The sequence below is a fragment of the Homalodisca vitripennis genome, unplaced genomic scaffold (assembly GCF_021130785.1).
Source record: "Homalodisca vitripennis isolate AUS2020 unplaced genomic scaffold, UT_GWSS_2.1 ScUCBcl_2703;HRSCAF=7720, whole genome shotgun sequence".
Lineage (NCBI taxonomy): Eukaryota > Metazoa > Arthropoda > Insecta > Hemiptera > Cicadellidae > Homalodisca > Homalodisca vitripennis.
The window spans coordinates 1-71,692 of record NW_025778845.1 but is presented as its reverse complement, the minus strand read 5'-3'; the positions used below and the strand labels follow the sequence as shown (position 1 = coordinate 71,692).

The following is a 71,692-nucleotide window of genomic DNA, read 5'->3' as shown; positions in this document are numbered from 1 at the left end:
TTTACAATCTTCCAACTCGGCAATTATTGTAAACCCGAATTTATCTTTCATTTTCCTCCAAATTCACAATTTTGTATTTCTTATTTTCTTCTAATTCTATTAATTTCTTGTATTCTTTGAATGTTAAATCACCAACCTTATTCAAACTCTTGTAACAGTGCCATTTACATAGAAAAAAATTAATACTTCTACACTTTTAAGGTGAAAAATCAACACTATACTTCCAAAATACACAAAAAAACCGGGGTTTTGACCCTAAAACGTGTTTTTAGGGTCAAAACCACAGCTCTTAAGGTGCATATATACTAGAGTTTTTTGAAAAATCCTGAAAAATCTACTGAATTTCTCTAATTATTGCGAATTTTTAGCTTTAAAGTTGATAATGTGAACGATATTTCTCGAAAAATCACTACAAAATTGAAATTTAAAAAATCTCTAAATGAAATTTTTTCTATATAAATAGAAGAATCAAAGGCTGTTTAACCATAAATTGTGCTGATTTGTATCAAATTTTAGTAAAAATCTGTACTTTTCAAAGTGTTAGTTAAACAAATTTTTTCTTCTTTAAATAGAAGAATCAAAGGCTGTTCAACCATAAATTGTGCTGATTTTTATCAAATTTTGATAAAAATCCTTAGAAATCTACTGAATTATTGCTATTTTTCAGCTTAATAAAAAGATATTTTACTAAAAAGTAAAAACTTGGCAGATTCAAATTTTCCCTATTTAAATGGAGAGGAAAAAGATATCCTGCCCGTACTGCAAAAAAAGATGTTTTCGAAACATCATTTTACCCGACATTATAAGTCGAAAAATCATTTGAAGAACAAAGAAATTTATAATAAAGAACTAAATTATTTGAGGACTTGGGCTAAAGAGAAATCAAATTGCCGATCACCAAAACATGTATAATATAGAAAAAATTGCGTGAAACTAAAAGAAAAATTTTAAGGAAAGTAAAAAAGATTCTAAATCTATTTAAAGATGAAAAAATTCAATCAATCGCTGAGAGAAATTGTCCATTGAAACAAACGATATAAACTAAGTCTGAAAATTTATCGAAGAAATTGACAAAACTCTTTAATGAGAAACCTGAAAATATCATTGATGTAGAAGTTTTATCCTCAATACATGGTCCTATTTAAGCAATACATTTTAACAAATTTGAACGACAATTTCATGGTCAATTTACAAATATCTTTCTATTTTGCGCCCAGAAATTAAAAGTTTAATCGAAAAAATTTCAAGAAACTGTGAAAAATAGTAAAGGATATCTCTCTTTAGAATTGCGAATACGAACGAAACTTTAGTGAACGCGGTGAAACACAAAACTTGTCCAATGTACTTTACTATAAAAGCAGGACGAGATCTTTGATGTAAACGACTTTATTACTAAGCAATTTAATAAAATTAACACATCGAGAACAGACAAATCATCCAAATAAGGGTTCTGGATGGACATTTAAAAGCTGCAAACAACTAGTTTTGAGCCTTAATAAACACGAAATAATGAACGCAGGATCATATATCGATTTGCCAAAGAAAATCAAAGATAAGAAAGCTTGTGTAAATATCAAAAATAAAGATGATTTCTGTTTTTGTTTATTCTATCCGATGCCCTATTGAAAAACCTGAAAAGAATGCTGACAGAGCAAAGCAATACGAGAAATTTGTAAATGACGAGATATTTTTCAGGTTTTCGAGTATCCAATGTCCTTAAAAGATATACAATTATTTGAAAAACGAAGCAGTAAAGCAAAGTATAATTATCCGAAAAATGTCTGTAAATGTCTATAGTTTTGATGAAAAACTCAATATTGTTCCGTTACATAATTTCAGAAATTTATGATGCCGAGTTAGAAATCGATTTATTGTATGTTAAACAAGATTGAAAAATCTCATTATGTTTTGATAACAGATTTAAACAAACTTGTATTTTCTCAGTTATCTAAGTGTAAAAATAAAAAATTTCTATGCAGAAGATGTTTAAGCCATTTCTACAAATCTGGAGATTTAACAGATCATTTAGAAATTTGCAAGCAACACGAAGTTTGTAAGCCAATTATGCCGTTTCCAGGTCAAACAACATCATTTACTAATTATCAAAAGAAATTTTCTCATCCTTACGTTATTTATATGGATTTTGAAAGCATATTAGAAAAAATTCCGACATGCAAGAACAATCCACAAAGATCCGATTACAACCAAGATTTCAGAAGCACATTCCTTATGGTTTTACTCTATATTTAGTGTCAAATGTGGACAAATCGCATGTACAAACCTATATGTTATAGAGCAAAAAATGAAGAAGATTTGCCAAATGTTCCTGCAAAATTGTTTGAAGAACTTAATAAATTATCGTAATACATAGCTAAAAAGTATAATTCTAAGAATAAAATACCTATGAAATTGACCGAAAGAAGAAGAATTAGCGTACCAAAATTCCCAGTCTTTGTCATATTTGTGAATGTGAGGGTTTTGATAATCAAACAAGAAAAAAAGTACGAGATTCATTGTCATTTAACAGGTAAATTTAGAGGTGCTGCTCATTTATCTTGTAACTTGAATCTCAAATTTCCTCAAAATATTCCCGTTTTCTGCCACAATATGTCAAATTTACGATGCTCATTTGTACATAAAAGAATTGGCAAAACAGTATGGTAATGTTGATTTGATCGCAAACACCGATGAAAAATACATAAATTATTCAGTAAATTCAGGATATGGGTATGAGTTTGAAGATGATAAACCAAGAAAAGTTCATCAAGTTTTCTTTTGTAGATACGTTCAGATTTATGGGCATCGTCTATAGAAAAGTTAGCTAAAAAACCTCAAAAAAGATTGATTTCAAACATACAAATCATTTTATACAAGATGGTCTGAACGCAATTTCTAGATAGACAACCAAATGACGAAGAAGAAATCTTTAAAATTCTATCTGGGGAAAAGGAATATTTCCCTATGAATTTATCGACAGTATTGAAAAACTTGATTACACAGAAGAATTGAGAATTCAAGATTTCTATTCACTTTTGACAGATGAGAGCATATCTGAGAAAGATTTTCAACACTACTTAAAATGTTTGGAACAAATTAAAAGAGAAAAATCTTGGAAATTACTCTGATTTGTACAATATCCATGATGTTTTATTGCTTGCTGATATATTCGAAAATTTCAGAAACATTTGTTTGAATTGCTATAAACTCGTATCCGGCACACTATCTAACAGCTCCCAGTCTCGCATGGGACGCAATGTTAAAATTAACGAAGATAGAAATTACAATTAATTAGTGATTATAATATGTATTTGATGATCGAAAAAGGTATTCGCGGAGGCATTTCTCCAATGTATTTAAACGATAATGTTAAAGCAAATAACAAATATTTGAAATGATTTTGATAAGACAAAGCCCGAAAACTATTTGTTGTACGTCGATGCAAACAACCTTTATGGGGTATGGACTTATGCAAAATTTACCATATAACGAAATCAAGTGGATGGATCCTAAAACGTATACAACAACAGCAGAAATGGATATGAAACAATTTTGGAACTCACTGGCGACGAAGATTATGGCTATATTCTTGAAGTCGAATCTAAGAATATCCAACAAATTTACACGAACATCACTAAGGATTTTACCTCTTGCTCCAGAACATTTTAAAAACAAACTTTGCACAACTCTACTGGATTAAAACTGAATACGTTGTTCATTCGAGAAATTTGAAATGTCTATCTGGAACAAGGTATGATTTTGAAACATGTGAATAGAGTTATTGCATTCGATCAGAAGCCTTTTATGAAAGATTACATTGATTTTAACACAAACATGAGAACCAAAGCTACAAGTGACTTTGAGAAGGACTTTTACAAGTTAGATGAACAACTCAGTTTTTGGAAAAATCTATGGAAAATGTGAGAAACAGATGTGATATTAGACTAGGAAATGAAGGAATTTTCAATGAAACAGGCCAAGAAAACGAACTTCAAATGCTTTAAACATCTTTGACGACAACTGTTATAGCGAGTCACATGTACAAACAAAAGGTTAAATTTTAACAAACCGATTTTACATAGGATTTTCAGTTCTCGACCCTCTCAAAATTGCTAATGTACGAGTTTTATTACAAACAAATTAAAGAAGTTTGATCCAGATTTGAATCTGTGTTACATGGATACAGACAGTTATTTTCTAGAATTGAAACGAGATCCTTTTAAAATTTATTAAAGAAAATATAAGATGACTTTGATTACAAGTGATTATCCAAAAGATCATGAATGTTTCACTACTTAAAAATAAGAAGGTAATAGGGAAATTCAAAGATTGAGTTAAAATAGCGAAGTTTTCAGAAGAATTTTGTGGTTTAAGATCAAAGATGTACTCGTACAAATATCTAGATAAAAAACCCAGTTAGGTGTAAAGGAATTAAGGAGAAGCGTTGTAAATAAAACAATAAAATATCGAAAAACTTGAAGAGATGTTTGTTCGAAGATAAAGAAGAATTTAGGGAGATGACTGTAATAAAAATCTATAAACATGAATTGTATACCATCACTATAAACAAGTTAGCACTGAACGCTAAAGATGATAAGAGGAATTGTCCTAGAAAATAAGATCGATACAGTACCTTATGGCTATAAAAAATGAAGCAAAATCTGATATATTAGATGAGTTAAATAAACTTGGGAAACTTTGACATGTAAATGGAAGATGATTTGATTCACTGCCACAAATGCCAAGAAAAAAAAAAACGAAAAATATAGATTCTAAAAACTAAATCGTTCAAACTCAAAACGGATTGTATAGAATTGCTGCAAAATGTTCAAAATGTAAGACAAATAAGAGTAAATTTATTAAAGAGAATCCAAATGAAAAACAACAAGTAAAGAAAGAATCTAAGAATAAGGAAGAAATCGAGATTGAAGCTAGAGAAATTCATGCACCAGTACGAAAAAAGTTTAAAAAGAGAAAAATTATAACTTTAGGAATTGACGATTTATTGGGCAGCAGATTTAGTAATAATGTCTAACTATTCAGATCAAAATGATGGATTTAAAGTATATGTTAAATGTTATTGATACTTTCTCAAAATATGCTTGGTCAAGAGCTATCAAAAGAAAAAACGGCAAGGATATTTCAAAAGCTTTCGAAGATATAGTAAAAGATGCCATAAGGATCAATCACAAACCTCCAAACCTACTTCATACAGATAAGGGTTTAGAGTTTAAAAATAAAGAATTTAATGATGTTTTGGAGAAAATACGACATCAAGATTTATCATACTGAAAACGAAGAGAAATCAAGTATTGTAGAGAGAGATATAACAGAACTCAAAATGAGAGAATGAAAGTAATTTTTGAGATTAATAAAAACTTTAAATGGATCGATATTCTTCAAAAAATCGTAAACAATTATAACGATACAGTTCACAGCACAATCAAAATGAAGCCCCAAAGTCGTAGATAAAGATGCAGAAAAGGAGTTATTAGAGACAGTTTTCAAGTATGTTCCACCTGAAATTCACACGAAAACTAAATTTAAAGTCAATGGATCATGTAAGAATTGTTAGTAAAAAACAAACATTTTCGAACAAATATAAGAACAATTGGTCAAGAGAAATCTTTGTGATTTATCAAATTAATAACACAGATCCTGTAACTTATAGTATAAAAGATTTAAATAATGAAGAAATAACCGGAAAGTTTTATGAATATGAATTGAGAAAGTCAAAGATTTTTTTCTATATAAATGGAGGCTCAAAAGAAATGTTCAAGGTGCAAAGAATTTAAAGATTTTGAAGCTTTTCATAAAAATAAGAATACCAAAGATGGATTATACTATTATTGTAAGGATTGTCATAAAAAATATGCAAGAGAATTATACGATAAATTAGAAAAAATTAACGTTAGAAGAGAAAAAATGTTGCGTTTGTAAAGAAATTAAGGATATTTCTAAATTTTACGATTGGCATTATAGTAAAGATAACAAGAAGGCTTTTTGTAGAGATTGTGCTAGAAGAATTAAACGAGAAAGTCAAAAGAAACCGACTCTTTGCGAGTGTGGACGAATCATTCAATGGTTACCTTATCTTCAAAAACATTTACAAACAAAAATATCATAATTCGAGAGTTTAATAAAATTTATTAACATTTTCATCGTGTAATTTAGATATTCTATAAATCAGTCGAGATTCTGCCATATTTGTAGTAAAATGATTTCCGTTGTATAAAATATTCAAAGATTCTTTGATTTGGTTTATACAGATTGATAGAATTTGGTTCGTCATCAATGAACAAAATCTCTAATTCAGGATAATTTATTTTTAGATGTTTTAATCGGTTTGGTATTTCTCGTTTCTGAGCTCTGATAACGTAATAAGGCCATTCCCACATGTGATTCTTCTTAATTAACACAAAAAACATGGTGTTTTTTTCTTATCAAAATCTTTACATACCATATCTCTCTTCATTAATTCCATTCGCAATTCTTGATTCTCTATTTTCAAGGATTTCATTTCATCTTTAATTTGCAAGTGTTTAACTTCGTCCTCTAAATATTTAATCTTGTTTTCAAGTTTGTACTCACCAAATTTTCTAATGGAGGGTTAAAACTTCTTTTGTAACCCAATTTTTGAAGATTTTTGCCTCTTTTTTATTTGATCTCAAAATTAAAGAATAAAGTCCAGATTCATTAATGAAAATAGTATCTTTGTGAATATTTGCGAGGTGGCCCTCGAGGGCTACCTTATCTTTTAGATAAAAGTATTGAGATTTGTCACCTTCATCGACATTATTTCTAATCGCTTTTTCTGTATTGTTATATTCCAATATTTATGCAACATCTTTAGCCTTAAACCAAAATTCATTATTTTCGTCAACAATTGTTAAAATTTCTTTATTATTGAATTTTAGTTGATTATTTCTTAGATCTTATGACTGACTCCATTTAGATAGAAAAAATTTAACAAGCAATTTTTATTTTGAGAGACCAGATTCATTAACGAAAACAGTGTTATTTTGGAAGTTTGAAGGTAAGCTATTTATAGCCCCCCTTATATTTAGATTAAAATAGAAGTTTTTATCATCTTCGTCAACGTTTATTCTGATCGTTTGCATAGTATTTTCATATTCTAGAATTTTTGCTACGTCTTTAGCCTTAAACCAGATCACATTGTTTTCGTTTCTACAATCGTTAAGATATTCGTGTTATCGAATGTAAGTTGATTATGTCTTAGATCTATGACTGACTCCATTTAGATAGAAAAAAAATTTAACAAGCAATTTTTATTTTTAGTGTAAAGTCCAGATTCATTAATGAAAATAGTGTCTGGATGTAATTTTTGTAAGAGTCGCGATTCGATACCCTTGTCAGAATCTATGTTTTCAAAGCTTTTTTTGTATTTTTCTTTAACATGATCTATGATAGCTTGTCTCGTATTTTTAAATTCCAATATTTCTGCAACATCTTTAGCCTTAAACCAAAATTCATTATTTTCGTCAACAATTGTAAAGATATGTTTGCTTTTAAATCTAAGTTGATTATTGAGTAGGTCTACAACTGACTCCATTTAGATAGAAAAGAAATTTAACTAGTAATTTTTTATTTCAGTATAAAGTCCAGATTCATTGATTAAAAACAGGGTCAGGATGAAGATTGTTAAGGGGCCATTCGAATAGCCCCTTGTTTTTTAAGTAAAAATATTGAATTTTGTCATCATCATCAACTCATTTTTATTCCTTTTTCAATCTTAAATATATTGTTGTTTTACTCTCATTATTTAATAAATTTCCCTCAGAGTCTTGAACAGTTAAGACGATTTTTTGAATTCTTTTCATATTTTTTCTAATTGGAATATAATCGATTTCATTCGGTTTTTCACTGATTTTTGATCCATAAGCAACATTTGGGAAAAAAGTGTACAAAATTTCAGATTCTTTGTGTAAATGTTCGGTATGATTTTCAAAACTAGGTTCAACGAGATTACAATGTACTCTATCATCAAACATCAAAACGGTCTAAATTTTTGGCGTTTTATTTCCTAAATATACCTGATTTGGCTCAATAGTTTCTTGAACAAACCCTAATAAATCTACAATAATTGCTGAAAACATTATTCTTACTGGTGATTTTATTTGAATTTTATTAGAGAGATAATTTTTTTGCATTTCAAAACTTGTTTTCGTCAAAGTTTAAAGATTTATCTGATTGTTTGAATGTTTTCAGATAATTTTTAAGGGAATTTTTTATTTGATCGAAAGTATAATATCCTTTTGTTTAAACCATAGTATTTTGTTATGTTCTTCTCACTAAATCCTATGCAATAAGGAGAACTTTCACTAATATTTATTACAAAATTGTCAGAATAAAAAACCGCTTAAAACCGATAAAATAATTTGATTCTTCCTCTAAGTGTATAGGATGTTCCAAGTTTAAAAACTAATTTAGAGCTTTCTGAAGTCAACTTGAACAGCTTCATTTTCGCAAGCGTTGCTTCAAGATGAAAAATCTTCTATTTAAATGGAGAAATTTTTAAAGCAAAAAGATCAGATAAAAACTTCAAACGTTTGAAGAAAATAAGAAAGATCAACCAATCAGATTGTTAATTGTTGGTTCAAGTGGATGTGGAAAAACAACTTTATTATTGAATTTCATCTACAATAGGTTGATTCCTTATTCCAATTTGTACGTCTTTAGTAAATCTTTAGAACAAGACGCCTATAAAAAATTACAAGAAAGATTTGAAAATATTGAGAAAAACTTAAACAAAAAATATCACATTTTTATAATGCTTCTGAGGACATAGTTCCGTTAAGCGAATGTAAACCCAATTCTTTAATCGTTTTTGATGATTGTATTTTGGAAAATCAGGACGTTATTAAGGAATATTTCGTAATGTCTCGTCACAAAAATATCTCTTGTATCTATCTTTCCCAATGCTTTTCAAAGGTTGATAAACAAGTTATTAGAAATAATTTGAATATGTTGTGTGTTTTTAAGCAAGATGATCACTATTCGAGAAAGATTTATAACAATTATGTGGGATCTGATATGAGTTTTAACCACTTTATTGAGTTATGTGATAAAAATTTGGAAGGAAGAAGGACTACGGATTTTTAACTATTAATCTAACTTTGAAGCCTAAAAATGGCAAATATTTGAATAAATTTTCCAATATAAACGTGTGATAATCTAGTTGTTTTCATGTTTTTACGTTCACGTTCCACGTTCACGTTCATGTTTCACGTTCATGTTTCACGTTCATGTTTCACGTTCACGTTTTACGTTCCACGTTTCGTGTTCACGTTTCCACGTTCCACGTTCACGTTTTACGTTCCGTGTTCTCGTTTCGTGTTCACGTTTCCACGTTCCACGTTCACGTTTTACGTTCCGTGTTTCTCGTTTCGTGTTCACGTTTCCACGTTCCACGTTCACGTTTTACGTTCCGTGTTCCACGTTTCGTGTTCTCGTTTTCACGTTTCGTGTTCACGTTTTCCACGGTCCACGTTCACGTTTTACGTTCCGTGTTCACGTTTTACGTTCCACGTTTCGTGTTCTCGTTCCGTGTTCACGTTTCGTGTTCACGTTTCCACGTTCCACGTTTCAAAATTTTCCTAAATAAATGGCGAACGTAACTTCAGAAGAAGCAAAAAAACTTGATCAAATAGAAAAGAAATTAATCAAAGAATTTAAAGAACAGATTCGAATTGATGAAAAAGAACAAGAATTTATTCAAAAAATTAATCAACCTGTAACATCTGCAATAAAAAATGTTGAGGGCAAAATTGAAAATGTTTTAAGCGATAATCAAAATTTAATGAATTTGGTTCCAGTTGTACGACAATTTTGCTGATATTTCGATACCAGAATCTGAGTTTGAATTGCCAAAATTACCATCTTCAACACCATTTTAGACCTAGAATCATTGAAGACTCTACCATAGTTGAACCAATAAGTCCTGGAACAAACGGATATAATAATTGGTGAAATTGGTAAAAAATTTCTTCCTAGAGCAAAGGATGATAAATTTGGTTTGTATTGGGACAGAAAAAAAGAAAAGTTTTATGATTGGAAATTTGCCCGTGAATTTTTGAGCATAATGATATCATTATTAATGAAAAAACATATGAAGGAACTCAAGGTTTATGGAGATTATTAACAGGCACTGATGTTCCAAAAGACGGTTTATATTCTGAAGAAGACTTGAAAAAGTATACTGAAATTTTATGGAAATCTGATTCAATTTACAAAAATAATGATCCATCAACTAAGAAAACCAAAGTCAAGTAAAGGTAAAAAATATCTCAATTTGATTAAACCAATTTGGGAAAAAAGAATCGAAGGATCAGGTGTGAGAAAATACAGTGATAATAAGATTGAATACAGATATATCGACGATTTGACAAAACTCGATGGAATTATTAATTATATTTATGCTCAAGAAAAGGCTGGAGGAAACAACAATTTTTTGAACGAAAAGAAAGCGATTAAAGATTTTATTTCGAACAAACTTGATGAAATGATTGAAAAACCTGATGGAATTAAATATTTAAAACGAGTTTTGCCGGCAATAAGTTCATCTATGATTGAGGGTAGTGGACTTTTGAATGATTTTATCAACAATTTTACCTTTTGAATTACACGTACCAACTTATCAGTATCTGGGGCCTGGCACAAAACTCGAAAAAAAAGACTAAAAAGAGGAGATACTGGTATAAATAAATTAGATCAAGCTGCTATGGAACACGATATTTTTTATGCAAAACATAGAGACACAAATTCCAGACATATCGCAGATAAAGTTTTGCAAGATAAGGCAATGGATAGATTTTTATCAAAAGATGCTAGTTTAGGTGAAAGATTTGTTGCGCTTCCAACAGCTGGAGCAATGTTTTTGAAGAGAAAACTAGGAATGGGAATCGAAGAGAACTTGAAATTTTAACTATATAAATGGAGGTGAACGTAGACTTCAGCAAAAATCAGAAAGAAAAAATAAAATCCGCTTTTAAGAAGAAAATACCCGTTAGTATTCAATTTAAAAATAGATCAACTAAAAAATGGCGAAGATAAGATATTTTTAACAAATAGACAATACAATAAACTCGAAAAACATAAGAAAAACAATAAAGGAACCAGAATAGAATTTTCTTATAATCAGTTGAAAGAACTTAAAAATGGTGGACTTTTGAAAGATTTATTAGATTTTGGAGAAAATATTCCAGTTGTTAAAAATGTTGTTCCTTATGTTCGTAAAGCTGCTCCAATCGTTAAAAAGGATGTGATTCCTATTGTTCGAAACATTTTAAATTGGTTAGATAAAGAGTTGGAAGATGTTACAGGATCTGGATTAGATTGAAAAAACTTTGAATTACGTGAAATCAAAACATCGGAAAAAAAATTTGAACCCTTAAACATTCGGGGAATTGGAAGAAATCTGCAAAAATATTAAACATTTTAGAGGAATCTTCATGAGAGATACATTACCTGAAAAAGTTAAGAAATTTGAATGTGGAATTGTGAATTTAGACTCGATTATGGGAAGTGGAACGCATTGGATTTGTTATTATAAAAATGATAAGAATGCATGTTATTTTGATTCGTATGGAAGAATTGAGGACAAACCACCTATAGAATTGATTAAATATTTGAAAAAATCAAGCGTCTACTACAATGATTCTCAGATTCAAGACTATAAAGATCCCCCAATTTGTGGTCATTTATGTGTTTTTGTGTTGAATGAACTGAGTACTGGTAAAGATTTTAAAGAAGTTGTTAACAAATTATTGCTTAATAAATATGGATTCACAAAATATTTTTGACGTATTTGGAACACAAATTATTCAAAATGTAGATAATAGTTTGAATTTTGATAGTTTGAGAAATGAGTTTGATAACAAGTTAGAAAATGTATTACAAAACCTTCCAGATTCAGATATGTTTGCTGTCGAGATTGAAGATTTTAAAGCAGAATATGATAACAAACTTGCAAATTTCATGAGTTCAAATGAAGTTGCTGATAAAATAAAAACATTGGAAAAAGAAGTTGATGATGGTGTAAAAAAATTATTTACCAATTTAATGTCTCACATCGAAAAAGCTGATGAAATTACTGAAGCGATCAAAGTTGAAAAGAATTATGTTAGTTTGGCTAATAAGAAAAGAATTGTCGGTGTTCGACCTGGTATTGACAAACATGATGTTGTTGTTTAAAGAACAAATTTTGAAACCTCTAAAATTATCAGAAAACATCGATATTGTTGATTTACATGATCCGAATGTTAAAAATGCCTTAGATTTTAAAGGAAAAAGAATTAGCGGTGTTAGTAAAGGAATTAATCCATTTGATGTTGTTGTAATGATTCAATTAGAAGATCCTATTAAAATGTTTAATGAACTAAAACAAAATTATGAGAATCATAAACAGCATGTTAAAGATTTTACAACAGAAGTCTATGACAAGTTTAGAAGCCAGAAATAGAAGATCAGTAGACGATGTTGGTGAAATTAATGAAAAACTTACTAATTTTAAAGAGTCTTTTGATAAGTTTAGTTTAGATGCTACGAAAACTTTTGAGAATATTGGTCATAAATTTGTTGAATACAATGATTCTTATGCTGTCAAATTTCAAAAATTAGAAAAAAAACTTAATAATATGGAGGAAGATCTTACTGAAATAGGTATTCGCGTAGGGTTTTATGCACGATAAATTTTCCCTAAATAAATGGCGCTCATATATTGTGTGAGGTGTAAGGCAAAAACTGCAACAAATGATATAAAATACTATGCAAACATCAATGGAGTTAAAAGAGTTTCTGGAAAATGTGCTGAATGTAACGCAAAAAAGAGCCAATTTATAAAAACTTGATTTTGAAATTTTTTCCTAATAAATAGAGATGGCGGGACATTACAGTGCTTTCGATCTTTTTATCATGCAACACGAAAGAGATTTGAAAAAAGAACATTGGGATGACATTTCTCAAAAATATGAATTATCCGAAGATATGATGAGATTATACGTAAACAAATTGAATTGGTATAACATTGCTAAATATCAAACTCTGTCCCCAGAGTTCATTCAAGAAAATATACATTATCAATTAAAAGATCATATGTCTGTTCTTTGTCTCTATCAACACTTGAGTCTAAAGTTTTTGGATGAAAATAAAGATACAGTTGATTGGAACAATATTATAGATAGCGGTTACTATCCTGTGCAGATTTTATTGAAATATGTGGCCGAAATTGCAAAATTTAAGGAAGAGAATCCTGAATATGACGAAGTAGATCATTAAAAAATGACTCTAATTTATATCTTTTCTTATAAAAACGTACATTAGATCGATGAAAAAATGATACACGATGTTTAAAATTTCTAAATTTTCTCTTATTAAATGGTGGACTACAGAAAGTATGCTAGTGATATTGAAAGGGCGGAGTTTAAAAATTTCTATCCAATTAGTAAACAACATTTGAATGAACCGAATAAAAGAACTGAGTTTAATATTGATTTTGGAGATAACTTTTTGCTCGTCTAACTTCCAGTTTTATATTTCTGGAACTTTAACAAAACAAGATGGTCAAGCATATCTTGGAACTGATAATGTTAGATTAATCGATAATTTTATACCGTTTTTATTTTCTAAGATTGAAGTAAGAAAAACACAATAAATTGATAGAAGAAGTCGAAAAACTGTGGCCAATTAAGCACAATTAAAGGAACTATTTGTTATTCCAAAAGTGATGTATTTTCAAACAGTTTTGAATCAACTTTTAAATTTGGACAATTTGAAGCGGTCGGTGATTTAGCACATTTCGGCTTAGGATTTTTTGAAAATGTTACTATTCCGATCTATAAAGGAGGATTTTTATCTAAGTTTTATAAGAGCAGAAGACGATGATGTGATTCTGAAGACTGCAACTGGAAATGTTATGCCTGTTGATGGCAAAATTACAATTAACGAGTTTTTCATTAGAGTTCCGATGATTGATTACAAAACCACGAGTAAAATTCAGTTGATTGATGAAATTATAAAATCTCAAAACATCACGTTTAATTTTCTAGATTGGCAATGTATTGAGCAAAAAGGTATTTCCGGAACAACTTATTCGTTCGATATCACAAATATTTATAGAAATATCTTCAATCCCAAGTTCGTTATCATTGGTTTTCAAACAGATAGACAGAATAATCAAGAAAAAAATCCTTCAAAGTTTGATAGTTTGGATGTAAAAAATATCAGAGTAAAATTGAACGGTTCTTATTATCCAGATGAATTACAAAATTTAAACATTTCCGGTGGTCTTTTCAGAATCATGTATCAGATGTATCAAGATTTTAAGAAAGTTTACTACAAAAATATGGAAATGTATTACAACCCCAAAGAATTTATAGCAAATAGACCCATTTATGTCATTGATACAACAAAGAGTTTGACAAATATTTCTAGTTCAAAGAACGATATAATTATCAATATGGATTTTCAAAATGCTGTTACAAACGCGATTTGTTATGTGGTTGTGGTTTCTGAGAAATTTTTAGCCTATGATGTGATTAAGAACGATATTAAAGAAATTCAGTAAAAATCGTCTTATTTTCTGTTGAGCGAATGTTAGCAAATTTCATTATTTCCGTTTATAGATTTTTCATTAAGATTTCTGGATTTTTTCATTAAAACAGCTTAAGAAATTAGAAGCCTACAATGAACAGTAAAAACAGCTATAGATTCGGTTAATTTTTCATTCGTGAGTTACAGATTAGTTTATTGTCCTTTAAACAGTATTTTACGTTGATTTTCTGACTGTCCCAAAAGTGAGCTAGAACCCTCACATTCATATCTACTTGTTCCTATTTCAATTTGGTCATTTTGTATTTCAAAATGTCTGTTACTTTCTGGATAGCCCTCGTAGGAATTATATAATAAAATTTAATGTGTATTACTAAAATATATAATTATAATAATAAGATGAAAATTCTGATACTATCACTATATTAAATGGAAAATTATAAAGTGAAAACAAATTTGAAGAATTACAGAAAAGTTATTTATAAGTTAAATGAATCATATTGAAATAAACTGATAATAAATAAAAAAATACTGATGGATGCAATTAAAGTAGAAAAAGCTATGTAATTTTAGCCAAAGAAAAGAATATTGTTGTAGTATAAATATGTATCTGTTAAATTCTTCTTTAGAAAATTATATTTGACGGTTATGGTTATATCTGGTAGTGTATTGCTATAAACAAGTGCAATTAATTGTTACACTATCATGGTTCCAATTGTTGTGGAACCACGATCTGCTATCAATATCTGCAACCTCGTGGTGTCGTGACCAGAAGAGCCTTTCCAGAGGCTACTATTTATTATACCGTGGATCCACCACTCGATTTCCTTTGTCCAAACCTAACCGGCTTTGGTGAGATAATTTAAACTTGTAATTTAGATATGATTTCGAATGGTTCTCTAACTATACAATTTGGGCCTAGACAATCTACATGACTACCCGTCCTATTCCTCTGAAGCTGTACAACTCTGACACAATATCCACCCTGGCAGCTTGTCTATCGTTAGCAGGAATATGTCTACCAGAACCTGTCCTAGAGTATTCCAGCCAGTAGGAGGCTCCTATTGTTAAAATCATACTGATTGGTCAGCATAGCTAATTCTAGTGTCTACGGCTACTGATTATGTGCCAAATTCAAACTTCACCCCAGTGGCACCCCAGGACATTAAACATATTAATGATTGCAAATATCTGTAACAGTGTATTTTCTTTATAAGAACTGTAACAGTGCAATAATATGTGCAGTTGCATATCATTAAGCTTTGTGATAATTCACTATTTTGTGACTATTGTGAACTGTGGGGCAGTAAAGTGGTTTAAAATGGCTTTAGGTGATGTAAAATGTGAACTGCGATGTATTTAATATGAACATTTAATATGTTTCTTTTATATACTTGAATAAATTTTAAAAACATTCACTTTTTTGACTAAGTTTAGTTCATTTATATAAGTTTAATATTTTATTAATTTGATATCATTGATTGATTAGGGTATTGTGTTTGTACTATTATTTTGAGAACTGAGGTAGTAAATTTTGTAAATAATAATAATATGATAATATAAGCCACAAGTGCTATATATATGTCTAAAACAATTCATCACAGCAGTAAGTAGTTTTTTTGTTTGTGCAGTGTTGCATGAAGATGACTGAAGACATTGGCTGATTCAACGACTTCAAAATGAGCGCAATCCGAGAACGCTGTTCTCTCTATGTCGTCAATCTTCCCAAGAAGCTTACCAGTCGTAGAAATCTTCAAGCACATTTTTCACAATTTGGTGATGTTAAAAATGTAAGTGTGGATAAAGAGCTTAAAACTGGCACGATTGAGTTTTCTAACCATTTTGAAGCTCAGACAGCAAAAACTCAGGGAACAAAATTTGAAGATGAATCATTGAACATTTTGTGGTCAAGATCTCCTCTAGATCCTAGAGGTATGGGTAGACAAGAACTTGCAGTTGTTGAATCTGACACATTGTGGCAAGAAGATGACAAGGAATGTTTTGGAGTGGAAACAGCTCAAACAAAAGCAAATTCAGATGATAAAAAACAATCAGCAAAAGATATGATCAAACAGCATTTGAAGTTGACTGGTGTAAAGAAAAGACTTGGTCCAAAAATTGGAGATCCAACCAAACAGGAAACATCTTCAAAATCACCAATTAAAATTTCTAAAGTTGGAAGTAAACCATTGGTTACTCTAAGAAAGAGTCTTTTGAGCCAAGGAAATAAACAGAAACTTGGGAGGAAAGATGGGGAACCTTCTCATCGGTCTGTTGTTACTAAACTGAAAAAGTCATTAGTTTCTCAAGAAGAAGTTTCAAAACCAATAACTTCATCAAATTGTGAACAAGTGGATCTGAAATTTAAGCTATCGATGTTAGATGAAAGGGATAAATTGATCAGAAAAGAAACAGTTCAGGATTCAAACATTAAAAACTGCACTCATTATCAAGGGCACTTGTCCAGATATGTGTCCTGAAAGGGAAAGGATTCTGCGACAATTGAGACATGGAGTTGCTACATACGAGATGATACCAGGAACTTATCAAATGGATGAAAATAAAGCAGTCAAGGAGTACATCAGAAGTTCAGCTGATCAGGAAGTACCACTGGCTCATGATTTACGGCCTGGACCTGTACTCTCATTAACAATGAACTACCTTATCACAAATATCATCAACAGGGTTGATAATTCTGACGAGAATAAAGCTATATGGTACAGTTTTTGTTGGAACCGACTAAGAAGTATCCGTAAGGACATAATTCTACAACAGCTTTGTGACATGGAAACTGTAAAGATCGTTGAGCAGTGTGCTCGGTTTCATATCTGTTGTTATGACCATATGTGGGGAGCCGATGTAAGTGGTTTTGATGACAAAATCAATACCCAGAACCTAATTGATTGTTTGCAGACTTTGAAACATATGTATGAAGACTTGGCAAAACACAATGTCACTTGTCCAAATGAACCAGAGTTTTACTCATATCTGATCTTACTAAAACTGAAATCTGGCGATGTAATGTGGGAGTATCAACAGTATTCACTGGATGTTCAGTTTTCTTCCCATGTTCAATTTGCAATTGAAGCTTACATGGCTTTTAAAAATAACATGTACTCCAAATATTTCAGTCTTGTTAAAAAAGCTTCATACCTTACAGCTTGTTTGATGCAAAGATATTTTGATGAAGTTAGAACTCAGGCATTGAAGACCATGATGAAAGCTTACTGTCTTCCTGGAAAAAATGTTGGTTTGTCATCATCGTTTATTGTGTCAAGCTTGAAGTTTGATTCTGAGAAAAATGCTCTCAGATTTTGTGAAAAGGAAGAAGCAGACGTGAAGCCAGATTATGATGGAGGGACTCATGATGATTACATCTCGACATCATCTTTCCTCATTAGAGAGAAACGCATGCCCATTTCAAATGCAGTAGTCGGAGAAAATAATCCCTTACCAGTTTATACTCCCCATGAAGTTCATACAAGTTTTGATGAGCTAGGAAAATTGAAAACTTCATTCCAAATTATTTTGGATGAGGGTGTTGTGGATATGTCTAGTGGAAGTGTATTGTCAGATGAGGATAACATGGACGTCAATACCTGTGAAATTGATGCTGAACAAAAATCCTTCAAATTTTCCATCAGCCCAACAAAAATACCTGAAAACTTATTCAGTAAAACATTGTTGTCAGACAAAGATGAAATAGAGTTGCCACAATCAGGTGGGGTTGGAATTAAAAGTGAAGTAACACAATTTTTTAATGACAACAAAGATCTCTCTAAAACTCAGTTTAGTCCAAGCAATACCTTTAGTATGGGAGAAATTGAGCCATTTGAAGTAAAACAAGATTTTAGTCAAGAAATGATCTGTGAAGATAACGATGTTGTTATTTCTAGTACTGATGAACAAATGCTCCAAGCTGAAAATAATACTCTTAAAATGTATGAACCAGATCACCAACATCCTTTTTCAACTAATTTTTCAGTTGACATAAAACCTAATTTGTTAATTGATAACAAGGAAAACAAAGCACCATTCTTCACTAATAGCAATGATTTCCAACTACAAAAATTTGAGAATGTCAAACCATCTAAAGAATATAATTCCGTAGAAAATTTTAAATTTACTTTTACTATGAACAAAAATGAAAGAGAATATACTGATTTGCATAGAGAAGAACATTCTAAAACTTTAAACAAAACAAGTATGTATAATATAATGAAAAACGATGTCACATCTGAATTTTTAAGCCAAAGTTCAACTGATGATAAGAACAAAAGAGGAATGATGTTTGGAAGCACGCATACGAGTTTCCTTTTTCCTCAAGATGAACTGAAAGAATCAAACGAAATAACCAAGAAATATGCTCCTGAAGAAGAGGACAATGAACTGGAAGATCTCGAGGCCATGAGAGAAGCTCTTCTGCTCGAAAAGAGGAAAAAAGAGCAGTTTGAAGAAGAAAAAAGACAAATGGAAGAAATGGAAAGAGTAGAATTGGAGAAACAAAGAAGAAAAATAGAAGAGCAAAATGTGTTAAAAGCTTTGAGAAAAGATGTTAGTCAAAGATTAAAAGCTATTAATGTTCGTAAGTATGCACGCCAGTGGAAGAAAAAGGTGGAAAAACTCAAAAGAACAAGACAGGATTTCCCAATGTTGATTCAACTGTCTGTAAGTGACCATTTGTCATTGTGGGGTACAGTCAATTCCATTCCAACACAGAGTGTTTTCCAAAGAGCCAGAGATAAAATAAATCTAAAAAGAATTAGTTCACATGTGCTACGATATGGAATAACACAATCTTATAAATTCATTGGATATGATTTAGCAGAAATGTTGGCAAAGTCTGCAGTTCGAAAAATGAAAAAGGGTGTTAAAAATCCAGTTTATTGGAAACTGGTATTTTCTTTACCTTGGACTAATAGTAAATCTTGCTCAGAGTTGTGTGTGTTTAACAAGTTGATGGGGAAGTGGTGTAGGCAAGCTTTCTACAAGAGAAAAGATGCTTGTTTGGGTTCTGTAGAATGCTTTATGACATCATTGGCAGTTCCAGTTAACATCTGCGTACGTTTATCTGACAATGGTGAAACATCTCAAGGTTTATTAGAAGCTTCAGATGCATCAATATTTGTGATTGTGAATGAAGCAGAATCAAAAGAAATGTGCCTTAATAGGTTAAGAGACCTAGTAGGATCTTATGTGAAGAGTGAAGGTTTTTCTATTGTAATAATGAATATTGGTGGAAACAAGTTGGATCAAGTTTTAGAAATTCAGCTGGAAGAGTTTCGAAAACAAAATTTTATTGATAGTTGGAAAATTGCATATTGGTCAGGTCCTGATTCCATAATGGATAATCTGAATTTCTTGACACAAGAAATAAATGTAGCTCCTAATATAAAGACAAGTACTTTGGAATTGTTAGTGAAGCAAGTTAGTGATGATTTTTTTTGATGCTTTAAGTTCCAGCCAGCACATTTGCCAAGGGTTGGTGAATGCTATGAAGAGACCAAACTTTATTTTGGATCTCTATAATACTTGCCTAACAAAACTAGAAAATTTGTTGGTGAGCAACAAGCTTGCAAAGTATTTCAATTTTCCCGAAGAGTTTAAGAGTTATGTTCCACTACACGAGTCTGGAGGTCCTGAGTTGATGTGTGGAAAGACGTTTGATGGCTTTTACAAGATGCAGATATCAAAGAAGTTAAATGTTCTAAAACTGCCATTGCTCCACAGCTGGCCACCAAGTTCCTGCAGTGACTTGGTGGAGATGTTAAAGTCATGTTGCTGTAAAGTACATGATATGGAGGTTTTCGTTCAGATTTTCAGGATGATAGATCTGAAAGATGACTCAAGTCTTCTTCAACACATGGAGCAAGTTCAGTGGCTGGAAATTGTGGAAATATGGGCACAGTGCAGTATCAGACATTCGTTTTTTCATGATGAGGATAAACAATTTTTTGTGATGTTCGACAGAAATGATATAGAAAAGGTAATCAAAACCCGATGGTGGATCAAACAAACTCCTGAAGACTTTTAAGTTAAGAAATATTTATGTCCAGTATGATTTATTTTGAGTAGGCTAATTGTGTTATTATTCTACATTTGAAAGATTTAGAAAAACAGTTTTGATACTATTAAGATAAATTTAATTTCATGGGTGCAGTGTATTACTATTAAATTCACACTACTGAATTAAAAATTGGTGTATCACACATCAGTTAAAATTTTATTTTTAATATTGAATTGTAAAATTGATATGTGTTATTAATAATTTAGGTAAACAATACAAATTTAAATAAAAAGTATAACGTTTTGTTTTATTATGCAGGAATAGTTGTAAAATCCATACTTTATTATTACACTCTAATTTTAAAATTAATTGTTAAATTTTGTTGTTTGAGGCATTTTAAATCTTATTTCAATGTAAACAAAACTTTTTATTAAATATTTGTGCTTGATTGTAGGAACTAGATTGTTACAAAGTTCACTCTATTTAATAGTGAGATGTAAATGTATGCATTGATAATGAAACTACACCTGTAAAAAAACTGCTGTTTAATTTCTAGTATATTCTTTTTTATTTTTTTTATCTATTTTTGACTATTGTTTATTATAGAATAAAACTGATCTTACTTTTAATTTTGTACTTCTTTCATCAATTTGAATAACTCAGAAATAAAAGTCCTTGGTATAAAATAATTACTTGTTTGAATTTAAAGTTGAATAAAACTTTACCATTTTACAATTTTATTTTAGTTTCCATTGTAAGGTGTGATGGAGGTTAATATTGATGTTTATATTAACATCACTATTTTATGACTAGTGTATAGCCAGTTAGTTTATTTGAGGATTTTGTCAATAGACAAACATAAAAATGACAGTATTTGTGTATTTTTTACTCAAATTGACTATATGTTTGTATAATATGATTGTAAATTTGTTTAGAATATCTAAAAATAATAAAAATGTTAAATTTATGTTTTGCATTTCCTGAGACAATAAAATATGTTTTAATTTTTGTGTGTTAATATTTCTCTCAAAAATAGAAAATATGGTATTCTTAAGGTAAGTCTGAATAATTGTAAAATTAATTAACGATAATATTTAAATTGAAGTACAGGACAAGAAACATCACATTGAATCAATGTACTTAAAGTCATACCTTATCACATCATCAATTCAAAATAAGGGATGGGTCGATTCCAATACCCTAGGTCTCGATACCATGGTTCTTGTCACTTGATTCCGATAACAAGTGTTTTATTAGAAAATAATAAAATAAAATCAACAGAAGTACTTGAAATACGTTTAGAAAGTCACAATTGCAATTATCACAACTAGTAACGTGTCAAAGCTGAATCTTGAAGTTCACTGATTCTTCTAATATGTCTTTTCGCTGACAGCTGATACGCATTACTTAAATTACCAAACACTAAAAAGTTTTATTATCATACTTAGTGTTTAAAAAAATGTAAAAAATTAAATAATTGCTGTACTGAAACAAATAGTAATTGATCCCAGTTCATATTTTAGACTATTTATTTTATGACAGCTATTGTAGGCGGTCATTGGATGGTCCATATTCACAGTGGATAGTATGGGATTCTCCACCATGTAAACTACAGTTTTCAAAGATCTGTTTACTAGAAATGACTATCAGAATAATCTAAATAAATGTTTTCAAAGTATATGAGGGGGTACCCAAAAAAAAACTGGAATTATTTTATAAAAATTATATATTATCAAATTTTTTTACAATACGACCTTATCTCCTTCAAAATAATCTCCATTACAACTAATACACTTGTCCCAACGGCATTTCCATTGATCAAAACATTTTTTTGTAGTCATCTTTAGAAATGGCTGCAAGCTCGAGCTTCGTTTTTTTCTTAACCTCTTCAACGCTGTCAAATTGTTGACCTTTCCTCTTTTCATGACTTCCATTGGCTTGACTGTTGCTTCGTTTCTGGGTCATAACCATAGCATCATGACTCATCACCAGTAATTACCTTTTCCAGAAAATCGGGATCATTTTCGAGATGTTCTTTCAGAAGGCGGCAAGTTTCAACTCGATGTGCCTTTTGATGGTCAGTCAGAAGTCGAGGAACAAATTTGGCAGCAACCCTTTTCAGTCCTAAATCTCCTGTTAAAATTCGCTGAACCGAGCTCCAAGTTAACCCACTACTCTCTGATAGTTCCTCAATTGTCTGTCGACGGTCGGTGAGCACAAGTTCACGAATTTTCTCAACATTTTCGTCCGTTCGAGAGGTTGATGGACGTCCAGAACGAGGTTTGTCTTCAATCGACATGTCACCATTTTTAAATCGAGCGAACCACTCGTAGACCTGAGTTTTCCCCATAGCATCATCTTTGTAAGCTGTATTCAACATTAAAATAGTTTCTGCAGCATTTTTACCAAGTAAAAAACAAAATTTCACAGCTGCACGTTGTTCACTTAAACTTGCCATGACAAAAAACGAAAAAGAACAAAACAGGGTTAGTGAAAACAGTCACTACGAACGAACAGAATGCACTAGGACAACGGAACTGGGGTCACTGAGCTCGCAATGGGTTGCGCGACACACGCCTAGCGGCAGGAATGTGTACTACACGCTGCCGGCTGCCAGCAATACAATTCCGGTTACTTTTGGGTACCCCCTCGTATAGTTATACTGCTACTTTTTATCACCTGGAGCTATTATATACACTAGGTGTTGTATCTGTAGTGGTAATCAATTAGTTGTTAACTCCATTATTGATAAATATTGAAGAACTGACCTTAATTTGGTTGGTTTGATAAGAAATATTTGCGAAAGGAGTAATATTTTCTTTCAGTTTGTCACTATGATAACTACTTTAAATCACATGTCTCTCACCGAGTAGTACAAACAATGGACAGTCACATAAGTCAATGTAACAGAGGACCAATCACAATCCTCAATTTTTTGCTTGTTTAGTGAAAAGAGATTAACATTAGGATGGGTGAGGAAAGTACATATACAGGAAAATGTGTCAAAGAATTATTTAATATTCTCACCAATGAATGTGTTTTTATGAGTGTCCAAAAGTTGAAGAGGGTAATATATAGATATTGCCCTTTTCACCCTCTTTCTCGTGGCTACAGGGCACAAGAACCCTTACAAGCAGAAATTTTCAGAGGATCTTGATGCAGGTACCATACAAAAAGTGTTCTAGGCACAGTACATGTTTTAAGGAATTTTGTTAAACTAACTAGTGAAATATACAACAACTAGAGAGGTGTTGAATCTTTTTGGTTTCAGTTGGCAGTGTTATTGCATGATCTCAGACAGTATAGAGCGGTAGTATAAAAATATTAACACCTTGAGGTTGGCTTTCGACTGAACTTTTATTTGAGTGAAATTAATACTACTTTAATCTTTACTTATATCAAAAAAGGTACTGAAAATTTAAAAAAAGGGGAGGTGAGGAAAATTACCACACCCAAATGACCTGTAAAGTGAATAAAACATGTCCCTAATGGTATTGTAGTGCTATTTTACCTTTGTCCATGCAATTTGGGTCTATTGTTTATGTGTGTAAAATAAATATTACTTTTTATCTGTATGTATGTTGGAGTGAAGAATTTACAGGAAGTGGCTTACCACATTTCAAAATCATAGAAATGTGGACAAACTTAATTAACAAACTGACAGTTTATGGTACAAAACAGGAGTATGCCACACCTTGTGTTGTGTAACAGGCTTCGCTAAAGTTACATGTAAAATTTCAAGTCTATAACTCATTTCATTCTTGAGATGTCCTGTGTACAGACAGAAAAGAAATTTTACAGCCCCCAGGCATACAGAAGAGAAAATCGGCCGGTCTATTGAGTGGTATACTTCATTGATGGTCAGTCAAATTCTGTGGATAAACTTACCTTCATTGAACTCATTGTTGTCTACCGCCATGTAATCTATTAAAATTTTTAATCTACCGCCACAGGTTCCTGTTCCATCAAGGAAAGCTATCCTCCTTTGGGTGAATACCTTTAAAGCCACTTCTAGCACGACAAAGAAAAGAGGTGGTAGTGAAAAAAACAATCTAGACCTCAGAGAACATTGATTGTGTGGATAAAGCTTTTGGATGAAGTCTGTGAAAATCTGCGAGTCGGCACAGCTGGAATTTGGTCTCAGCAATCGATTAGTGAGACGGACTTTCATGGATGACCTACACTATTATCCATACAAAATACAGATAGCCCATGTGTATCTCAGACTCCGACAATTTGCAGTGTGTACAAAACCAAGGACACCCCCTTACTGTCACTATATTAAAAAAATAATTGTTCTTATTAACATTAATTTCCACTCATGTAATTAAGATTCATGTTAAAACTATTTTCCTTTTTTTTGTAAATAAATTATTGGTGGTTCAAAAATCGTGCCATTTCACTGCCTGACTCTGTACTTGTTGATGTAGCTAACATTATTTATGAATTTTGGCCAACAAAACATGGTTATTGTTTTGAAGAAACTCTCCTGTGCAATATTTGTTCAAAAAAAGCTTTGGTGCAACATTTATCTTATTCAGAATAAATTTGAAACGATTTTGAAATGTTTATTACTACAATAACATTTATAACTCACCAGTTACTAACACATTTTCTGCTTTGCCAGTAAAAAAGGCCATCTATGTAGACACAAAACTTCGTATTTTCGTTTTATTTACCATATAGAGCCCGTTTTTTCTGAAAAAAATTGTATGTAGTACATGGTACTTGAACGCATTTGTATATTTAAAACACAATTTTTAAAACGTCATGTACTTGAAAATGGCCAAGAACTTTAAAGTGATATAGTGAGCATATGTAGGGTTAGAGAACTAAGTAGAGACAAGGTAAAGAGGAATTCATGGTTGTATTGGTTTGGTACCAACAACCTCAGTAACAAATCTCTTGACCTGATTTTTAACTAACCAAAACTGTTATATAAAAAAATTAACCAGAGTTATCTTTCCAGTAATTCCTTTATGTTATGGCAGTCCTTAGATAAATAAATACATCATTGAGAGCAACAAGAACATTAATACATTTTTAGTTGTGAAAAAATTAGTATTGTGCAATTGGCTGTTTCAATTGTTTGTGCATTGGGAAATGTTATGTAATTTATTTTTCTGAGGGAAAGAGACGATTTCCTGCTCTTAATCCTAAAAGAACCTTTGCGCCTCCCTAACTTATATTTGTATCCTTAAAATCTAAGACTTTTACAGTAGCCGATCAGATTTGAGGGCTCCCGTTCTCTGATGTCCTTGGGGCTAAGGAGATATGCCCCTAGGAATCTTTTCAGAATTTTAGATATGGCAGGACAGTTTTGCCAAATATGCTCCGCTGATTCCTCCATATTATTATATAATTAATTACCAATTTAATTAACTTCAGCTCTATGTTTCTATCGCAGGGTCGATTTGGTAAATTGTTAGCATCAATGAATATACGCACAAATTTACTTACAAGACTTGAAGTTTGTTTAAATTTCACTTCTTTTTACATTAATATATTAATTATTTGTAAACAATAATACGTGATTTACAAGGAATGCAGACTCGTTGCCACAATCACGAAAACCATGGGACTATGGATATAAACAGCCCTTACTAAAATTCCCTTGTGTATTAATAAGTTTAAACATGATATCCCGGTAAATACTTTCTAATAATTTAAATTGAACTTTGCTGATCTAAAGTAGTTTATAATTATTTTATATACATTGGTTGATTATATAGGACAATGTTGTTCGTACATTTTAACTGCCGTTTTTATGTCCCTACACTTGATTAAAACATTGTAAGTGTTACATAATAAAACAATTCACGTTTTATTTTATTTACCTACCTTTTATTTCTCTTAAGTTGAAACATCGCAAAGCAATACTGGACTGATTGTAAATTTTATCACACTAAATACGGACTATATTTTAATTACAATGCTATTACACATTCTTTTTTTTATTAAACTGAGCGGAAAATTCTATTCAATGTTATCAAATAAAATTTATAAATGTGTGAAGAGTAAAAGAAACAATTTAATTTTAAATTAAATGTAAATGTTATTAAAGATGAATAACATATTTATTGGATATAGAAAAATATAACTTTAAAAAACAATTATTACAAACAAAAGTCAGTAATTTTCCAGATCGGTTAAATGTAGCAGAAGTAATTCCTCTTTATATAAAGGGTGATATTACCATCCACCCCACCTGTACACCAATTTCCCAATTACCTGGTTTTTAAAAACCATTTGACTGAGTAATTTTATTCAGCAATCATCTCCTAGATGAGCAATATAGTTTTCAGATGGGAAAATCTATAATAACATTTGGTATTGATGTGTTTCTGTAATCGATGCTATTGATTAAGGAAAAAAAATAGTGGGTGTATTTTTATACCCCACCAAAGCACTTAGTGGTTTTCATATAGGTAGCTTTTAAACAGCTTAAGGACTCTTGGAATGTAAAACAAGAAGTTTAGTTGGTTTTGCTCTTATTTAGGAAATATAAGACATTTTGTGTAGGGTACATAACAGAGCACAGTTATAGTATATATATATTGAAAGTTATAGCTCTTGGCTACAGACAATGCTGTATGGTGTTCAACAGGGTACTGATCCCTTTTTTTCTAGAGAACTCATCAATAAGGGTAATTGTAGCATGAAATATTAAAGTATAAATGTATCTAAATATTGTATTAATTATTTATGTGAAGCATTTGCTATTTTACTGTTAGACTTTTATTTTATTTTATTTAATGTATATAGAAACTCCAGATTCAGATTTTAATAATTTTATAAACCATTTAGAACTCTTTAATATTAGATTTAATGGATAGACCACATGCACATTTTGCTTTTTGCAGGGATGTAAATGTTGATATTTTTAAACCAAATAGGCCTTATGTACAGTATTTTTTTTTAATATTCTTAGGTCTACTAACCTGTATTATGTTAATGAGCAGCCAACCAGAAACTATTCGTGTCTTGATAATGTCTTTACAAAAGTCAAAAAGGAGCTATATTGTTGTTCTCTCATTAACCAGGTAGTCTCAGACTATGCTGGGGTCTTGGTTGAATATGACTTAAAGTTAGGCCAAAACAATGTACTGACATTCAATCAACATGACTTCTGTCAAGGGAACAATTGTTTAGTCTTGCTGAAAGTTAAAAAATGACACTGACTGGACTCTTTTGTATCTTGTTAGGGATGTAAATGTAGCATTTGAATTCTTTGTAAATATTGTATCTAATATTTTTAATAACAACTATCCAATAGTCAGTGTAAAAAGCAAGGACAATGCAAGATAAAGTTTTAAAAGATGGTTCACGCCTCAACTACAAAATATGAGAGCTTACTTGTTAATTTTGTATGATAAGTGGAAGAAAGGTTGTGATATAGTTTTTAAAGATAAATATGAGAGGTGTAAAAAAGATTTCTGTAAATAATTATCCAATATCAAATGCTCCGAATAAATGTAAAATAGCATGGAATATTGTAAGAAACTAATGTGGAGTTAAGAAATCAAATATTTTAAAAATATACCACTCTTGCCAGGAGAGTTAAACAGTTATTTTGTTAATGTTCCATTAAATAACAACATTATAAATTCTGTAAATGGTTTAACTCACAATGGTTTCTTTTGGATAGTTTCCCTCTTCCTGATAAAGGAGATTTGAATTTTAAGTGGAACATGATTGATGGCAGTTTGGTTACATTTATTGTTAATAGGTAATAATACACCCAGTGAAGATATTTATGGGCTCTCAAATTTTGTGATAAAGCATTTAATTGATGTGATAATAGTGCCTCTTACTTACTTGATAAATTTAATCATGGTTAAAGGTTAGTTTTCAGATTGCCTGAAATCAGCTAAAGTCGCCCCAGTTTTTAAAAAAGGTAACAGAAATCTACCAGAGAATTACCAATCCATTGAAATTGTGCCTGTTTTTAGTAAAATAATTGAATATTGTTTGTTGTCTCAATTGCATAATTATTCTGTAAATAATTCATTGCTATATGACCATCAATATGGGTTTAGGCCAAAACTCTCCACTGCAATGGCTGTGGAAACTATGGTTGTGGTAATTTTAAAAGGTTTTGAAGACAAGTTAGTTATAGGTTCTAGCGTGATTGACTTAAGTTAAGCTTTTGACAATGTGTATTTTGTAGAAAACTAGAATATTATGACATTAAGAATGTGGAGTTAAGTTTCTTATAAAGTTACCTAACCAATAGAAAGCAAGTTGTCAATAATTCTCAATCTGAGTATTTAAATGTCATAGCTGGTGTCCCTCAAGGATCTGTATTGGGGCTATTTCTTTTCTTAATTTATGTAAATGACTAGTGTAAAGATACCTTTTCTATCTGTACTATACACAGATGACACCACACTGACTAGTGCAGACGGGGATATTGCCAATGTAATGTTGCAGTTAAATACATCCCTAGAACTAGCTAAAGCTTGGTATTCTGAAAATAGCCTTCTAATAAATGGAAACACAACTGAAAATACAATATTCACCCTTAAAAACCATTGGATTCATGATAGTTTATTCAAAACTGTATAACTACTTGGCTTATATCTAGATAGAAAATTGTGCTGGAATGTACATATTGATAATCTTTGTAAAGAATTATCTAGGGTAGTTTTCCTGCTGAGAAAATTGAGGTACTGTTTTAACTTAGAAACACTTATAATGACGTACAACGGCTTATTTCATAGCCACTTGTGTTACGGAATTCATCTGTGGGGTAATTCCAGTACAGCAAAAAACGTTATTGTTTGGCAAACAAAATCATTAGAATGTTAGCTGGATTATATCACCAAGAGTCTTGCACACAACATTTTCTAGGCTTAAAATTGTGACTGGCATGTACATATATTTTCTATAACCTAATATATATAAAAGAAAATAAAGATAGATTTGAAACACAATGTACACTCCATGAGTATGATACCAGATCAAAAGATAATTTAGGAACTTCTAGTACAAGGCTAGAACTATTTAATAAGATTCCTCTTTTTGTTCGAACTTTACCTTTAAATCAAATATGCCAGAGTGGCTTAAGCAATTTTACAGTATTGAGGAGTATATGAAATGTGATATGTATGCTGTAAATAAGAAAAAAATAAGGATACTCCATAATGTATTATATTTATTTTAGATTTTAATTCCATGTCTCTGTGTGTTCTTAATGTTTAATATATTTGAGTAGATTTAAGTATTTATTATAACAGAAACATTTATTTATTGTAACTAATAAATAGTGTATATTTATACGATATCACTTGAATCAGACTGAAAAATTGTCATTTTAACAAAAAAAAAAAAATAAAAAAAGTTAAAAACAAAATTACTGATTAATATTTTTGTAAAAAACATAAGAGAGCATGCCACATCCATGTGTCGAGTAACTGTTTACTGATGGTGCATACAAAATTTCAAGTTTGTAGCTAATTTCGTTTTCAAGATGTCCTTTGGGCAGACAAATCATACAGAAAATAAATTTTTACACCCCCTCAGCAGATAAAAGAGAAATTGTGACAACCTACTGAATGATAGGCTTCAATGACAACCGAATTCAATGGTTCACATCATATGGATATTCATAATCATAGTATTCATTCTTATCTATATAGAAATTAAGTTTCATGCAAAAGTTAAAATCTAAAGATGAAATCTTTCTCGAAATTTCTTTACACATCACATTTGTTCATTAACTTGGGTTTCATAGCAGTGTTTAAATAAAAGTCTACATATCAAGTCTCGAAAAGATGAGATATATGAGTAGTTAAGTTACATGTTAAAATCTCATATGTTTGCTATTTCCAGTTCACCTTCCTTTAAGTGCAGCACCTGGAATCTGACGCTATCACAGACTTGTCTCCTGAAATATGGAGTCATGCTCTTCTGAAGAGGACCAAAACAAGTCGGCGATGAAGAGATTTGGTTCAAAACAAAATCTTTACATTGTTGCATCATCAGAGATACCTAGACTACAAAATGTAGTGTAATGTAGGTGAATATGTGTTCTCATTGTCTCATCAGGTGCACAGTTGTAAATGAAGTAAAGAGTTTGTTTTGAGCTTCTTCGTCACCCTCTTTTTTATCTCATCAGATGCAAATGTCTCCAGATTCCAGAAGTCAAGTCTGTGATAGCGTCATTACAGCGATTCCAGACACTGTACTGAGAGGAAGATGAGCTCTAGCTAAAAACTCAACATTCACATTGAATCAACCCTTCCCATCATAGCTATCCCATATGTTTGTTCCAGTCCTTGGAATGAGATGTGAATTTGTTTGAGTTCTCTGAGACAAATGTCAAGATTTTTTAGTATTGACATTCTTGAAACCTTTTGATATATCCTAATTCACTCACAAGCGACTTATAAAATATTAATATATAGTACTACAGCAAAATGAAGGTGGAAAATTTACATCTGCAGCAAAAAGAGAAATAAGAATAATACAAAATTTAAAACAGATATTCTAATTCAATAAAACATGTTTGTCCCAGAAATGAAAATTTTTACCGTCTTTATAAACTATAAAGATTTATAAAGTACGGTAAGCAACTTATAAGCCTATACTTAAATATAGTTTAGAATTAGTTATACTCAAATCAATTCTTAAAACTGGACATAAGTTTTTACAAATTATTTTTCAATTCAATAAAATTAGAAAAACTTACTATGTTAAATTTAAAAAACAATAGACATTTAATCTGCAGCATCGTGTCAAAACTTAATGAAGGGCATCCAACCAAAATGGGAGTGCCGATGGCCGACGGTCTGACATTCGACTAAAGATAGCGTAGTCAAATCCTATCTGTGACTGAAGCACTTTTTATCAGTACAATCAACCTTGTACTGTATCGACTCTCCCCCTTATCCCGTTTGATAAGATCCTCGCACAGGCCAGTGGCCCATGAGGACGGACAGAATAAGGCTTAAAAGGGCTTAAAATTATTACGAATTTGCCACAGACCTGCCTTTAAATTCCCTCCATCCAAACCTTAATCAGCTTTGATCATTTAGTTTAACTAATAATTTAGGTATATTGCTGAAAGATTTCCTAACAATATATATGAGCCTAAATGACTCGTGCCACCACCGTCCTAATTTTAACCATAGCTTTACAACTTTAACACAACATTGACAATTCCGCTAATAAATTTTTACCTACATGAACTTGCACTGGAGTATTACAGTCTGTAGAATTTGTTTGCAGACACAATGAACTGGTCAGCCCAGCCGATTATTATGTCCATGGCTACCAATAACAGACAAACCTATAATGGCAATTGCCACAAATGAAGTCTCCATGTTATTTATTTGTGGAGTTCTTCAATCAGACAATTAAACCAAGAGGGAGGTTATTTTAATTGTAACAATTCAAGTTGATTAAGTTAGTTGTAAGGATTTCTTTGGTTCCTTATGCAGTAATTTTTATATAAAGATGGAATACAGATTACTTTTTAAATTAATAATTAAAACCCAGAAGAATGTGTGGTTTTAATCCAAAACTTGCTGTGAATATTAAGGGAGTGAATGATAACCAGCTTTTGTGACCTCTCAAATTATTTGACAAAATCTGTATAGATGTTGGTAGATCTGTTTCATCCATCAACCAACATAATAAAGGCAAATACCACAAGGTCAATCCATATCAAGTGGTCCAAAGGTGGTTGCTTCAAGAGATTTATTTTATTTCATATTTTTACCATAGAAAGTACAATTCATTGGAAGTACAAAAATTAAATTATTTAAGTTTTCAAACCTTATTCAGCCAATGGCGACCATTTTTGCATTGTTTGAACGCTTATTTCCAGAGATTTCAGAGCTCTGCTAAATTAAATATCTCAGCTTCTATTTATCCTAGAACATTAAAATAAAAACCAATCTCTTCAGAAAGACCTGAACATTAATAAGGATCTATGAGTATGCACCTAAGACTAAATATAGATGTTCAAAATTTAACCCAACAAGATTACAAAATTGGGTTTTCAAACATATTTTTATAAAAAAATAGTAAAAATTTCATTTTGTAGACTCAACTGATTTCAAAGTTATAACAGATTGAAAAGAACTAAAATAAGTTTTATACCGCTAATGACATAGCAGCATATATACTTATTTTTTCAGTAGGGATTCTTTTTAAATTTTTAAATAAATGTGCTATCACAAGTTATTAAACTTACCTTATTAATTAATTTTAATATTAATGAAAGTAATTCATTAACATTGAGAAGCTGTGAGATTTCATCACACAATACTTGTGTAATATGGTAGGTACGCCCTATTGCTGTGGTTAACTCTTGACCGTGGGTCACTGTTGACCACGGAGAAATGATGACAGTGACAAAGCCAAGAGAAGAGTTTTTAGAATTACTCGTAAGTAAAGTGAATGAGGTAAAAGCCCACCGCTATGTTTAAAAAATCTAGTCAGCCTTATTTAAAGACAAAGAGTAATCTGACCTAAAAAGAAATGTGTTGTCTCTGACTCAGAAAATTTTACTCTTATAGTATAAGATGAGACCCACAGTTTTAATTGGATTACCAAACAAGCTACTGTACACCCTTTTGTGTATTACTACATGAATGAATTGGTAAAAAACCATAGCCTTTGTGTCATATTTAATCATTTGCAGCACAACACTGCAGTAGTTCATACATTTCAGAAATACCTTATTGAAGACGTACAAAATAATGTACCGTCCTTCAAAAAGATAATATATTTTACTGATTGATCCAGCAGCCAATATAAAAACAAGAAAATGTTTTTAAATCTCTGCTACCATGAAAATGGCTTTAGAATACCAGCCTAGTGGCATTTTTATGCTACTGTGCACGGGAAAAATGCCTGCGATGGTTTAGGCGGGACTACAAAGAGGAAAGTGGCTGAAAAGAGTCTGCAATCTCTAACTATAGACATGTTTAACTTTTGTTCTAAAAACCTAAAAGGTATTCAATACTTTTATGTAGAAAGTGAAGAAGTAACAAAAAATGAATCAGAACTACAAGTTCGATTCAAAGAATGTCTACCAATTTCCGGAACACGATCCTTTCACAGATTTGTACCTGTAGCAGACAACAGAGTACAGTGCTACAACATCAAAATGCTTGAAATTTATCAAGATGCTAACATCAAAGAATTTTTCATTTGGAGGAAGAAGATATTATTGCCTGTACATATGAGAAACAATGGTGGATTGGAAAGATAAAATCTGTAAACCTGGAGCACAATGATTATTATGTTCATTTTTTTTAACTGTCTGGACCAAGAACTTCATTTAAATTAAGCAAGAGAGATGAAGCATGAGTCCCTTAAGAAACGTATTGAGGAAGCTCACCATTCATTAGAGTTAACCATAGCAACAGGACTACAATATTACACAAGCATTGTGTGAACAAATTTCATAGCTTCTCAATGCTAAATAATTATACACATGAAGATAAGTTTATTTTGTGGTACCACATTTATTTAAAAAGTTAAAAAGAATTCCTACTGAAAAAATAAGTATATATGCTGCTATGTCTTTAGCGATATAAAACATTTTAGTACTTTTACATCTGTTGTAACTTTGAAACAAGTTGAGTCCACAAAATGAAATTTTTACAGGCTAATACTCTTACTTAGTACTAAATCTGAGCCAAATTTCAAATTTTTATTTTCATGCCCAACAGAGATTTTGGTAAAAGCTTCAAACTTTTACAATTTTGAAAATTAGATGATAAAAAAAATTTGATTTAAAACCCTATACAATATAGCACAGAGCTCTGAAATGCCTGGAAATAAGTATTCAAACAGTGGAACTTTCAAGAGTAAAAATATCAAAAATAAAAAAAATCTTGACGCAACCAAATAATTTATTTCTGGACCATGTGATATGGATTGACCCACAAACTATTTGTCAATAAGGAATACATTTTGTTCACTTAAGTACTGCTGTACTTATAGATAGGAGTGTAATGAAGGCAATTTTATTGATTCGTGATTTATTAATTTACAGATTGTTTAGAGTAACATGGACTTTGGAGAACCTGTGATCCAAGGAAATTTATCGCAATTGATCATGGATAGATACCAGAGAAATTCATTAGACTCTTCTCAGATGTTCGACAATATAAAGCGGAGAAGGTAAGTGAAATTGTGGAGTCTAGGTAGATTTCTGTTACTGTCTGTAATAACCAATAACCAGCTTGTGACGAAGACAAATGATCCAAATAGTGTATGAGTATATTTGGCAGCATGGGACATAATTGCTAACCCACAAAAGAGGAAACAGATAAAAATTTAGCAGGAGGAGTCCACCCTTGGATGTCACTTTTTAAGAAGAAAGCAAACTACGAAGTGTTATGCTAGATTCAAACCAAGCCAGAGGACCACATTTATATGAGCTGTGCAAAAACTGAACTCTGCTGTCAATACGGTGAGAAGGCTGAATGAAACAAATAAGCTTGACAGATGTAGCCCTGCATAACATTTACTGCTGAAAACTCACCTTAGATTTGTGATTGCAATATGGGTGCCACCTCTATTGCAAACCTAAACAAAGTTCTCATTGTACAGAAGGCAGCAATAAGATCCTCAGTTGAACTATATGATCGAGAAATTCGCAGAGAATAATTTAAACAGCTAAAAATTAAAACTGTCATTGCTATCTACATACAGTAAAAAAATGCTACTGTTTAATAAAAATAATTGTTCTGGAGCAACTAGAAACCACAGCTATAACATCAGGAAAACTCCAAGAATCCCTTTTCCACGATACAGAATAGTTCTCTTTAAAAGGAACCAACTTACATCGGGATCAAATTTTATAATCTGCTGCAGTATGACTTCTGATCACTAAGAGGAACTGTCCTCAAACAAAGACTTGACACCTTTCTAATATATCAACCAATGTAATCTGATCAGGAATTCTACACACTTACAACAGAATAATCTGACAAACTTATTTTCTAATACCTCACGTATTGTATTTTAATGTCTTATATGATTGACACTATTACTTTTCTTTATGAAAATGTAAATAAAGATTGATGGATTGATTTTAATTTGTTAAATATTTAGCCTTCTGTTATTTAAATTTTTATTTAAGTTAGAAAATTTTTAATCTTATGTTGTTGCTATATTACGAGAAACATTTGGAAAGTAAGTTTCATAATAAATACAAAAATGCATGTCACTTTTACAGATTTTTTATTACATTTTACTTTTAATTTCCAACATTTTAAAGGACACTATTAAGCTATTTTTCAACATAGTTACTATTAAAATTTAAGCACTTATCTTTTTTAAGTACAAGCTTTTCGTTACCTATTGAGTAAAATTCTGCTGCATATGCACGTAAGCGATTGCAGCGATTTTCATGGCTATCAGGTGTGACCCTATTCCGTAGTTTGTCTTTTTTGTTTAAAATTTGCATGAAAAACCCATAATTAATCACCCATGACTATGTGGCTAAGAAACGTGTCAGTTTCTTCATAGTCCTATTCTCTTTGTTTTGTATTCCATCAGTTAACATAAAGTTTCTCATTCACAATTTCATACACTAGAGTTCTTAATGTTCGTTGAAAAATGCTTTGAAAGATCTATGGTTGTGAACCTACGATTATTCCTGACCTTATGATAGATTTGTTCGACAAGGTCATTGGTAATCAAAGACAGCATTTTTTTAGCTGTAACATTAGTTCATTCTTCTCAAAACAATTGACACCATTTTGAACTCTAATATAGCTCATAATATCTCCTCTATACACAAAATATAATTCTCAATGAATTTTCATTGGTTGCATTTTCTTTGTGAAAAAAATCTAATGATGCTATTTATTACACAGTCGGCTGAAGAGTTGATTGTGATGGCCATTTTGAATACCTGTTTAGAGCATTTATGGCATAGGGAACTCTACTATGACACTGAATGTTGCTAGACACTCAGGTCGTTCTCCTATCCTCACCTCTTCGGTGATCAGATGCCTCGGCAACTAACTTCCCGAATGACCCTCATAAAGTAAAGTAAACTGACTGTGAAAGTTGAGTTTACTTTAATGACTCTCATACATCTTGATCTTGTAAACAAAAGTCATTCTTAGAAACTGTGTAAACTGTTGAGCTTTGGATAAAAATAGAAATTTATCTTTTTTCATTCCAGTGGATCGTAGCTTCAAACTGCCTTTAAAATCCAACCTCTTTGACTATCTTGAATACAGGCTCGTGCCATTAAATATACTAGAAGTATCATTTTGTAGTTCAGCTCTGCCGCTGGGTCTAGACTGCAACTATGCCAATCCAACTATGCCAATCCCTACTATGCCAATGACAACCATGCCAATCCCCACTATGCCTGCAAAGAAATATTCATGAAGAAGGTGGGAATGAGGCAAATTTGCATAAAAAAAGAAGGTAAAAGAGTGTAATAACTGATAAATGTTTTATTATTGAAGAATTAAATAATCAATTATGTATATTTTAAATTTATATCTATTTATCTATTTTTAAATAAAACTATTTTTTAAATTCAATGGTGTCAACTACTTTCAATTCAGATTAAAATATTTTTATGTGCAAAAGTTTGATCTTTTCATCAACATTTTTATCATGTAAAAGCTGACATTGAGCCGATAGAAACATTTTTGAATCGTATTTGAAATCATAGATAATAATCATATACTTAATTATTTAACTACATACATACACACACACACACACACACACATATATATATATATATATTTTTATACATATATATGTATTAAAAAACAAACAATTGCATTTGAAAAAAGCAAGTGAGTTTTCATTTAGATTTAGTTTTCCTTATAAGCTTAATAGTTTTTAAAATACTACCATATTATAAAGAATGTAATAATATTTACAACAGTGTATAATTTGTAGGAGTTTTGTTTGAATAGAGTTGTTAAAATAATAAACATGCAAGAATGTTCTGCCATGGCAGAACGGCTCAAGCAATTCAGTCCGGTAGCGCCAGAAGTGCATCGCAGTAAATCAACTGGAGAAGGTTAATTGTCTATAAATAAAGTGTAAAAAATTATTGATCAAATGCAGATGCAAATAAAATGATAATGGTCTTTAAACTTTTTAAACAGTTATTGGTAAGTCATATTTATGAGGCGCTTATAAAGTTTAGTTTAGATTTCTATATACAAGCTTTTATTATATCATTAGCTTTCTTTATACTACCTAATTTTTAAGCAAGTTCCTATCTCATTATGGTTAAGTAAAATAGAACTTCTTTTATTAGCCAACTTATTAACTTTTATTGGTTAGAATTCTAATGTTTTCTTAAACTTTATCCATAATAATAACATATTGTATGACATCCTTGATTATCAACTCACTATTAAAATTTATTGAGGATCTGATTCTCTCTTATTAATGTCTTTGTTTCAAACAAACAGTAGTTCCCGGTCGATTAAGCGGCGCAAGTTCGATGATGAGTTAGTGGAGTCGAGCTTAAATGTTGGTAGCACTGCCAGTCTCAGCGGTAAGGTGCCCCGGACCCGCACCCCCTCCATGTCTGTGGCATCCACCTCCTCAGGTGACTGTGAGTGTTGGTAGTACTGCTTCATCAGTCTTTGTGCATGTCAACCCTGAAACTGGCAATAACTCAGATGGTCTCGTATAAAATATAAGATTGGAGGAAATCTTAAGCTGCGTGTTTACTTTCTCTTTTATCAGTAAAATGAATACAAAACAAAATAAACAACATAGCTGTAAAAAATGCTCTTTAGACTAGGGATTGAGTTATTTACAGTTTTAGATTTAATAGGACGTTAAAATGTCAAACACAGCTATGGTAATGTTGCTTTTGATTGCTTTAGTTTGCCTCTGTTTATTACTCACTGTTGTAATTGTCATTTAATTACTCTCTTTCCTTCGCAGGGACCTGAAACGACAGGAGTTACCGATGTAATATATGTTACTATTTTATTGGTTTCTACCTATATTGGTGTTTAAACCTTATAAAGTACTAAGAAAGATAATGGTTTAAACAATCGTCTTTTTAAAATTAAACTTGGATTTTAATTTAATTTGTCTTGAGTCTTGTTCAGATTTAAAGAAATTCTGAATTTCATATAAACTATATAAACTTCAGAATCATCCAGAAAATTATTAATACAAATGATCTCTAGTCATAGCATTAGAAAATTGGCATTTATAGCATTAGAAGTCACTATTTGGAAATAATTCCTCTGCTGTGTATTAATAATTTAGGAAGATCTTATAGAAATTATGATGTAATTTCTGGCTTTAATTTTTTCCAGACCATGCTTAGTAGAGATAGTAAGTAGTTGCACATGGCAAAATATTTGTTTCAATTTTTAAATGCAGCAGTTTATTTATAAATGTTCTCACATGTTATATGATATCTCTTAAGGGTTCAGGAGAGCAGCCAAACAAACTTTAAGTATGCAATAAATGGTTGTAACAACATTTTATCACAATAATTGCCATAATTTTGAATAGATTCAGATTAAACTTGATAATAATTATTGGTACAGCTAAGTTTATACAGGGTTTGAATACGTTTGCTACCCAGTCTCAACCAATCAAGATGGCGGCCATTTGCATTTGTGCAAAATTTTGATCTGGACTATTTCCTAATAAAAACTTAAAACTACGTGTTTTTTTGATAACTTAAATACTTTAAACAACTTTTGCATATATTTTTTTATATCTCTTAAAGTTTCAAGGCAACAGCCGTTTCAAAGTTTAGAAAATAAATATATATGTCTTTGTTATTAGATGTTATAGAGCAAAACAAGGCATGTTTAAGAATCCTTTGAAATGCTGTTGTTTACAATATTATTAGTTCCTATGATTTGTTTGATATTTCTTTATAATTTGAGATAGGAGCCATGCAAAACTTTATTTAACAAGAGAATTTTAAGCAAGAGGTATATAGTGAAAGTGTAAGTACATGTGTATCACCATAAGAGAATATATTTGCAAACATAATTCATAACTAACTATAACAAAACCAAGTTTTTCAGAAACTTCTTTATGTGCTTACAACTGTAAGGTTTATATGCTTATCTATCTTATAAGATTGCAAGGTAAAAAAGTTTATAAATTTTTTGAAGATGTTAGTATGTTAACATCCAACCACCTAAGAGAGTTCATAAGATCAGTATTGTTTAAAATAATTTTAATAATGCACCTTCTGTTTATTAACACAAGATGGCAACCACATATTAATCTAATTCTCTTCTTCTTGTTTTGGAAAGACTAAATTTACATAATTCTAAACAATGAGATAGGAAAACAACAGATAAAGTAACAGAAATATAATTGATAAGAAATAAATTGGAGCTCAGTATAGTAACTACCCCATTAAAATTTCTGGCTAATGGCAAACCTGATCTGTCGGGCATAGATGTCAGCAGTGCCAGCACCATGTCGGCACACATGGCGGCCCCTGCACCGGGACCGGCAGGGGACAAGTCACGCCGATCCAGCAAGCCAGGAAACAGGCGCAGTCGTAAGGTGAAGCAGCCACATGGCGCTGCCACCAAGGACCTGGGTCGGTGGAAGCCCACTGATGACTTGGCACTAGTCATCGGTGTTCAACAGGTAAGCGGCCTGTGTCCTGGTCGATTGAGTAGGATGTGTAGTCCAATATCAAACCATACTAGATTTCACAAGGATATATAAGAGAGAAATATTTTTCATTACAACTTGTGTGGGATTAGATTGGAGAAATTTAAGTATTTGTCTTGAGGTGTTATAACAAAATAGTGTGCTTAACCCTTTTAGGACCAAGACTAAAAAAAAGGTTACTATATCCCAAAATTACACTCTACCATTTTTGGGAACATACCCCAATATTTCATATATTAACAAGAGTGTTTCTTATAGCTGTAAAATAATTACTTTAAAATAAGTTTTAGATTGAAGGTAATCTAGGAATTTTATACTGTGGAAATTATTTTTATTTTGACCTTGATATTGTTCGGTTTAAGTGACCAAATTTAAAAAAATCAACAAACACATACGTTTAATACATAAGTAGTGCAGATAATTAGAAAATAATGTAAAAAAATTAGCAAAAAGAAAAATAAAATTTTTGGGTTTATTTAAATGTCTAAGGTGGAATAAAGAAATAAATGACTCTTCTAAATATTCTCTATATTACTTATTTGCATTGTGCACAAAAGTGTAGTAGAAAGTTAGTGTAACTTTTTTCAGTGCCAGCATAATTACTATCTTTTTTAATGTATGTTTATAAACAACATTTGTGTAGTTCTTATAATGGTGAGTTTGACTACTACTCTGTAAAACATACTCAAAAACAACAGTGAAATAGGCTACTAGAAATATCAAATCATAAAATGTGGTCTACAATATGTCAGTGGAAAAGTACACCTTATCATGATATCCCTAGTTAGTCCCCACACTGTTATACGAAAACTATCCAGAAAGTAGGTTATGTTTTGATGTAAACAAAAAAATACAAGACAGAAATTGTATTATATTCATTTGAAAATGAAGCTAAAAAACTATTTTTCAACATAGTCACCATACAGATTTACACATTTATAATAGTGGTAAACTAGTTTTGAAATTCCAGCATGATATAATTCTGCTGCCTGAGACTTCTACCATACAGTCACACCCTTCCACAGTTCCAATTAACAATTATCCTGTGTAACAATTTCATGCAACAAACTCCTTTTGAAATTTGAGGAAAGTGAGAGTTCTGTTATTGTGAATTGGCGGTCTTCTTTAATCTTCTCATCGACTTTAGATACAACTTCATCGGTCAAAATGTTTTACCGTCTACTTAATTCCTTGTCATACACAATAGTTTGGCCATTTTTAAACTTAATGCACCACTGATGCACTCCACCTTCAGTAATACATCGTTCCCATAAACTTCACAGAGTTAGCGATAAATCTCAATTGGTTTATTGCGCTTAGCCAACAAAAATTGTATTACCGACCACACTTCTCAACTCGAGATTTTCAAGTGCGTCACACATTTTAAACTGCTATTGAAATACAACAAGGAGCGACAGTAACCTCTCACTAGCATGGCTGGATAGCCACTGAAGGGAGAAACTCCCTGACCTCAAAATGGCAGAGATAGTCTCGCCCCTGTCGGCTAAATAGCAAAACGTAATCTACTTTCTGGATAGCCTTTGTATGTTACTTTGATGTAATAATGGCTGGTCCTAAAAGAGTTAATGTTCATGCAAATTCAAAATATTTTGTTTTTAAAATTTGTCTAAATTACCCTCTATTTTTGTCTAACTCTTGAAATAGTAAAAGTAGTGGCAACATGTTTCACTGTATATATCCTTGGTAGTTTGACTGTAATTTAATAGTCATAAAAGCCATCAAGATATTTTTTCAGCAGCACTAGTTATTAATAAGGTTTAGAATTGTTGTAGGTGTTTTTATGCCTTTTTGACTAACATTGAAGACTGTAGAAATTGATCATTTCTGTGGCCTATATTTTATTATGAGAAAACTATGGAATAGCAGTGTTCTCATAATTTGCCATACTGGAAGAGACAAAATAAGATAAAAATCAAAGTGGTCGGAAAATTTTTCATTGATGATAACTTTGTTGGTACAGTGGAACCTGGCTAATTCGAACTTCTATAATTCGAAATCTTCTTTAATTCGAATATTTATATTGGTCCTTAGCATTTTCTATATAAGTAATGTAAAAATATCGTGGTTAATTCGAAGTTTATTTTGGATAATTCGAAACTTTTTATTCGTGGAAATAATTCGATTTTAAAGTGGAAAGATTCGCGAAAAGACGCTGCACTCTCTCTATTCGCAAGGCACTTGCTTCAAGGCCATTGGGACACAAATCTAGCCACCCTCCCGCCAGGCCGGCCGGCTCGGCTGTATGCTTCCGCGCCTATTGTTTTTGTAGACGTGACTCATCGCGACTGGCACAAGCTCCGCTGCCTGCAAGATCACTCCACCCCACCCACTCCACTCCCCACCAGCTGTTTGTTTTGTATAATTGATTCAACCGTTAGTTTCACGTGGTTAGTCTATCTTGACAACTGTGCGGGTGGTGTGAACTTTCTCGCTTGTCGTTTGTTTACATACAGTGCTGTATGTCTTCCGTAATTTTACATAAGATTTGTTAGTGTTTGACTCTCTGGAAAAAACTGAAAAACCAAGTCTCAAAAACAAGCATTTTGAAACACACTACTACGACTCAAACTTCCTCCTCTAGTCAAGATAATCATGAAACTAGAGACAGCTCAATTTTTTTCAAAGTTGAAATATCTGACATAAAAACAAAACTTGAACGAATGGAGATAGCTATTAATACTTTGACCTCAAGATCCAGTCTAACATTTAGTGAAAAACTAGAAAACACCCCTGACATTACCGATGACAGAGACAATCCAAGCCTTGACTTCAGGAACCAGCCAAACCTGCAAACAAAAACTGCAAACCACTCTGACAGATTGCAACCTATCCCTGACTTCAGGAACCAGCCAAAACCTGCAAACAAAAACTGCAAACCACTTTGACAGATTGCAAACCCACCCCCCGACTTCAGGAACCAGCCAAACCTGCAAACAAAAACTGCAAACCACTTTGACAGATTGCAACCTACCCCCGACTTCAGGAACGAGCCAAACCTGCAAACAAAAACTGCAAACCACTTTGACAGATTGCAGCCTACCCCGACCTCAGGAAACCAGTAAACAAAAAGTACTTACACCCTGGAAAAACCAGAGGTAAAAAGGTAAACATGTTTAGTGTCTCCCTTCAAGTGGCCAAAGCTGCAGATAAAGCAAATTCACTGAAGCTCCAAGTGAATGGAAAGCCTTATGGAAAGATGAATTTGAGCAATTCTCCTCCACTTAATTCAGTATCAAAAAGAAGCAATGAAACCTATGATGACTTCTTCATAAAATACATTGCCTTCTATAAGAAGCATATGAAAAAACATTATGGGTATGCTTGTAATAGTGGTGAGCTCTCATGCACTAAACAATGAATCTGCCTTAGCTTCTACGAATTTCTCTAGCACATCCAGCAATTTTTAGAAACAAGCCAACCTCACGACGCACCTGTCTAAGTAACACAAAAACAGTGAAGCTCATAGTTTTTCATCAGAACATAGACAGAGTAAGCAATAAAATCGAAAGACTGGAACACCAACTACATACTAAACCTGCTGACATAGTGGTCCTAACTGAGCACGGACTAAAACAGCATGTCATCAATCATGTTGAGGCTCAAGTAAATTATGACTTTGTGTGTGGCATATGGCAGAACAGAGCATATCAAAGGGAGGAGTTGCTATATATAGACACAAGAAGTTAGCCAACAAAACCACCACTCTCAACCTGGAAAAATACAGTATAGAAATGGTATGTGAGGTAACTGGAACTAAAATAAAAATTAGCAATAAAAAGGACATACATATATTAGGCTATTACAAACCCACCGAATGCAAATCTTGAGACTGCACTCCAAGTGATAGACGACACCTTAACTGAAGTCAAAAGACACAACCTCTTACATCATAATCACTGGAGACATCAACATAGATAACCTTACCAGAAAACCGAGAACAAGGTGCACTAGATGAACTGCTGGCTTCACATGACCTAAAGAGACTTGCCCTGCCACCAACGAGAGTCACAGCCACCTCTAACTCCTCTATTGACTTTATATGCACTGACCTCCCACCCAGTAAACTAAATGTCGAAATCTGTAACACTGGCTTATCAGATCATACTGGCCAATATTGCACAGCTGACTTTCCTAAAATATTTGAAAATATAACATTCTCAACATACAGAAACACATGCGTGAGGAACCTAAATTACCTAAAATCTATCCTAGCCACAGAAACCTGGGAGAAATGTGACGCAATCGAACAACATTGATGACGCTTACGATTAACTTCCTTAATACCTTTACAAGGGCATTAGATCTTGCCTGCCCACTCAAGACCAAGAAACAAAGCAACTCTAGAAAGAACACAGTCTATGATGAAGAAAACCTTAAGATTACGAAAGGAATTTATCAATGCGCAGGATAAGTTTAATGTCACAGGAAGAACTGAAGATAAATCTGAGGCAAACCAGAAGAAGAAGGCCTATGATCTGAAACTCAGGCGACTTAGGAAGGAAGCTAATGCAGACCACATATATCACGCTAATAACAAAACAAAAGCAGTCTGGGAACTCATAAATAGAGAAAGAGCTGCTAAGAACCAATCAACATCAGACTTGAATCATTTATCAATCGACGGAATAAAAGAAACGGACCCAAAGAAAATCGCTGACCACCTTAACACCTTCTTTGTAAATATAGCAGAAAACACGCTAAAGCAACACCAAATATCGAATGACAACTTACTGTATAGTCCATGCTTACAATATAGATACCACAATGACAGAAATGACCCCAACCACAGCCAAAAGAAATTAAACAAACAATCCGTTCATTGAAAAGTAAAACCTCCTCGGGTTTGGACGAGATTTCATCAAAAATCATAAAATTTTGCGAAGCTGAACTTCTGAAACCAATCCTTCACATCACTAACATATCCTTTATACAGAGCATATTTCCAAAAAACTTAAAACAGGCCAAAGTATACCCTAAATATAAACAAGGAAACAAAGATGAAGCAACAAACTACCGTCCCATTTCACTACTACCAACTGTATCAAAAATAATAGAGAAGATCACTCTTTCTAGACTACTCACTCACCTACAAGACAATAACCTCCTATCCAATAATCAACATGGCTTCAGAAAAGAAAGATCTACATCAAACTGCAATAATAGACCTTGTTGAATATATTACAGACAACCTGGAAGAGGGCAACACCATCACTAGTATCTTTTTAGACTTGAGCAAAGCTTTCGACTGTCTTGGCCATAAGCTTATCCTAGCCAAACTACAACTCTTGGCGTCCAACAGTCAGCCTTAAAATGGTTTGAGAGTTATTTGAACGAAAGATACCAAGTTGTAGAAGTTAAACAGAGAAGAATGGGAGAGACCTGTACTGTTAAATCTCAAAAACTACCTATGACTCGAGGGGTTCCCCAAGGCTCCGTCTTAGGACCAGTGTTATATATTTTATTCACCAATGACCTGCCAAATATTCTTGGAAAAACTACACAAATTCCATCATGTACGCAGACGATACCGTACTACTCTCAGCCCAGAAGGATGTTGAACAGCTAGAAATTAAACTCCTACATTCTCATTCAATATGGCCCAACAATATTGCAAATACAATGATCTGGTTTTAAACAGCTTGAAAAACTAAACAACTCACTCTAGGAACTAATAAAAACTATGTGTCCGAAATCCCTGGTATTCAAGAAACAGAGGACATGAATTATTTAGGAATAACACTAAATAATACATTTGACATGGACAAATCACATTGACAACTTATGCCTGAAGCTAAATTCATCACTCTATGCTTTGCGAAGGGACCCATGCAACAAGCACTCTTGAATCTACCAAAAAATAGCGTACTATGCCCTATTTGAAAGTCATCTCAGGTATGGGATAGCAGCATGGGGGGGCACAACTCAATTTAACCTACTAAAAGTCCTCAAAATTCAGAAGAAAGCAATCCGGTTAATGGGGAAGCTAGGACCTAGAGAAAGCTGCAGAGCTACTTTTAAAGAATTGAATATACTGACAGTGACTTCTCTATATATTCTGGGAAACGATATTGTACTGCTTATTAAAAGACTTTCCTCGAAATAGTAATCTTCATGAACATAACACAAGACATGGTCAAGACTTTCCACTACCTCTTCACAGAACAGCTGTATTTGAGAAAAAAACCAACCTATGCTGGGAAAAAACTTTTTAATGCTCTGCCAGAATAAATTAAGAAAATAGGAAACAATCACATTAACATGAAGACTGCAATAAAGAAACTGGCTCTTGCAAAGAACCATCTACACAGTGGAGGAATTTTTACTTATGGAGGACTGACAACTTGACAGAGACAAACATGAACTTTTATATTTTATAACTATGTAAACTTTTTGTTAATTGACGCTACTTGTAATCTTAAAGATTATCAATAAAGAATTTCTGATTTCTCTTTGTTCGTTGAGCAAAATGTCGTCACCTCGTAATCCTCGAACATACAAAACTTTGTCTTTGGCTCAAAAAATAGCAGCAATCAAAGAAGTAGAGAAGGGGGTTAAGAAAAAAATCTGAGATTGCCAAGGACTTTGGAATTCCTCCTAACACATTGTCCACCTACTTAAAGAATAAAGAAAAAAATTCTCGGGAGTGAAAGTGACAACATTAAAGACCGGAAAAGGTTTAAGGGAGCCAGAAAATCCAGATTTGGACAATTGTGTTTTAAAGTGGTTCAAACAAACTAGGGATAAGAAGATTCCAGTGAGTGGTCCTCTCATAAGAATCAAAGCTGAACAATTTGCTACTGAATTGGGGAAAAAAGATTTTTAAGGCTAGTACAGGGTGGCTTGACGGCTTCAAATATCGCAACAAAATTTCGTTCAAATCCATTTGTGGTGAAAGTGGAAGCGTTAATCAACAAGAAGCCAACCAATGGAAACAGATTTGGAGGAGATGATTCAGGATCGGGATGAAAAGGGACATCTTCAATGTTGATGAAAACGGGACTTTTTTTTAAATGCACCCCTGACAAAACACTCGCATTTAAAGAAGAAAAATGCCACGGAGGAAAACTGAGTAAAGAGAGAATTTACTCTCCTGGTTGGTGCAAACATGGACGGATCAGAAAAGCTGCCTTTACTAATGATTGGCAAGTCGGCTAGTCCCCCGTTGTTTCAAGAACGTCAAATCAAAACCAGTGGAGTATGTGAACAGCGCAAGAGCTTGGATGACCCAGTCACCCTTTTTGAGAAATGGTTGTTGAACACTTAGACAAAAAGTTCATAAAAGAAAAAAACGAAAAGTTATCTTGTTTATAGACAACTGTACTGCGCACAACACGATTCCAGTAATGGAAAATGTTAAAGTAATTTTTTTCCCTGCCAATATGACTTCGGTTGTCCAGCCTATGGACCCAGGGGATCATAAAAAATCTAAAACATTTTTACAGACGTTTATTGGTTGAGTACGTACTGACTGAAGATTGTGACGCCCTAAAAATCAAGTTGGACATTCTTCAAGCCTCTCGCATGTGCAAGAAAGCTTGGGACAAAGTAACGCCCGAAACGATCAAACATTGCTTTAAAAAAGCTGGTTTTGTAAAAAAGGAGGACGACGCCGAAAAAGCCAATGACATTATAGGCGGAAGCGTTACCTTCAGTTGACGGCTGGGGAGGACGTCATTACTGACCCTGCCATCTCTTTTGAAGATTTTGTCAACGTGGATGAAGATGTTGCAGTATGTGGTGAGATAACAGACGCGGAGATCATCGCTGAAGTGCTCAACAATAAACAAGATGGCGACATGGCATCGAGTGACGAAGACGGTGAAGTCATCAGTTGGGGCGGAAAATAAACGTTCCGAGTGCGGCCGAAGCAGCACATCACATCATGGAACTTAGACGTTTTTTTTGAAAGTAAAATGACGTAAGTGAGTCTATTTTCAATTCATTGAATATGGTAGGAATCTTTTGTCACTTCTGAAAGACTTAACGTTCGAAAACAATTGAAGATTTCCGACTTCTTTAGAAAAAATTAAAATAATATTGTACTGCATAATGTTTCTTATCACCATTCAACTTATTTTCTTTTACATTCATAAACATATAACTGTAATTGTGTATTTTTTAGACAATTCATGATTCAATTTTGCACTGTTTTGCCTCACTTTGCTTAGTAGAAATGCATAGAAAAACATACATTTACAACCATTCATGTCATTTTCAATAAAGGTTTTCAGCAAAGATGTGAAGTGTCATTATTTTAAGCCTTTAATTCTTAACTTTTTTAATTCGAATTTTTGGATAATTCGAATTTTTTTATTGGTCCCTTGAGATTCGAATTATCCAAGTTCCACTGTAATTCAAATATGAATATCTAATGAAGTCATCAGGACTCTTAAACGATGCACACATATCATGAACAGATTTTACAAGAAATTTGAGGGTTTTGTTTGTTGTAAGACTAATGCTGAATTCCAAAAAGTCTCTCTTATTATCTTCAAATTCAGAGAAGATGGAATCTCTGAATGAATTTTTTGATACTTGTCTTAAAACTAGATTACAAAAGTGATAACTATGTTATAGAGGATAAATTTTATGTCAAAAATGAAGACAAAGCCATGTTCTCAACTTGTATAAATGAATAATGTTCTCACTTTAGATTGAATAATCTTTTTATAAATAAGTGGAACTTAACTTTTTCTCAGTCCTAGTATTTGCAATTAAATGAAGTATTTAAATTGTTTAATGACTTAAACAGACTAATGATCTGCGCATGGTACACCGAGGGGTGAAGTTCTCCTGCCGCTTCACCATACAGGAGGTGCAGCAGCGTTGGTATGCTCTGTTGTATGATCCCGTCATATCTCGTCTGGCTGTTGCATCCATGCGCAACCTCCATCCAGAGGTCATAGCTAGTGTTGAGAGCAAGGCGCTCTACAGCAAGCAAGAGGAGGAATTGCTCGCTACCATCAAACCTGTGAGTGTTCTTATCTGTAGCTCTACAGTGTTCTGATGTGCAATCTTGTTATCTCTCACCTGGCAGTGTTGTTCATGAGCAACCTCCATCCAGAGATCATAGTTAGTGTTGATTGCTGGGTAGTCTACAGCAAGCAAGAGGAGGCATTGCTCACTACCATCAAATCTGTGAGTGTTCTTATCTGTAACCCATAGAGATAGACACGTGATGGTCATGTGATGATGAATCGGAACTGATTGCAGAGCCACGTGCTAGAGTCATGGCCCCATTTGATTTTGTTGTTTAATTTAGTTATCTAGGTGTAAAAAGATGTCTTTTGTAAGTTTTTAGACCATCAACAACTAACCAAATAAAATAACTTGTTACATGTACCGCGGAATGCAGGAATATTTCATAGAATTTTTTAAATCTAATCTTAAGAAAGAAAACCAATCTATGACAAAATTTGTCACTCAATAGGTGAGACACTTACTGCCGGTCACTATGGATAAGGACCAAGCTATGTTTGTACATATGGGGCAAAAAACTGTCAGGAAAATTGATAGTGATAGTAACAAAGATAAAGGATGTTGCTACTGTATCATCCACCGAGAAGCATTGACTGTTAAAGGTGAGTTGGGAAAACTATGCACTGTACCATCAGATTTCGTGAAAGTTATTAATTTCATAAGAGTAGGATTGGGTAGGATGAACGGTAAAGATGTCCTCCTTGGTGTGTGAAGATATAGGTGGGAAGTTTAAGATTCAACTCCAACATAAGGAGGTGAGATGGTTACATCAAGGGAACATTTTGACTCACCTCTTGAAACTGAGGTTAGTAGTTTTTATGTTTCTAAGTGAAAAAAATATGTAAAGAACTTGTTTGGTGAAGAAAAATTGTTGCAGAAATTGGCTTTTATAGCTGACATTTTTGCAGACTCAATACACTGAACATGGGATTCATGGACCAAACACAACAGCCTTCACAGCCAAGAGCATAATTAACTCCTTTAAGAGAAAGTTGATCTTGTTTATTTACAAATATAGGAGGAGAAATTATCTTCATTTCCTACGCAGACATATTTATTTAGAAAATTAAATAACTCCAATATAGTTGTGGTTGCTGGTATCATAATTCACTTGGAAGCCTTTCAAGAAAGGTTTGATAAGTATTTCTCTTAAGGTTATTCCAAATTTGACTAGATCAGAAATCCTTTTTCAGGAGTCTAATAAAATGAGATGGAATTAAAAGAAAGTTTAATCGATCCAACAGAATACAGTTCCATGACAGATAGTTTCAAGGAGAAATATTTAATTAACTTCTGGATTGGATGTAAAACCAAGCACTCATCCATCTTAAGGCAAGCTCTGCTAATTTTTATGCCATTTTGTGTAAGTTACTTGTATAAGAAAACCTTTTCTTAGCATGTGTACACCAAAAATAAACATAGAAACAGGATAAGTGTTGTGCAGGACTTAAGAGTGAATTTAAGTTCCATTACTCTTGGTATTCATATTTTAATCACATAGAACAATCAAAAGTTTCACACTAAGAGTTTATTTTTTGTGTTGATGTATTTTGATTAGTTTGTGCTAATTGTTTGATTTAAAATCTATGAGTAATAAAATAAAACTGTAATCTGCAATAATAGTTTTATTATATAAAAATGTTATACATATATCCTTATATGTTAAAAAAAAAATTAAAATTAACAAGAAATTTTTGAAACAACATTTATAATATATACTAATTGTTGTCAAAACAAGCTAACGAACACTTTTCGAACAATAAATATATCTTTATATATGGTCCAAAAGTTTCTTTATATTGTATACCTGGTTAAAGAAGGAGACTTAGTTGATTCTGAAATTTATAACGTGCTGTAATGATTCTGAATATAATTCAAATAATAGAGACATATATAATGAAAGCGTTAAAGGACGTTGTACTTTGCCAACCTTCCAGCACATCTTCCTTCTTAATTTCATACTGAAAGTTTGTCCACAACATCATCACTTGTGGTACTACAGTGATTATTAGAGCTGTGGTAATCTAGAAAATGGCATACCTTTTAGTCAGCAATTGACAAATAATATATCACTACTGTTGACATATTAAGTGGAGTGATTAAAAAGTAGTTATTGCTACCACTTTCAGTATTTTATAGTTAGAGCTTCACTTAATGTGATTAAAAAAGAAGCTAGAACTACCCCCTGTAGTTGTATCTTAACTTTTCTAGAATAGAAGTTGTGTAACTTCACTTTTGGTGTGATTAAAGTATAGTTACATCTACCTACCTATAGATATATCTCCATTATTTTGGAGTCTGTAGATAGGCACACTTCACTTTTATGTCTTGCGTGACTTTTAATGGCGATGTTTTTGCAAGTACGGGAAAGAAGAGTGTACGGTGAAAGAAGAGTATTGACTAAGTGCAAGGAGCTGATGCGGTTTGAAAGTGAGAATATAGACTTTTTAGCAGAACAATTTCTACCGCCTTAGTGACGAAACTCGGGGGAAAGCACTCACTCCAAGACAACGATTGGAGATTTTTCTTCGTTATACAGCTGATCCGGGGTTTCAAAAGTGGTGTAGCAGAAGATATTGGAGTGGACCGTTCGACAGTTTGTAAGAACATTAATTATGTGATGAACTGTATTTTGGAAAACGCAGACAACTGGATACATTTTCCTTCTACAGTACAAGAAATAAATAATGCAAAGTTGATGTGGCAAAGAAATTTTGATTTACCAACTGTTGTAGGTGCATTAGATTGCACGCATATCGAAATAAAAAAACCATCAATGTTCGGTGATGAGTTATATAAACCGGAAGGGTTACCCCAGCATCAACGTGCAAGCAACATGTGACAGTCAAGAAAGGTTCACTAGCGTTGCTGCAGAGTGGCCAGGATCAGTGCACGATTCTAGAATATGGAGAAGGAGTCCTGTTCGGGGATATTATTTCTCGTTTATGACGGTGCTGCGTGTTTACTTGGTGACTCTGGCTATGGTATTTCTCCTTGGTTAATCACCCCGTTCAAACCTCCTCAAACCGATATTCAGCGTCGATTTAATCGTGTTCATGCAAAGGAAAGGGTGGTGATAGAAAGGGTGTTTCGGACAGTTAAAGAAGAGATTCCCGATACTTGGCAACTGTGTTTAGATTGTCTCTAGACAGAGTACCAAAAGTAATTGTCACCTGTACTGTGCTGCACAATGTAGCTAAACACCTCAGAGATCCTTTAAATTTTGAAGACGACGCGAATGAAGATGGGTGTAACGAGGATGAAGGAGGCGGAAGAAGTGTTCGAAAACCAAGCAACAAAACAACGTGGCGAACAGAAGCGGAATGAAATGCTGGGTTTTATTTAAAATGTAAGTAAATTGTACAAAAAAATAAAATTGTTAAAAAGTAAAGAGACTTTTTTGAAAACCTAGATTAAAATACACCATACAAATACAAATAAAACCATAGGCCTAGTACAAATGTGCAGGGCCTTTGACATAACCCACAGCTCAATGAACACTGTTGGCAGGCATGCACATAACGTACGTGGTGCATTCATGCCATGTAAGCTATAAATCTTTTTTTTTTTTTTTTTTTTTTTTTTTTTTTTTTTTTTTTTTGTAGGATAAGGATAGTTTATTATTGGGTAAACTGGAGTTGGGTTTAACTAACCGCTAAGTTTACATATTAAACATCAGATTAAATGAATAGTCATCAGTTTGAGTTTCTTTCTCAAACTGTTCCTCCTTTCAACTTTTGTAACTCAATTTTTTCTTTTTCAATTTGAATTTTCTGTAATTCTAAACTGTTGCAAGAGAAACAAGTCTCTGTAGTTGCGGCGTATTCAAATCTTTTGTTTCACCTGTTTCGGTATGCCAATAGTTTTTTGTTTGCGGGCCTTGTATACGAGTTGTCAGCTTGAGTTCTCCAACTTTTTCTCAGGTTCAGATTCATGAGGTTGGGGTAGTTATTGCGATTGCGGCTGCAGCTAAGTTTTTTCCACTCGTCACTGCTGTCATTTCTTGTCGCTTCTTACTGAGGTTGACTGACATGCTCCAGCTGCAAAACTGCCTGGTACTTTTGTAAAAACTGGGTTTTCAGCCTCACCCAAATAATGCCAAAAGCATTTTTTCCCACTCAACGTAGTTTAATTTTTTTATTTCCTGTAGCTTTCACATCAGATTTCTTTTTTATTTTTGTTTTCATATTTTGGAGCATTTTGTTCATTTTGAGTAGCATTTACTTCATTTCCTGTAGTTTGGGAATACGTAGAACCAACAAGGTTTCCCACGCTTTCTTCTTTTCTAATAAGACTTTGGGAACCCTTGACTTTTCCAACAACACAGTATTTTCTGATAATATTTTTACAAATAGCTCCCTATCCGCAACCAATTTCTTATCAACGTCTCCTTCATCTTCAGATGATGTCATGATACCTATAAAACAGGAATAAGCAAGAGAACACGAGTGGTAACAGGAACACGACTCAGAACGGCACGTGAGTTGTCTGTATGGCCTGCGCCGCACTTCACCGCTGCAGATTGGAAGAGTGCGGAGTGGGGGAAACAAGTCTGAACATGAAAAGTAGCTGCATCTACACTAGAGTTGTATCTACCCGTAGTTGTATCTCCAATTTTTATAGAATAGGGTAGTTGCAAACTACGGAGTGTTAGCGCGTGTTTTTTATCACTCCAGTTTGAGATAAAGCTATCACTACACTGTAGTGTCTACTATGAAGTTGCTACGTTTTAATCACTTCACTCATTGAAAGCACATATTGAGTAAAATGTTGTGTATTTTTCAGAATGCTGCACCGACTCTAGAGACGTTCCAGGAACTGCTCCAGAGCAATCCGCATGTATTCTTCTCTGCTCGGACGCCCAAGGCATTAATGAACCATTGGCACCTCATGAAACATTACTACCTTTTACCCGACCAGACTGGTAAGCACTCTTTGAGACCAAAATAGTTTCTGATTTCAATGATTTTTAACAAAACTTTACAATGAAAATCCGGATGTACAATAAATTACAAGTCATAAAAACTATTATACCTATTAGGGCAATAAATCATGAAAATAATTCAGTGAAACATATTTTCTAAAAACACTTATTTGTCAACAGTTTGACTAGCATATTTTCCCACAACAAAGAATTTCATCACATTGTGTTGGTTTCATGTGCAAATTGGTATGTCAATCTATATTAATAGTTTATCTTAAAAGAATAATCAAACATACACTTATGAATATCATATAGTTATACATATGAATTGTTTATGAATTGCACAATGACAATGCTTTATTAAAGAAGTATTTGTAAAAAATTGTAGTCATCATGGAATTTTAAATCTAAGATTGTTAAAAACATTAATAAAAAACTGTTTTTAAAGGACAATAATGAAAATTTTTATGTTTTGTATAATTATTTGCAAAAATCACATATGGATGGGCAGACAGAAAACTACAGATTTTTATGGATGAGATAATATATTCCATGTAGTTCTTACATATGTTCTTTTTATGATGCCCTACATCTATTCTTGAAATTTTTGCTATCCATTTTAAAACACCCTAACAAAAAGTACTTCCTCTGCCAGGACTTGAACCCTGGTCTCTCACTTACTGCTGAGAATATGAAGTTCCATCTACTTATATTTTGCTAAATGCGCATTTAAAGTAGTTTACGGTATTTTTGTCAATATTGTTTGCAAGGAGGTGAAATTAGGTAGTATTTCATAATGCAGTTTTCACAAGATTTGTATTATGTTTAAATAGAACAATTAAGCTATTTATACGGCGATGGAATAAACTGTAACCCTAATAAATCTTGTATAGCAAATATTGCAAAATTATTTTTGTCACATTTAAAATACAGGGTGTGCCTGAAATGAGTCACAGGTTCAAATCCCGAAAATTTCAAATAGCAACAAAATTGGGTGTAACATTTTTGAAAATATCTTAAGTCTTGTCCAATTAACAGGGATTTTTTTAGAAACTTTTTCTTTTTTACTATGGGACGTATTTGCGAGTGTCAATTTAAACAAATTGGAACTAGCATTAGACAAGCTTATAAACGTTGTATCGTATAACCAGTTTGCAAGTTTTTTTAAAGCACAAAAATTTCCAAATTTGAAAAACTTTGGATTTGTAGATTACTATTATGTGTATTAGACCACCTTTTATGTGTTTGGATTATCAGTAGCTTTCTTTAAGTATGTAGTTTTCAAATCTAGTGTTCACCATGTTTGCGTTAACAGTCCCTGCTCTGTCAGGGTAATTACATCGGGAAGAGTGTTATCTATGAGGTCATTGAATAAGTATTGTATTAGCAATACAGCCAGTGTTCTGGTGAAAAATTCTAAGGGAATTATGTTTTTGTACTTTATGTGTATGGTTTGAGGAAGTTATTTTGTAGTTTGGGTCATTGATTTACGATTTAAAAAATGGGTTGTATGTTTGAAGATGCTGGCAACTTATATTGCTAGGGGAGATAGGCAGCTGTAACTGATTATTTGTTGAAGCTAAGGCAAATTAATTGTTAATCCATGACAGATTACCACTATTCCCATAGTCATAATGTTTTATTATGCTCCTTATAGAAGGTGTGTGTTTTAGAAGAAGTCCTCCAAGCTTTCATTGCTTATTTTTGATTTTGGATTAAGTACTTAAAGCTTCAGGGAATTTGCTTTATCTGCAGCTGTGGCCACTTGAAAACTAAACATGTTTACCTCTGGTTTTCTGGGGTATATGTAGTTTTTGTTTACAGGTTTGGCTGGATCCTGAAGTGAAGGTTTGGATTGGCTCTGTCATAAGTAATTTCAGGATGTTTTCTAGTTTTTCACTAAATGTTAGACTGGATCTTGAGGTCAAGCTATTAATAGCTATCTCTATTCGTTCAAATTTTGTTTTTATATCAGACATTTTAACTTTGAAAATAAATGGAACTGTCTTCAGTTGCCTGATTATCTTGAGTAGATGAGGTAGTTTGAGTCGTAGTGTGTTTCAGAATACTTGTTTTTGAGTTTTGGTTTTTAGTTTTCCTTCTAAGCATTGAAACAGTTTTTTCTAGTTCCCCTATTAGGGTTACAGTTTATTGCAATGCTCTATGTCAAATAGTTCAATGACAGGAGATCAAACTCTGAAACATCATGTAGCAATTTGTGCTGCTGAATAAGTTGTATTGGTCCTTATAATAGTAATTAGACAATAAATCAAAGTCTTATTTTCCCTCCCTTATCAGTACTGGTATTAAAATAGATTGGATGAGATTCATTACAAGATAGTATTTGAAACAAAAGTTTTGAAACCATTTCATCATGTAAAAATGTTTATGGAGGATAGATAAATTGTTGGGAAGATTATTGTGATGGAGTGGACATATAGACTGGATACCTCAAGATAGATGAAGTGCAGGAGAAAAGTAAGGATGAAGGATTGATGTTGTGTTCTTGAAGATAAGAGAGATGGAGTTGCCAAGAAGAATAACGGAACCTGTACCAAATAGTGATATTTATGATTGGTAGTAGCAGAACTTCTATTCTTGTGCTGTATTATTATTTCCCTTTTAATTCTGTAGTATTTTATCAGTCATCAAAGTTCCCTCACAAAATATTGTACTGTTTAGTTCAGCCTCTACCTCGCGAAGATGCCACTGTCCTCACGTTCTCCGATGCTGAGGAGACAATCAATGACTCGGAGCTGGCAGATGCAAGGGATGTGGCTCTGGAACAGGAGTTGAGCCTTGCAGACCGGTAAGTTATATTGGAACTCACATTCACCTTCTATATTGTGAACGAATCAAACCATTCAGTGACAGAGCTGGCAGTTGTATGGGATATGGCTCTGGAACAGGATTTGAGCCTTGCAGACTGGTAGTTATATTGGAACTCACATTCACCTTCTATATTGTGAACGAATCAAACCATTCAGTGACTTAGAGCTGGCAGTTGTATGGGATGTGGTTCTGGAACAGGAGTTGAGCCTTGCAGACCGGTAGTTATATTGGAACTCTATTCACCTTCTATATTGTGAACGAATCAAACCATTCAGTGACTTAGAGCTGGCAGTTGTATGGGATATGGCTCTGGAACAGGATTTGAGCCTTGCAGACTGGTAGTTATATTGGAACTCACATTCACCTTCTATATTATGAACGAATCAAACCATTCAGTGACTTAGAGCTGGCAGTTGTATGGGATGTGGTTCTGGAACAGGACTTGAGCCTTGCAGACCGGTAGTTATATTGGAACTCTATTCACCTTCTATATTGTGAACGAATCAAACCATTCAGTGACTTAGAGCTGGCAGTTGTATGGGATGTGGCTCTGGAACAGGAGTTTGAGCCTTGCAGACCGGTAGTTATATTGGAACTCACATTCACCTTCTATATTGTGAACGAATCAAACCATTCAGTGACTTAGAGCTGGCAGTTGTATGGGATATGGCTCTGGAACAGGATTTGAGCCTTGCAGACTGGTAGTTATATTGGAACTCACATTCACCTTCTATATTGTGAACGAATCAAACCATTCAGTGACTTAGAGCTGGCAGTTGTATGGGATATGGCTTCTGGAACAGGATTTGAGCCTTGCAGACTGGTAGTTATATTGGAACTCACATTCACCTTCTATATTATGAACGAATCAAACCATTCAGTGACAGAGCTGGCAGTTGTATGGGATGTGGTTCTGGAACAGGACTTGAGCCTTGCAGACTGGTAGTTATATTGGAACTCACATTCACCTTCTATATTATGAACGAATCAAACCATTCAGTGACAGAGCTGGCAGTTGTATGGGATGTGGTTCTGGAACAGGACTTGAGCCTTGCAGACCGGTAGTTATATTGGAACTCATATTCACCTTCTATATTGGAACAAATCAAACCAGTCAGTGACTTTCAGAATATTCGGGTGTATTTATTATTTTTTTTATTTAAACTAACAAATCTTTAAAAATACAAGGTCTTTTCAAGTTAAACACAACTTATTGACAAGATTCACAAATAACATCATATATTTACATAAATCACCATGATCAATAAATTAACACTGTTTGACTGAGGGTGGTGTTTTCATATATTCTGGGAAAGTTCTTGATCAAACCTTGAAATGAATTAGTTTTGTCATTGTTTCCAAGATTTCTTCTATTATAAATTTAATGTTTTTCATTCTAATGTTGTCAGATTCTGGAGCTTTATTCATGTTCATTTGCCTTTCCATTATCAATGGTGTGACCTTAGTTATATAAAAATTACTTGGAATAGAGAGCTCTTAGGGTTTTATCTCCTTGAAGGCTGTCTATTTGAGATGAATATAGTTGTAATTTAGGCTAACAGCACTCTCCATCAAATAGTCGGCATATCCCTGTGCGAATTGCTAATAAAATTGTAATTACAAATCAGACTCATTTATAGTTTTATCCATTGCCTTCAAAATGGGTGTGTCGACATTATTTGTTTCCTTCTGCCAAGGAGCATATTAATATTATCGTACACTTTTATGTGTTTTCCCTTATTCTTAAAAATAGTTGCTTATAGTGTTGGTTCTTTTTGATATTGATTTCATTATTGACCTTAATCCTCAATGTTTTGTATAATAACCTGAGTTGTTAGCAATATCATTCTTCCATCTCCTAAATGCCTATCTTTTTCTATAGTGAGGTTATATGAATAGTCATCCATCCAGTTTGGTTTAGCTCTTTTATCATCTGTTACTAGGCCCGTTGCAGTTCTCCATATTGTGAAATATTTTTTTAAACTACCTGATTCATATACTTCTGAAAATTTCTCGGTTAATCCTTCAAATTAACAAATTCACTGTTCATATTTATGTAATTTATCTTCATCTAGTCAGTTTCCTTCAGCCCTTATTTTATACAATTTTTGTTTTTGTTTTTAAGCAATTTTCAGTCTGTCTATTCTTTCATCTAGCAATTTAAAACACGTTCGCTACCAACCGGCACATATATGTTCCGGTAGGTCCATCAAAATAGACCACCATTGTATGAGTTGGGCACTTCTCACAGACCAGCTCAAAGTAGTGTGGTCATTACCGTAGCCCAAGAGTACAACATTATTCAAATCAATTTATATATCATTTTATAGCCTTAGGCAAACTTGATTCCACATCCTCTTTTTAACGTTGTATACATTTTGGCTAGTGGCACATATATGTGCCGGTCGGTCTGTAGCAACAAATTAGGCTTAGGCTTAACCTCAAATATAATCATTTTCTAGTTGCAAATCAAGTAAAAATTGCCATGACTGTGTGTGGACACATTGGGAAAATAATAAAAACGAGTGTTGATATAGTAGTTATGTGTATTGTACAAACTAAAACAAGATCTTTGGATAAACACTTTGGAAATAGCAGAATATGTTATAAAAAAACTCACACAAATGTCTCTTATTTATAAACTTCATTTAGGTAATGGGCTACATTTTAATCTTTGACATAAAACAGTTAGGAACTAAAAATGTCTTAGGTAATACACATTTTGTTCTAGTTTTTCACTTGTGCCACTCATTGAAACACTCTGGCATGCAGAGTCCGAATTTCTTGTCCTTTTCATCTGTGCAGCTGGAACATGTGAAGAAAGTTGTTTTCCGCTTCTTCTGTCTTATTCTACAACATGACACCGTAGCCTCTTGTTCAATTTGACTGGGTCATGGCTTTTTTGACCTGAGCGTCTTGGGTGGCTGAGAGAGCATTGTACTGGTTCCAATTGGATATAATTCTTTATAATTATATCCCTGTACAGCAAGTAGGATAACTTTCGAGGAAGCCCTGAAACTCTGTTGAACAAGTATGTACTGTTCCATATGGAAACGTCCATTAGGTGGAAAAAAATTTTAATATACCATCTGAGAGATTTCCTGGGTGTGGAGTAATATGAGAGCATCTGATCACAACGATCTATGCCACTCATGCCTTTGTTATAAGCCACAACCATGCAGGGTTTTCTAGTTACTTCACCTCTTTTATTTGTCACGTCCGTCATCTGAGGGCCATGTGTCGTTGAAATAGTGATCACATTGCGCTTGTCACGCCATTTCATTACAGTTACATTGTTTCTTTGGCGGCTAATGGTTTCTCCCTTTTTCAATTTAGGTTGGATAACTTCTGGGGGGTTCCCAGCCCTGTTGGCTCGCAAGGTGCCACACATACCAGTCTGATGTTTCATGAGATTTTCAGCCAAGTCCACGCTATTGTAAAAATTGTCGAGGTATACAATATGACCCCTATCAATATAAGTTTCAAGCAATTTCATTACAACTTCATGCGCGTGTCCTTTCATTGGGTCAACAAGTGTTCCTTTGCCTTGATAAATAATAATATTCAATACAAAGCCATCTGAAGTTGTTAGCTTGTACAGCTTTATGCCGTATTTGTGCGCCTTGTTTTTTATATATTGCCGGAACGACAAGCGTCCTCTAAACAAAACCATGGCCTCATCCTGAGAGAGAAATTGGCCAGGACTGTAAACCTTCCTAATGTTTTCAAGGAGATGATTTAGCACTTGGTCTATTTTGTGCATTCTGTGACCTATGGGGTCAGTTTCGGGATCATAGAAACATAAACTACGTAGTATACATTCAAACCTATTACGCGACATGGTGTTGCCAAAAACAGGGTGCTCATACTCAGGATCTTTAGACCAATAGTGTTTGATCGATGGAAATTTTATTGTACCCATTAACATTGTCAAGCCTAAAAACTTTTTTAGGTCTTCTTTTGTCAAATCTGTCCAATAGTTTATAGGGGCATGTCTGTTAACAGGGCCACCTCGAATAGTGTTTGCTTTCTTGTTTGTCCAAGAGACGATTTTATCCAAGAGATCATCATCAAATATATTTGAAAAGACTATAATTGGATCAGTAGTGTCAAAATTTATTTTTTCATTTCTTGCGAAAACAAGAGGAGGAGGAACATTATTGGTATCTGTCCAAGGGATATTATTATTTTGATATTCTGCATGTACTCCATCAATGACTAAACGGACGTTCGGATCGTCTGCTAAAGCAATGTTATCAACATTTTCATCACAGTCTACTAGCTCACTACCTTCATCGTCACTACTATGACTATTGCTGTCATCAAAAACTATCAGAATTTGGTTGGTACTCACTGGCCCCATCTGATGAAAAAAGTGAACTCAAAGATCGTACATCATCATCACTAGATCTGTCCAAAGCGCGGTCAATTTCACTATTTGTAACCACTAGTCTATTGTTTGTATCATGATCCACTTTTCTTTTTCTATTATTGTCCATTTTCAACCACTCACACTAACGTTCTATGTAAAATCACCACTCACAATCCAAAAAACTAAACTTTTACAACAAAAGAAAGCACAACATAACCTTTCCAAACATCCTGTAGCTCTGCTCTGTGACTAATGACCTCGTTTTGCCGCGCACTGTTACAGCTGATGCAATGCTAACTGGGCGAAAAGCAAGGCAGGTTAGCCAACTGCACCAAGGAAGAAATTGTGAACATACCGAGAGACCAAGCGGCACAAATATGTGCCAGACATCCCTGTAGACCGATATGAAAGAATGAAGTCGAAAGAATAGACCGATCGTTACCACAGCCTTTTATTTAATAAGACTACACTGGCACAAATATGTGCCGTCGGTCCACTGGAACTGTACCGAGCGGCACAAATATGTGCCATCGGTCTATGAGAATGAACTAGCCGGCACATATGTGTGCCAGCCGGTCCATATTAATGAACAAATTTTTTACATTTCGGTAGCGAACGTGTTAAATATTTTAGTTTTTATCTATCCTATATGTACATACATGGTTACTCTTTACATAAATATGATCAATACATTGTATGACTACTCCCATTCTAATTTCCTCTCTGATGTAGTCCTGAACACTTCTTTGAAATTCCCAGGCCGACAGCATACACTTTAATTTATTACATTTAATTTTTATTTTTGCGTGCATTTATATTGGTATCCTCTGTAAATATTACAATTATACTGTATTTATTGTAACAATAATTGCATGATTAGATTAATCCTATTTTTACCATTAACTCTTAGACTGGCAATCGAGATTATAATGTTGGTCCAAATCAATTCCATAGTATTAGTCGACATTATAATGTCGATCCGACACACTCAGTTGACAGTTTTTTTCTGAGGGATAGAGATGGGATTTTCCGCACGTAGACCTAAAAGGACCTTTGTGCCCCTCTTACTTATGTTTGTGCCCTCAGAATCTTTTACAGATGCCAATAAGGTTTGAGGGCTCCTGTTCTTGGGGCTGAGAAGGTATGCTCTAGGAATTGTTTCCTACTTTTAAATATGGCAGAACAGTTTAGCCATATGTGTTCTGCTGATTCTTCTACTTCTCCACAGCGTCTGCATTTATCAGTCTTACTAAGACCCACCCTTATAAGATGTTTTCTAAGGGGACCATGTCTGTCAACATCCCTAATATCAATTTTATATCCTCCTTACTTTGTTCTAGGAGAGATGCCCACCCTTTAGCATAAGGAGATATAAACATATTTAGATTGTTTTAATCCGGAGGCCCTACTCCAGTTAAAAGGATCTTATCCTCTTTTCCCAATCTTTTATGAGAGTTTTGCTGTAGGAGAAAGCTACTCCATAGCCTGTTTGAGGCCCTACCAGTAGGGATTATGTACCTATTTTGGCGAGGGTATCTGCTTTTTTGTTTCCATGAATGCCCTCATGGTCTGACACTCAACCGAGTGTAACTCTGTTCTTCTTTGCCAGTTACACTAGAACTGCTTTTTAGTCAAACAAGCAAGTGTCATTTGCCTTTAGTGCAGCCTGGATATCAGAGAGGGTTAACTATTCTGCTCCTTTTGGCCTCATTTGCATTAGTCTTCTGGCACATGATTCTATTGCCATAACCTCTGCTTGAAAGACTGTGGCATGTTTTCTCAGGGGCACAGCTACGTTAACTCCTTGTCCGTAAATACCAAATCCTGCCCTAGAGTCAAGGTGTGAATCATTTGTATAGAACTTCTGGACTCCTTTAGTAGGATAGGCCTCCTTTATACTCCATGTTTTCCTATCTTCAATAGACAGTATGTATGGTTTTTCAAAGAAATATTTCTTAACCATACTTTCTAATACTTTCTAATACGTTGGTTATCATTTCAGTCTCATGATTATTAGCATAGCATTATAGAATTATTCCTCTCTTTTCTGCTTTTGTTAAGAGGTTGTCAACCACCATCGCCCAGAGGAGGGAAGACAGAACCCCTCCCTTGGGACAGCCTTTCTGGGCCGTGATAGTGGCCGATTCATCCCCGATCTTTGCTGTAACTTGTTTACTTTTTAGGAGGGCTACTATCCACTTGACAGCATCTAGAGGAACTCCAAACTGTTTCAAAGCTGCCTCCATGGATTGGCTACCCGATTAAAAGCTCCATCAATATCAATAAAGACACTGACTAGGGCTTCTTTTTCTTTGAAGGTGTCCACTAACCTGTGGAGAGCGGTGATAGTTGACCTACCTTCCACGTATGCATGTTGATATAGACTGAGTGGGTATACCCGTAAGGTTCCGCCCCCTATGTCTATTAATTATCATTTTTTCCATAGTTTTTACTATGAAGGAGGTTAGGCTTGTAAGTCTGTACGAGTTGGGTTTAGACGGATCCCTGTTATTTTTTCACACAAACACCACAAGTGTCGTCTTACAGTTCTTTGGAATGAATCCTAGGGCATAACTGCTTCTAAACATAATAGTCGGTGTATTTAGTAGAATATCCAACCCTTCTTGGTGAAGGGCGGGTAAAACACCATCTGCCCCAGGAGATTTAAATGGCTTAAATGATCTTATTACTCATTTAAGTTAATCCTTTCAGATGTAAAAATTATTTTGGCCATTGTCTGGATTTAGCAACCTCCTGACCAGATCTCTCCCCTGCTAGAGAATAAAAATCCTCATTTAGAGTCAAGAGACTGCCCAGAAAGTGTGTCTCCAACAACAATTCTAGAGTCTCCTTCTTGTTCACCGTAAGGCCTCCATTAGCCTTTACTAAGAATCTTGGAGAGTTAGAGTGATCAATTGGAATTTGGAGAGTTTTATGAAGCCTGGCAGCTTCTAGTAGGCTGTTTATGTTTTTGCAAAAATGTTTCTAACTTCTTTTTTAATTTTTAAAAATTTCTTTAATTGTATTCATTTAGGGAATATTGGTATTGGATCTAGTCACCTGTCCTTTTTGTCCATTTTAAATGTTTTTGGGTTTTGCTTTTGAGTGATTCTTATCTCATAGTCCACCAAGGCACATCTTTCTTTAGCCTGTTTTGTCTAAGGGGGCAGTTTTTCTCATAGGCCTTTATGATAGCTTGCTCTACCAATTGAGTTGACATTTCTAGTTCAAATTAATTTTTCTGATAGGGTTCTATTTCCTCCAGCTCTTCTGCTAGGGACACTCAGTATCCCCTCCAGTTGGTGAATTCTGGAACCCTGTGGGTCACATTCACCTTAACTGCCACCTCTATGTCTAACTTAATATGGCAGTGGTCCAAGAGGCCTCCTTTGAAACATGCCACCTTACTATATTAAAATAATACAGGTGAAAACAAACAAATTTCATCATATAATATATAGCCCTATCTTGCTTAATTTTTTGTCTGTCTGGCTGTAGGTGTTTTTTAGAAATTCATTTGTACCTATAAAATCGTTTGAGATATCAAGTTGAAACTTTGCAAGTTTAATGATCTTATTATTGTACATAGACAATAGACTATAGACAAATCTCTTTATTTACATGATCGTAAAGAACAGTATAGCGTCAAATATTTAAAACAGTTATAACTCAGAAATAAACTTTAGAAGAGATAAGTAGAGCAATTTTGGAAAAGTTCATCTGAGATGTGCACTCCTTGCTCTCTCAATAAATTCCTCCAGGCTGTAGATGGTTTCGGAGATGAGCCAGCTACGTAGTCTCTGCTTTAAGGAAATGTGATTCCCCTTCTTGATTTCAGGTGGTAGTAAATTGTACAGCCTTGCACCAGCGTAGGACGGTTTCATGGCGAAAAGGCTCATTCTGTGTGCTGGAAGGGCAAAATCATCCGCAAATCTGGTGTTGTGGTTGTGAGCATTGGCGTTCCTGGGCAACCCAAGGCTACTGGCATACAGGATGACTTCCATTATGTATAAAGATGTCACAGTTAAAATTCCCAATTGCTTAAAAGCAATCCTGCAGCTCTCACGATATTGAAGACTGGCCATGCACCTAACTGCCTTCTTCTGGAGTACCAGCACCCGCTGGAGGTTACTGGCAGAGGAGGCACCCCAAAGAATGATCCCATACCTAATGTGGGTCTCAAATAAAGCAAAATAGGCAGTTTTAATTGCTGGACTGGTGCAGGTCGCTTTGACTCTTTTCAGAGCAAATAGGAACTCAGCTTCTGGCATAAAGAGTCGATTTGGCTACGCCATGAGAGCCGGTCATCCAAGATTAAACCCAGGTGTTTAATGGATGTTACAGATTGTAAGTTGGGTAGGTCATATACATCATTCTTATGTCGCCCTACTGACAGTTGTTTTGTTTTGTCTTCATTAAGTACAAGGTCGTTGTTAATACAATATTCATGTGCCATATTCATCGCAATGTAGGTTAATATCTCCAATGCTTCAACTGATCTGTTGTTAGTGATCAGGACGGTGTCATCAGCATACATGATAGGGAGGCAGAAGGCCTCTAAGTATCTAGTAAGGTCTTCAGTATAGAGCACAAACAGCACTGGACCCAGTACCGAACCTTGAGGAACACCCCTATTTACTCTCAGGGGAGATGATCTGGCTGTTTTTGTTTGTCCATTTTTGAGCTGCTTCAGCTCTACTATTTGCTTGCGGTCGTGAAGGTAATCTCCAAACCAGTTCAAGGCTGTGTCTGTTATTCCCAGTGATCTCAGTTTTTCTACTGTTAGGCCATGGTCGAGGCAGTCAAAGGCCTTACTAAGATCTAGGAATACGTTGACCACAGTATTTCCAGCTTCCAAACTGTCAATAATGCACTCAACCAGATCCACCAGGGCAGTCGTTGTTGACCTTCCAGAAATTAAACCATGTTGGTTTTTGCGAATAAGAGAATTTTGCTGTAGGTGGTTTAGTAGTCTGGATAACAAGACTTTCTCGATAATTTTGGATACCGCCGGGACAAGTGATATTGGCCTATAGTTTTGTAATTCCTTTTTACTTCCCTTTTTGTGAAGAGGGTGCACTTTTGAAATTTTTAATTTTGATGGAAAAACACCTTGGGCTAGGGATTTATTTATTATGTTTGTTAGTGGCAAGCAGACTTCTTCTTTACAGATCTTTAACAACTTGGGCGGGATATCATCGAACCCTGTAGAAAGCTTTGGTTTCAGTGCTTTAATGGTCTTAATTACCTCTTCAGTATTTGTCGGCTGAAAAATGGAGAGTATTATGTTGGGCCTATGATCAGTTATGGTACCTACAACAGACATTGTACCGTCAACAGGGCTAGCATTTCTGATTGTGGCATCCGCAACATTAACAAAGAAGTCATTAAAATGGTCTGCTACTCTATTGATGTCCTGGGTAGTTTTCCCCATGATCTCCAACTCCCAATCCATGTTCCTGTCCTCTCTGCGTGGTGCTCTTTCACTATTAATGATGCTCCATATTGCTTTACTCTTATCTGTGGCATTTGATATAAGGTCTTCACTGGCTTCTTGTCTGATCAATTTAAGCTTCAGGTCGTACTCCTTTTTCTTCAGGGAAGCATCTATTTTGTCTTCTTGAGTGCCACTGATGATAAACCTTTCTTGGGCTCTAATAAATGTTTTCCTTAGTTCTTCGGACTCTAGGTCAGTAATACCTCTTTTGTTTTGCTTTCTTCGGGTGAGCTTGTAGGGACAAGTTGTGTTCAGCGCCATGAGTAATGTGTTAATGAAGCTATTGTATGCTAAATCAGCACTTTCAGTGTCGTAAACCTCAAGCCAGTCTTGCTCAGCTAGAAGATTCTTAAGTGCTGTTAGGTTCTGTGTGCTGAAGTGACGTCTATAAGATGAGGAGTTCTTTGTTATTTTGGACTGGACATCAATACTTGTTAGTTGCGCAGTGTGATCGGAGATCCCGTTGTTTATCACGTCAACATGAACCATACGGTTGTTGAGATTAGTGCCCACAATGTCAATTGATGTTCTGGAGATCTTGGTGATTCTTGTAGGTGGAAAATTAAATCTATTAATGTTGTAGGTGGCCAACATTTCCCTCAAACTAATATTGTCGTTTTTGTTGTTTGAGTGTTCCAAGCCATCTACATTGAGGTCCCCAACAATACATATGCCACCGTTATTTGCAGGGATGGTGTCTAGAATACTGGACAGAAGATCAAGTGCACTTTGAAGTGGAGCACTTGGAGGTCGATAAATGCCAATGATGTACAAGTGTCGTCCCCTACTGATTGATAGTTTTACTGCCGCTGTTTCACACACTAGTTCTGTGCTAAGTCCCTCGATGTTCAGACTCTCAACTGTATTAGCCAGGCTATTGAGTTTGTAGATGGCTACACCTCCTTTCTGGTGGTTGCTTCTGCCAAAGGCAGCCACCAGTGAGTAGTCTGTAAGTCTTGTGTTGGCAATGGAGGATGGAGTTAGGCCGTGTTCAGTAAGAACAGTTATGTGAGGTTTCGTTAGAGTCAGAAAGTGATTTAGTCTCTCAATCTTGTTATTGAGACGGTCAACATTTTGGTGGACAATTAATGTTTTTTTAAAGCTGAGTTTATGAACACTCTTGAGACATATTTCAGTTGGCCTGTTTTCCATTTTGCATTTTTCTTCTGGCTTATCAATAAAAAACTCTTCTGGTCCACACTGGCATCAGCCGCAGCCCTTGATGGAAAAACTGAATGCCTACTTCCATAGACAGACTGCATGGTATCAAGATTTTTTGGGGTTTTCGTGAGGTTTCCTGCACTGTTTATTTCGTTGTTAGGTGGCCTATGTACTTCAGCCACTACTACAATCTTATTATAGCCTTCATCCTCGCTGAGGCAATGTTTTGACTCCATCAGAGGCGTTTGGCAATTTACTGGTTGTAATGTACTGCGCTGGATGGATGATTTTTTGCCAGATAAGTGGGAACCAAGTGGTAGATGTCTACTTTCTTTTTCTACAGTTGTGTTAGTTGATAGTTTGGGTTGTAGAATTTTTGACGTTGCGGCTGCTTTCACCACTTGAAGGGAGACACTAAACATGTTTTTCTTTTTACCTGTGATTGAGTTGATGTTGCCCTGATGGGTTTTTCCACTTACGTTTAAATAATTGGATTTAACCTGAGACTTTCTATTGATGAAGGGTGTGTTCTGTGTAAGCTTCAGTGGGCTCGCTGTAGGCTTTTGTTTGTTAAATAGTTGAAGTTGATTTTGGAGTACTTCAAAAGATCGCTCCATAAGTTCTTGGCGAGCCTTCAGCTGAGCCACGTCAAGTATTAGGGGTAAAGAAAGGTCTTGAGAGGTAAATTCTGAGTTATCCGTTTGTATTTCAGTTGTTTTGAATGATTTTCTTGTTTCATCTACATTGTGTTTATTTTGTCTAACTTCCTGTAATGCTAATTTAAGATTTTCATTTTCCTTTTCAAAGGTGAGTAGGGCAGCTTCCATTTCCCTATCCTGATCTTCACACATTTGCCTCAGAGTACGTTGAAGATCTTTTTCCTTGACCAGTTGGACCTCCACCTCCTGTAGCATTTCAGTTAAAACTGCATTGCGTTTCAACAGAGCTTCGTTTTCGTTTTCTAGTTTTAAGATTTTGTCTTCATTATTCACTAATTGAGAGTTTTTAAGTGTCAGCTCATATAGTTCCTGCTTTAGTTGAATATTCTCAGCTAAAAGCGCATTTCCAGCTTCTGCAGCCAAGGTGAGAGATGTTTCAAGATCTTCAATTTCATCCAAGTTCTGTATGGATATTAGATAAAAGTTTGAAACTAATATAAGTTACAGAAAGAAAATGACAGCTGTTAAAAATTTTCAAAGCTATTAACTTTAAGACAAGTGATTGCATTAAAAAATAATAAGAATAATAAAAAATGGCCCTTATCAATACAAACATGTTGGTACTATGTTGAATGTTCTATGCACCTGATAAGGATACATTCCTAATGCTATAATTGTAAGCATTAGTTATTTAGTATTTACTCAAACCTTTATTTTAAAATTCTTAATTATTTCTGAACTACTTATTGTAGAAGATTTGAACTTAGCGTATAAGTTTTGAGCTGAAATCACAATGAGATAATGATTGTCCTTATGTTGCTAGGCGGGCCAAGAAGGAAATCCGGACGCTGGAGAATGAGATGGGCCGATGGCAGGTGCTGGTGGACTCTGTTACTGGCATCAGCCCCCTGGACTTCGACAATCAGACTCTCGCTGTGCTCAAGGGACGACTTGTGCGGTACTTGATGCGCTCCAGAGAGGTTTGTACTTTACATAATTTATTAGCTGGTGACGTGCTGTTAACTGTTAAACTAATTTTTAACTCATATTTAGTCAAATTGCATTATTTGTTTCTATTCTGTTTTAATGTGATTGTTGAGTTTAGCTCCAGTTCACTTTCCACTTAGTGCCGAAGTGACCTGTTGACAATTACGTTCATTTTTATTCCGAAGTAAGTTGTTGACGCAAGTGCTTTCTTCACTTTTAAGAAATCTTTTAGTCAAACTTAAGTAAAGGATAGATTATTTGGCATATTACCTCTTCTAACCACATAAAATAGGAAATATAGATCTTTACTATTATAGTAAAGTTATTAATAGTTCCTCTCCATACATTTTCATTATTATCATCATCATTTATTTTTTTAATCCGTATCAATGTCTTTAGAATTAATAAATGAAACATCCCTTTGCATCAAACAATACATATTATAAAATTGAAGCAATGTTATTGCTAGACAGTGCACCTGCCCCAATATAGTTAGTTGAGATAAATAAAAAAATAAAAGTAATATTAGACAGGTAAACTTTAAGTTAATTGTATCGTTTCACAATTAAACCATTTCAACAAGTCCTATGGATACCACTTTCATTTATCACGCCCACAGTTAGATTAACACTTTGAGTGCTGGTCCTAAATAACATGTAACTCTGTAGAATGCTGGGCGTTTTTGGTGGTTTTCAAAAATTTATTACAAAAAAAGTATTTAAGGTATAAGAAAAATACTTACATGTCTTAATTCAGCTTACTTTCGTCTTTCTTTTAACGTGAGATTGTTGGTGTTATTTTAAAAAACTACACATAAAAAATGTTTTTGAAAAACATATTTTTTGAAAAAAAAAATTTTAGAGTTTTTTTATCTAACAAACTTAACTAAGCATATATACAATTATTTACAATGACCCATTTACAAATATAAACTATCCTTTGAATAATACAAATCATGTTTTTATATTTTGTAGTTTTTTGACAAAAAAACTATGCCGATATATTGATGCGTCGGTATTACTTTCGCCGTCAGTACCGTTTTCAGCATCTTTAACATAATAATATACTATGTAAAATATGAATATATTTTCATTTTATTCATATGAATAGAATATTAGTTGAATAAAGTTAATTTATTATAATACTAATTATAGTTTGATTCACGAAAACAATAACATAACCAAAGTTTTAGACTGATGTTTATATGATAAATAGACTTATTCTTACCTGAAAAATTGTGTCTCATCTTCTTCCATGAAATCAGAATCAATATCAGAATCGTCAAAAATACTATCAACAACAATAAAACTATCTTCATCTAATAAATCACTGATCGCAACGCCGCCGTTCAAGCTGCGAGAAGCCATGATTGCGACATCGACTGCCGGCTGCAACGAACGTCACGTCAGCTGCACGTAAACAAAGCGACCAAAGTTGCTTTGTCATCAAGCTCATTAAATACATCTGACGCTTTCTAGTGGTGAATTGTATTACTAAAAACCCAAATAACATTGTAGAGTAGGCAAAACCCGTTTAAATACGGACAATGTAATATAGTACCAATTGAAATGACAACCACGTAAAACTACGGGATTAGCATTCTTCAGAAGTTTCGCTGTTCCGTAAAATTACGGGATTAGCACTCTAAGTGTTAAAGATTAGATTAGATTAATAAGGGAGTATAAAGGAGTCTTAATTCCCAATGTGTCAACCTAAGCTTATTGCACACTCCAAGTTCTGCTAGTAGGACCTGCCTACCCCCTATACCTTCAATGAAATCCAAGAGCTTCTGTCCAATGTTAGCGTTGAATTCATCATCTGGCTGTAGGGTTCCAAATAGGATTCTTCTCATAAGCCTCTCACAACCTAAAAAAATTTGTTCAGCAGTCTCCTCCAGCTGATTTCATAGTCTACACCTAGGATCTTTAGTAATGAGTCCTTAGGTATACAAGTGTTTGTTGAATTAACCTTGTTCAGTAATAAATAAAATTACCTGTATCAAAAGGCCTATATTTAGCTTCATCAGCCAGTTTGTGAACTGGATGTTAGTGTCTCTAATGAA

The 71,692-nt window shown here is 33.6% G+C and overlaps 2 protein-coding genes across 3 annotated transcripts; both read left to right on the top strand.

Annotated features, from left to right (window-relative positions):
- The first annotated feature begins 16,161 nt into the window (after positions 1-16,161).
- On the top strand, positions 16,162-21,201 carry LOC124372184. The gene is given in 2 exon segments (XM_046830550.1): positions 16,162-16,997; positions 16,999-21,201. Coding segments are annotated over 2 exon segments (3,768 nt in total). The 5' UTR covers positions 16,162-16,244; the 3' UTR covers positions 20,014-21,201.
- Positions 21,202-34,560: 13,359 nt separating this feature from the next.
- Positions 34,561-69,785, top strand: LOC124372183 (microspherule protein 1-like). Of its 2 annotated transcripts, none has more exons than XM_046830549.1 (7): positions 34,561-34,714; positions 37,996-38,135; positions 39,975-40,171; positions 48,972-49,190; positions 53,984-54,122; positions 56,805-56,931; positions 69,467-69,785. In XM_046830549.1, exons 1-7 carry the CDS (start codon positions 34,602-34,604, stop codon positions 69,768-69,770), a joined length of 1,239 nt encoding a protein of 412 aa, XP_046686505.1. In that variant the 5' UTR covers positions 34,561-34,601; the 3' UTR covers positions 69,771-69,785. The 2 variants fall into 2 exon arrangements, with proteins under 2 accessions (XP_046686505.1, XP_046686504.1); XM_046830548.1 differs by having other exon boundaries at positions 37,996-38,141.
- The last annotated feature ends 1,907 nt before the right edge of the window (positions 69,786-71,692 follow it).

Bases quoted from the DNA above. Each gene is read 5' to 3' on its own strand.
- LOC124372183 (XM_046830548.1), top strand. From the start codon at position 34,602: ATGGACTTTGGAGAACCTGTGATCCAAGGAAATTTATCGCAATTGATC. The intron at 34,715-37,995 runs GTAAGTGAAATT...TCAAACAAACAG, and splicing joins GACAATATAAAGCGGAGAAG to TAGTTCCCGGTCGATTAAGC. The intron at 38,142-39,974 runs GTGAGTGTTGGT...TGTCGGGCATAG, and splicing joins ATCCACCTCCTCAGGTGACT to ATGTCAGCAGTGCCAGCACC.